The sequence below is a fragment of the Numida meleagris genome, chromosome Z (genome assembly GCF_002078875.1).
Source record: "Numida meleagris isolate 19003 breed g44 Domestic line chromosome Z, NumMel1.0, whole genome shotgun sequence".
Classification (NCBI taxonomy): Eukaryota; Metazoa; Chordata; class Aves; order Galliformes; family Numididae; genus Numida; species Numida meleagris.
This window is the reverse complement of record NC_034438.1, coordinates 64418633-64490721: the sequence shown is the minus strand read 5'-3', so window position 1 is coordinate 64490721 and position 72089 is coordinate 64418633. Positions and strand designations below refer to the sequence as shown.

General features: G+C 39.1%; 1 long non-coding RNA gene across 1 annotated transcript; it reads left to right on the top strand.

Moving 5' to 3' along the window:
- On the top strand, positions 15206-37434 carry LOC110390022. The gene is made up of 5 exons (XR_002433498.1): positions 15206-16351; positions 19688-19772; positions 22598-22668; positions 37148-37245; positions 37314-37434. It is a non-coding gene; the product is annotated as an uncharacterized LOC110390022 (long non-coding RNA).

Below are 72089 nucleotides of genomic sequence, written 5' to 3'. Positions count from 1 at the left end.
CACTCCACACTGTATGACAATAGTTGAACTACTCCCTTGTAGCTTTTAAGGACTTAGTCTTGTTATCATACAGGTAACTGCAGTTTAACCTGTGACTAAAAGGGGTACCGTCTGCAAAGCATACAGTTCAAAGCTGCATGCCTTACATAACAATATTAATTTACCATTCATATAAATTCTAGGTGCACTGAACCTGTCATGAACCATGTCACTTTCACATGAGCTAAGAAAACAATTTATATTTAGCTCTTCTGGCTGTTTTTGACTCTCTGAAAAGAAGGAGAATGATTAGTAGCTTACATTATCAAATTCACAATGCTGTCAGCTGAAGTTATCCAGCTGCCTTCCTCCTCCTTTTCCAATGAATTTTCAGAAGGAGTGAAGGATCTTACATGGCTTCTAAAGGGAGTACTTCAAATTAGGTAGTCCAGTAGACATCCAGACCGCACTTTGTTCTAGTTGTTGTCTCTCTAATCTGAAAGAAATCAGTTCTAGAAAAAGCCTGGGAGGATGTGGCATAGACAGAGAAGAAAGCTGGGCATCTTCAGTGTAGTCTTTGGTCTGATGGACTTGTTCTTGGATGTCATATGGAGAGACTGTGGATACCAGGCAGATATTGAACGTTATTACAAATTTCTGCCAGAACACAAGACTCTACGTGTTGTAAAGAAAGGCTAGGAATTCAGAAACATACTGCCTACTGTTCTGCACAAAATAATTAAGGTATGATGTGATCCTTATCCATTAGGATAGCATGAAGTTGTATTGCTTGCTGATGTACCCCTATCTGGGCAGATTCCAGGACTTTGTTTTCTCCAGTCTGCTTCTATTCCAGTGTAGCCGCAGCTCCTGCAACACCAGCTACACTTTTTCCTCTTTGAACAACATCCCCCAACAGAAGAACATTTAAGTATCTTGTTCTATAAACCGCATATTTGCAGCCTTGTGTGAATATGTTTAAGTCATAGCTGACCTAGTGTGTGTATAGAGATGAAGTGCATACCTTGCTTGATTAGGAAAGTATATTATATGCAAGTGTTGAACCATTCCACTAATGTTAGCAGGTTTTGTTTGAGTTAGATGCACAGTTCTGTGTTAGAGCAGTAACTTGTCAATGGCATGCTGTGAAGTTTCTTCAATTGATTAAGATATATATATATATATGCATCAGAAATGTTATCTAGTGCCAAGTTTGTGAAACACTTCATTAGCAAACTAAGAGTGTTAGCCACTCCGCTATCCAGATATAATTCATACACATGCTGAACTGGGAACTCCTAAGATGAGTAACTGTTCTAGATAAGCTTGAACAAAGCATCTTCATCTCTGAGTGTGTGTGAAAATCTTACATCTCTTCTTTCAAGGGTAATTGCTTACTGAAGCTTGGAGTTCAATTGCATTAATCCCTCATGTTCTGCCAAACTTGTTTCATCTTCTCTATCGAGCTTGGGAAAGCTCTCTAGTGCAATTTGGTCAAAAATAAAAGTCCAGATGCATGTAGTAATTTTCTTCTTTTTTACTTCTCCCGCTTTAAGGAATGATTTTCAAACCTGTCCAAAAGCTTTGTAAACTTAACTGAAAGCAGTAACAAGGATAATCTTTGCTAAGGGACAGATGCAAGTAGCTGCTGGATAACTGCATGCCATCCTGGCAAAGATCAAGAACAAGACAGTGAATGCCAAAAATTCTGTTTTTTGACCTAAACTTGAATGGATATTGTGTTAGGAACATTCATGCAGCATAACAAGGTGCCATAACAAGCAAAGCTGTGGATCTCAAGGGAGGAATTGGATATTTATGCTTACTAATTGGTAAACTCTGGTGCAGTAAAAGGGTTAAATCCGACCTTCAGTGAAAGCCTGTCCTTTAATCTAGTAGTGAGGAACACTAGTTTATGCAAAAACCTTGGAGAAAATGTTGCATACATTTTTAGATGAATACAGCTGTTGCAGAGACAGCTGTCCCAGGTGTTCCAGATTCTCTGAACATCACTTAGTAGGAATGCCAATTACAAGCATGGGTTAGTGTCTGGGTTTTATCAGTATTCCATATCGTGACATCATACATGATGCAGGCTGCTGGGTGGTGGAGCACAATGCACTGTGGAGCTGCGCTTCCTGGGTCCTGTGATTCTAGCAGTCTCAGCTATTCCCACGTGAGTTCTGGCTCTCTGAGAGGAAGATAAGGTGAGGAGAGACAGACTGCTGTTCCCAGGAGTCTCTAGTACTCCCTACATGATCTTTGATTCTGAGTGACTGGGTTCAGCACTGTCAGAACATCCTTCTCTCTCATTTTTTTATTACCTGTAACTCTTTTTTTATATCATTATTATTTTTTTTTTTACAGTTTGTAGTAAATTAATTATCTCTCCTTATCTTAATTGGATCATTTTTGTTTTTCTTCTCCCCGTAAAGGGGATGGGAGGGTGAAAGGGGCCAGGGAGACCATCTCTGCCTTCTTTCCCACCCCCACTGCCCATGAAACCACAACAGTTAGGAATCAGGGTTCATGTCAAATAGAGTTATTTGCATTTGGAAGGATGCTGCATAACACCTTTGTATTTCAAAGGAGATACAATACAATCAGGAAAAGCCAGTCATAAAGCTTTTCCTCATGCGCTTAAGAAAGCATAGCTTTGAGGAGTCCTTAGCACAATTTCTGTCTGACCATACCTGACACTACCTGTTTCAGCTGAGAATGATTCTTTAACCTTCTTTGTAGCTATGAAAGTCTGTAGTAAAGTCAGAGGAGGTTTTATCACCAGTATAAGAAATTGCTCACATTTCATTCTTACAATTTAGGACTAAGGAATAGATGTCCAAATACAGTTAATGATTCCTCCAGGCAAACAGGGATAATGAGGAGGGCAACAAGGATCATCTTCCATTATATTACTGATCAAAGATATAATTTATGTTCTAATAAGTTTGTTGAAAGATACCACTGACACCACAGATTACTGTGTATTCACCTATTTCCGACAGTAATGTCCACTTTTGAAATATTTTTCCCCTGTTCAGTAGATGACGTTTTGAAGTCAGATAGGGGATAAGAAGCGAAAAGTTTCTAAACGTGATGTCATTGCAAGTGACAGCACTATGCAGGTGTTTGCACTGTCTTAGCTTCAATCCCTTCAAAGTCATCAAAAGAGAGTGCAAGTAATTGCGCTTCTCAGTATTCTCACAACATCCTTGGTAAAGGAGTGGTGCTTGCAGGGTCTTTGATGGAACATTTCAAATTGCATGTGCAGAGTTATCCTCTTTCCTGAAGGATTTCATCAGTTGCAGCTGGTGGGAAGGAGTAAATATGAAAAACAGCAACTAGTTCTGCTAGCTGTAGTTCAAAGGACGATGACACTGAAGCAGCACATGATTGCTGTGTGCCTTGAATTGCCAGCTCTCAACAGCAGCTACTGTCAAGATGGAAGGTTTTTGCAGGCTCAGAGGTTCTATCTGTTAAGTGAAGATCACAGCTTCTTTATTATAGGTGGCATAACTGCATGGGTCAAGTTAAGGTTTTTATTCCAACTTACAGAAAATTAAAAAAACGGCTGAAGCAGGAAGCAACCAGAAAAACTGCCTTGCTGTTCAGGGTAGACAGTTCTATCCATTCCAGTTATGGTGAACTACTAATCTCACAGCTCCTAATGAGTTTTTCTATCCTAATTTTAAACATTATTTAGTAGCTTCCTTTTTTTCCATGTATACACTTACTGCCTTACAGTCATTGCTGAGATTTAATTCCCATAAGACTTTCTCATCCTGGGCTGAAAGTTACAAGTTTAACTAAAACATTCTGTAGCTACTGTCTCACAATTGGTTACCTGTGCTTCATTTTTCCAACCAGATCAGTTAAAATCTGTGAGGTTCTAAACTCCTTTTTTAGTGCATGCAGAAGTCTTTGTGGCTCAGATATTATAGATAATGATGGGTCTTATGTATCGTTATGACACACCAGTCATAAAACTAAAAGTTATCGCAGTATTTGAGATGGGCTTTTAATTGTGCTCATAACTCACTGAAAATTCCTCAGTGGGTATCCAGTGTGTTATTCGGGTCAAACATAAAATGTGTTTGTTGGCTGAGAGAATAGATAGTTCAGGATTAAGCTGTTTTCTAACTAGATTTAAAAGAAAGGAAAGCTGAAAGGTTGTAATCATGTTTTTATGAAGATATTTACTCATCCATTCATGTAACAACCCATTAGATAGTGCCAAAGTCTTTTAGAGCTCTGTAGTTTCTTTGCTTTTCTACTACTGCTAAGCCCTTTCATACTATCTCTAGGTAACTGAATAGAAAACACGCCTTCACTGTTGGCAGGTCAGGACAAATTTACGTCCAGTGCTTTATGCTGAAGATACTGCTATTCAAAGGCTACTCTGACCTGTAGCAGTTACACCTTTCCCTGTGTTACCCAGCCTGCTTTAAATAGTCTCCTTTCTAGATCTTCAATTTTGAGAAGCCTTAAGTTCCTCCACTTCCCCAGAATACTTATGTATTCATTCAGCTGTACCCAGGCCTGCTGATCACAGCCAGGAGAGTTCGTAATTAACTAAGACCAAATTATTCCCCTTTTCTCCAAATGGCTTCTTAAAGAATTATTTTCTGATTAGTGGGAAAACTTGGTCTTCCAGAGAACCTATTAAAAACAAACTTCAGGGAGAGACAGCTGTTTGGAAAGCCTAAATGTTCCTTCTGCTAGACTATAGAAGTCTTACATTGTTTTGTCTTTTAAACTTGCTAGATCTATAGCTTAATTTTTACAGCTTCTAATTTAGTATGGAACTGAAGGACATTTCCAGGACAACTGAATCTGACATTATCTCCGTAATTTTCTCACAGGCATTCACGTGGATGCCATTAACAGATGCTAATTTGATAGTGAAGTACCTGAGTAACCTAGCTGATCTCAGAAAAAGAAAGGGAGATGGGATGATGGAATGATTTCTGGTCATCTCCATCTCTAGTCTTATGCTCCGAAAGGCATCAACTTTCCATATCACCACTGTCAACAGAGTCCCCTTGTATTTATTCTGGAGGTGATCTTCTAGATTGCAGGAACACATACATAGCAATCCTTTTTGCTTCTCAGAAAGGTCAGTTGAAGTTATCTGCACCTTTGAGTCTTCTCAAGAAGGCAGATGTCCTGAGTTTTCATTACATGTGATTACTAATAAAAGCTGGTTTAAGAGGATGATCACCATGTGGTGGATGCTCTGTCCCTGGAGACACTCAAGGTCGGCTGGGTGGAGCTCTGAGTAACCTGACCTAACTGTTCTTTGCAGAGGAGCGGGACTACATGGCCTTCATGTGTCTCTCCCAACTCAAATGAGTCTGTGATTCTACTAAGTTTAACCAAAGCGATGGTCAGTTACCTCTTAGACCAATCACCTAATAAGTTTTGAACATTCAGTTTCAACACAGTCCCACTAAAAAAAAAAGAGTTAAAACAGTCACTTAGAATTATGGAGGTCTCTGTAGGGCTAATGACGTCTCTGTTGTGTGTTTTCCATCTGCTTTCCCCATTAGAGGAGTTAGAAGAGTTCTCATCTCTGTTCGTTGTTCATGGTAGAAATCTAGTAGAAATGTAGAATCTTTGAAACCTCTTTTTGCTGGATAAGTTACAAGGGAAGCTGGAGAAAGTCAGCTGGATGCATCTGTGTAGGTGTAAGTACATAGCTCATTGGGCTAGAGCATTTTCACATTTATCAGTGAATCTGGCTAGAATTTTTCCTAGGGCAAAGAAGTAAGTACATTTGCATGCAGTACATCTTGAAGAGGAGATGAATCTTCATTGTCTAAGCTGTCATTCTGTGGATGATTTTTGGGCTCACAGAAGCAGGAGTTACACCTCAGCCCATTGCAGTAGAGCTTTCATCTGAAGTGGATGAGGTGCCTACCTCCTCTCAGAGGTTTGCAGAATGTCAAGAGAAGCAGGCACTTCTGATGCTGCAATTACAGCAAAGAGTTTTAGCTCTTAGGTAACCATTTTCATTTTCCTTTCTGTTTGAGAGCACTTTGTTACCTTCTTATTTGGCATTTTTCTTTCCATGTCAATACAGCAGAAAGACTGGTGTAAATGGTGTTCTCTTTGTTAAATCCCTGGAGGAGTTACTTTGAAATTCCTTAGTCGGAGATGTGTGCATTTCTAATGAAAATTACATGTTTACAAGTCTTTTTAGAAGGAAAACCAGAAATCCACATATATTTTTAGTTTGAGTATTTGGGTATTCTTGTGTTTTGGCAACCTACAGAGGCACCACATTTTGCTGAGAAAGAGCTATAATAATCTTGTATTTTTGTTGAAAAAACAGTGATTGTTACCTTCCCACACATTATCTTACATTTATCTCATCTGCCTGCTTCCTCTGAGGCAGGACCGATTATAGGTATGCTGTTCTTTAACAACTGTTGCTTTAACTTGATCTTGAATGATTTTAGCAATGCAGGTTCAGTAACTTTTCTGTAGTGTTAAAAATTCTTGTAATTCCAAGTGACTGGTTTCTTTTAGTGCTCTGAGCCTTCAAAAGACTCCCAAACAAACAAAAAGCATAAAGAATCAAAACAAAGAAGCCACTATTTTCAAATGTGTAAATTGTTCTTATTCAGGATATACACTGTATGAATTTATCCTTATTTTAAGGGTAAGAACAGAATACAAGTAATCTCAAATGTCTATGCTAAATAATGCCCAAAAAACAAACATTACTTACTAGCTAAGAGGTCTCTGAGCACAAGCTTAGAATTTGTGTGGAAAATTGGTAGAGGTGAATGAAATTCTTCACTGTCCCCAGATATGTTCTGTGTTAGGAAATTTTTACTGTACACTTTGAGGCAAGTTACATACACATTTGCTCTTAAATATGAAGAGATTTAATGAAAAATGCACTGGACTAGAGTCCTAATTTTGTAAGTGTAAACTTTAAGGGTTTTCTTGGCAATAGGTTCATGCTTTCCATTAATGTCAAGAGTAGTTTTAGTGGCCCGAGCAGTTACAATTTTTGGATAGCATGTTTTATCTTACAAATGAGAGAATAGCTGTAATATCCAAAGATTGCATGTAACTACATGCTTATTTATGTAAGCAGACAACTTTTACACTCCTAGTTCTCTTCTTAATTCTGCAAAATCTTAGCCTATTTTTAATACATAATTTCAATATTAATTTATTTTAATTGATTTCATACCTATTTTAATAGGTAATATTAAAAATATGATGAGATGTTGCTGAATTAAAGCATCTGAATTCTGCTCTAGTTATTTGCCAGTACATTTCATTGTTGGCACCAGGACGCTGAGAGAAAACATCAGCTTTTACTGGAATACTATTTACAGTTTTATTGAGTTCTTATAAACATTGTGAGTAACGTAGGTGAAATCTTGACCTTTTGAAAGAGACTGAGAGAACGGATTTTTCTTGAAGAAAAATCATTTTGTTTAGCCAAGACTGTGGGCTCTGCATGGTGTACTATGATAAAAACAGGGCTGGGGGAAGGGGTGCGGGGAGGTAAGAAGCCCAAAACGCAGTAAATCATTTTGCACCACAGAACTGTCAAAGTACGTGTAGTGTTTCATTCAGATGAGAGCATCAGTTTCCAATCACAGAGATGCTGTCATCAAACTAGGAAAAGAGTTCATACTACAGCATTCAAATTAAATGAATACTTTTTCTCCTGAAAGCTGCAGGAGGCTTAAGATTTAACCTGTACATGCACACAAAAGAATTTCTTCCCAGGCATTAGCATAGAGAGCCTTAGATGTCACTCTACCTGGATAAATGCTGAAAGAACATGAAGTAATAAATAAGGTAGGTATTAAATAAGCATCTGGTTGGTGGCACAGGAAAATGTTCTTTGCTTCTCCCACTGATTTGCCTTTGTCCTTCTTTGTTAATGGCATTAAGGACCAAATCTGTGACTCACTTCCTTGAGTTTAATTCCTAGATTCTGCATGATTTTGTCTTGCACCTTTTTAGTGTAAGCAGATGCTGTCTCTGAACTCCAAGCATTCTGCTTCCTAAATTTCTAATATGTCAGTTCAAACAAGTACTTTTTTGCCTCCTAATTTGCAAATAATTGTACAGGAAAACAGTATTGACAAAATTTGTTTTTGGAGTGCCATCAACTTCGGTAAAGTGTCTGAACGAGAAGTAAAGATTGTGTGTGGAGTTGGTAGTACTCAGTTGAACACTTGTGGCAAAAAAACAAGGCCGCTTCTGTTGTGTAGATGTTTTTGCAAGACAAATACGTTCCAACAAAACAGGATGGCCTGGGGAGACATAGTGTTGATAATTCCTATTTTTCTCCCTGTAGCATTAAACGCAAAGTGTAGAGCTAAAATACAAAAGATACAGAACTGAAATGTCGATTACTTTCACCTTCTTACTTGCCCATGTACATACTTGATTCAATCTAAAAAAAGTTAATACCTTCTATAGGTTTATCAATCTTTCAGTTCTTCCGGAATCTTAAAAAGCATATAGCTTCCAAAGCAGACATACTCTGTGCTGCTATTTCCATTAAAAATTATCTGCAGAATTTTCAGTTCACAGGAAATTATGATTCCTTTCAAATGGGAACAAAGTCATGCTCAGAAATAAGAAAAGTCCTATAAAGGATTTTTCTGAGATTCATAACCCTCTCTTACAGTATTCTGGTGAGATTAAAGCTGAAATGAAAATATATTAAGTGAATGTAAACTAAATCCTACATTACTCTGCTTTAATTATTTTGGATGGGCAGAATATGTTCGCTCACATTAAGCAATAAATTGGTATATTCAGAAAATCTGGACAGATGTGTTACTGGATGTATGACATTAAGTGCAAAGGGCAGATGAGCTGATGAAGCCATGATGATAATTTCAGCAACTGTGATCAGAATTTGAATAATAATGAAAATTCTGTTGCATTTTTACTCTTTTAATTTCTTCCTTCAGATCGGGCCTGGCTGTACCTTTAAGCTCTCCTTAGACAATCACTTTACCTGCTCTGAATACTCAGTATTCTGCACTGACAAAACCTTTGAAAAATATCAAGAAAAACAAATAGAAGAAAATAGCGAATAAAGTCAGTGGCACTAAACAAATAGCATTCAGCTATTGCTTTCATGATTCCAAGGCTTTAACATTATAGTTTGTTGAGCCACAAAAATACATTAACTTCAGCTTCAATGTTTTTTCTACAGTGGTAATGGAGTGTTGTTTCAGTGACACAGAAGTCATTCATAACTGATGCTTTCTTATTTTTTTCTCCTATGGCAAGACTTATGGTAGAATGAGGTCTAGAAACCAGGATCGCAATATGTGATGTGTGTGTAAAAAAACTCTCTTACAGATGAAGTAGAGACTGTGTTGCTTTGCTGAAAAGCTACCCTTCAAGCTTTCAAGGCTTTTTCCCCCAGAAAAAAACATTGGGATTGTATGTGAATATATCTGGACTTTTCTTTGAGCTGTTGTGTTTTCAACCTTTTATCTTCACTTTTGATAGGTACACCTTCTTACATATGACAACTTGAAAAGTATAGTTTAATTAACCAGTTGTTGCTTGGATACTGTCAGTCTTCTTTGACCTAGAACTGCACTCCTAAATCAAGCTTAGGCAAGTTGGATGAAGCTCTAAAATAGCTTTAGAGTAAAAGTTTTTTCCACATACATTTGTTAATTTGATGAAATTTTCTTCTGCATTCTTTCTATACCAGGATTAACAGTCCTAGTAGCTGGATAACAGAACAGATTATTTTGTCAGGAAAATTTTGACTTTTCTAATAGTGAATCAATATATTTGTTTATTTTTCTTTATTATTTAATTTTGCTGTTGTTGCTGTTTTGCTTTTAGAAAACACTACAGACATACAGCTCCTTATGAATACTATAAACAAGTTACCCAACATTAAAGTTCGGAAAGCAAATTTAGAGCTTGATTTCAAAACTAATTTTTATTTTTGTAAATATTAGAGAAAGTAATTCTTGCTAGCAATAGTACTTAACAATGTACTAGTAATTTATGTTTCATTGTAGAGGAGACTGTAAGAGACCAGTTTGTCTCTAAGAGAGAAATGCTAAACATTGGAAATGCTTACATATATCTGCTTAATATATGCTTCTGTGTATCATGCTGATAATTGCAATACTGAATATTACATTTGTGTAATGGAAAATTGAAAGTCACTTATGCTTTTCACACAGCTGTAACTATGCCTTGTTCAGCTAGCAAGCAGAATGAAAATGGGGAATCTAGAAATTAAAGTACACAGTGCATGCGTGCATTAGCTAACTCTAATCTCCTGCTTTCCCTAGCTTACTCAGTTCGTTCAGTATCATGTTAATCTCTCAAACACTTATAATTTCCCTGATGATCTATACATAAAAATGGAGGTGCTCTCATACAGAAGAGGTTTCAGAAAAAAAAAAATTTACTTCCTCCTTCCTTTTCCTCTCCATCCAATGAGACTAAGATAGGACAGGCCAGGAAAAAGGAAATATTCTGCCTGGAAATCTGAGAACTTAATTAAGACACCAGTATTTGAATGAACTTCATGTTACTTTCATCATCCACTATTGCTCTGAACTGGATGTATGTATTTATTTTAAAGAGTAAGATCAATTAGAAATCTCTGCCATAAATATGTATTTTCACAAGACATTACCTTAAGAGATGGGAAAGTTAATGAAACAGATGGGAAACTGGGACACAGGGCACAGTTTTAGTGAAAATTACTAGTGGACCATCCGTACAAATGTCTAAAGTGAACAGGGGCTTTGCTAAGCTCCAGTGATTATCGTGTGGCTGTTGTCACTGCTCCTCAATGTAGGCAGAACATACCCAAGCAATTGTGAAGCGCTGTTTAAAGACTCATACTGAATTTAAAGCCCAAGTATAAATTTATTTCTTTCATCTTAGTGAGATGGGCTTTGATAAGCAAGAATCTAATGATCATAGAATCATGGAATCAGAGAATCACAGAACGGTTTGGGTTGGAAGGGACCTTAAAGCCCACTGGGTTCCAACCCCCAGCTGTGGGCTGGTTGCCACCCACCAGCTCAGGCTGCCCAGGGACCCATCCAACCTGGCCTTGATGACCATAAAAAACAGGTGAGTGGTGAATCAAGATCAGAGGAGGTCTGTATAGAGGCAGATGAAGCAGACTACAACAATCAATCACAGCAGGGTTTCTGCTTGTTTGTTTTTGCTGCTTTGTATTTCCTCCCTTCGGGACTTGTGGCAAGAACTTTGTCATTCATATTTAAAATCCATTTATCTGCACTAAGCAAAATGGCAATAATGAAAAAGTATTATTTGACTGCAGGAAATATGCAGATTTAATAATTTTATGTTTAAACGCATTATTTACAGATTAAAAAAACAGTGCAAGTGTTCTTAGCTAAAAAGCTTGTTAATTTTTTTTCTGTAGTACTAACAATACATTTTTTCTTATTATTCAGCAGCTGTAATTTTTGTTCTAGCCTTATGTTGTCTTCTCTTTTTAAAAAAATCACAGAAAATGTATTATAACTTTGACAGATCCATACTCACGAGCTCATTATTAACCTAGTTTTTTTTTTAACCAAGCAATTAGAAGGTCCAATAGCAGTGATAGTGTAGTTTGTATTATCTTGGGTTGTGCAGAAGAGAGAAGTGATGAAAATGAAGAACGTTTTATTTTGAGACTTAATAGAACCACATAGTGGGACATGTTCCTCCATCTGTGGCCCTCTGCATAATGTATGTTCATAAATGAGAACTCAGTTCACAAAACACAAATGAAAGTTTTGCACTGAAAAAGTAAATTGCTCTTGTCTGAATCTCTTCTTGTATCTGAGAAGTTCAGATTAATGAATTTACAATGTAAATGCATTAATGTAAATGAATGACATGGTATTTATTACCCTTGCCTTGTGGAAGAGAAGGAGAGGGATAATGGAATTTTTCTCTTGTGGGCATTTTCTAAGGAATGTTTAAACTTTTCTGTCTGTAATTCTTGGCTACCTCTGCCTTCTTTAAAACAAGGCAGCTTTCATCACATCAGAGATAACAGGGGCTGCTGGAAGGTAAAATTGCTTTTTTCCTTCTTCATCACCTTATCAGGAGCCTGTTTCCCAGAGAGGAGAAGGTACTAGAAGCTTATGTACTTTCTGTAGTGCAGAAATCGCTCTTATTAATAGCCCTAAGCTAGCTTTAGTAAGTGATGCTGGCATCTGTTACGCCTCTTGCAATCCTGCTCCCTGCCATGAGCTTTTGCAGGCTGCTTTTCTGTTTGCATGAAACAAAGCTGCAGCTGCAGGGAGCACCCTCAGCATAGCAGCCCCGACCTTGTCTTTTTTTTTTTTAAACACAGCTTTTTACCTGTCCTTTTTGATGCTGCTTTTCAAAAAGGAATTGTCTGACAAGGTTTGAAGGATTTGATGTCTTCTTTCAGTCTATGGTGTCAACGTAAGCTTGTTGCGTGTGAAGGAAATGCAGTATATGCTGTTTCCCACTAAAGATGATTTCAAGATAGGATTGGAAAAGGAACCTTATGAGGTGGCTTGATGTCCAGAAGAAAGGGCTGCCTCTAACTGGGAGCTCTCCGCATTATTTTTGCATGAGGGCTATGACTGATTGCCTAAAGTTGGATAAGCTGTCATCCTGTGACACGAAAGCTTTACTGATTTTTTTGATGCAAGTCTTTTCAGTGCTTCTTAAATTGTTCTTATAAACATTTGTCAATATACATTACCGTTGTTTCAGATCCTAGTAACTATTAGATGTGCTGTCCACATATGCTAGTATACTGAGTAACATTGACTGAGTCTGAACATCATTAAGTCAGTCTTCTGGTGTTTGTTGTAAAAACAAGTGAATTTGTACATGAGCTTCCCCACCTTATTAAACAGAAGAAGGGAAGGAAATATATGGTTTTGCTTAGAAACTGCACTGTGTTAAGATTTAGCTGACAGCTGATTTTGTTTTTACAACTTTTAGAAATGAGTTTGGAATAGAAGGAATCAAAACAGTTTTAAAACTGCATAAATCTTACAGTTGATGCCAGAATTACTTAGCTCGTTTTTATACATTGCTATATGAGCCATGATAACCTTTACCCTGTTCATTATTGACAAACATTTTTAATATGTCTGTATGGTGAACATTTATACCACTTAGGCTTAATACAGCCTGATAGGAGAAAAACAAAACTTATATGAATACTAGACACAAGGAGATGAAAATCAGAACTCTGTTATTTGAAATAATTTTCTTTCCCTGTCCATCTTATGTAAAAAAATACTGGGGTGAATGTAGTATGGAATAACTGTGATCAGGAGTCAGACAGCTAATGCTCCTTTCTGCATCTTTCAGTCACTTTGATGACACTTCTGAGATGAAAACAGCAAGTAATTGGGTGAAAGATTTGTAATTATTTTTTCCTTTTACCATAATGCCTGCAGCAAGCAAGCATTATTGCAGTTATATTCGCCAGGGTTCAGAAATTTCTCATCCAAGCGGGGAGGAGGGAGCTCCTGGGTGACTACTTTCCCTGGATTGATAGGGAGGAACCTGCTCTCCATCACTACAAAAGCTAATGATCTAACTACTCTTTTATCGAGCTTCCTGATTTTGTAGCCTAAAGGTAGGTGCCCGAAAGCAGAATCCACGTTCTGCTCCACTGTTTTGCATTGTTCTGATGGGTTAGCGATTCACGTTTCACCGCATATTGTTAAATGAACTGTTGTGTGTGTGGCAGTTTGACTTTTTCTTACAACAGCACTTATGGAAAGCAGCATTTGTGGGAATCAGCATTTGTGGAAATCAGCCTTTGGAGAATAAAATCCAGAAGGATCTTTATTACTAACATTTGTTAAAAAAGATGTTCAAATCTTGCTTTTTTAATAATTAGCATTTTCTTCTTCATTCAGTTTTCCTAATAACCTTTAAGTTAATTTGAAACAGTAGCCATGTTATTCAAATGCCTTGGTTACTATTATGTTGTTTGGTTTGTGCTATAAAATGTAGTAAGATAATAAAAGTGTGGAAGAATGACTGGGAAGGGAAATCAGACTAAGCAGACAAATATGCAAATTGGTTTAAAAGGGAACAGTCATCAAAACCTTTATGTGAAACATTTTCCTGTGTGTGGGGAAACTATGTGGAAAACAGTGAAAAAAAATTACTCTCTAAGACAAAGATGCAGCTCTGCATTTTTGTTGGTAGCTACATGGAAAAGAGTGAGCGGTTGGCACTCAGATAAGCTATCCTAGGCACTGTAGTAACAGGCTAGTCAACTAGACCAGTGACTTCCTGACAGAAGAAATAGGATCATAGAATCATTGAATGTGATAAACCATGGCTTAGGTTGAAGTGGACCTTAAAGATTATTCTGCTCCAACCCCTCTGCTGTGAGCACGACTGCCATCCATCAGATCAGGCTGCACTGGGCCCCATCCAACCTGGCCTTGAATGCTCCAGAGACGAGCCAGCCAGAACATGTTTGGACAACCTGTATAGTAAAGTATCTGATTTTCATCAAACTGTAATTAGTTCTCCGATTTCTCATGGAGTACTGTAGCAAGGGGCTGACTTCCAGGCTGTGACCAGCTTGTGCTTATTTCCCTGAACATGAAGAGGCTGGCTGCTGAATACGTTGTCAGTTTCTACTTTTCAAGCTAATGATTGATTAGCTAAATGCCAGTAATGAGGAGGCAAAGCTATGAGAAAGACGCCTCTCATGTTCTAGAGAGGGAGCTAATTATCCCAGAAGCTCAAGGAGAAAATAAGACAAAAGAAAATAAAACTCTCTCTCTTTGTTACAAGCCAAACTGTCAAAGAAATGCAAAAGACAAAGTAGGGAGCCTTTAAAAAAATATATTAGTCTTGTGTCTAGGCAGGATCAGCTGTGGAGCTGTCATTTTTAGAATATGTTGTTAACATTAGTCCTTTAAACTTTTCACTGATGCTGCTTTTGTTGTAGTAGTCCATCTCTTGGCTGACTCTTCCAATGCTTCTCTTTCCTTTCAGTTAGAAAAATTTACTTAGACTCTTGCCAAATCATGATGCAGGTTAAGGTCATTGTTTATTCTCCACATCTCTGGTGCAGCTTTCCCATGCCTCAGGATTGTTAACTAGTTTTTCCTTCTCTAGATTAACTGACCTTGATTATGTAGGTATTTTCTAGATGTTCCTTTTTTTTCTTTCTTTCTTTATTTTTTTTTCTTATTTCTGGACTTTGTTCAAGTCTCCAAGGTGCAACTTTCTCTGCCTTGGTTATGACACTCTTTTGTCATCCAAAATGTCATTTCCTTGTTTTGTAGCACAGTGGACTACTGATGTACCCTCAAGACTACCTGAGTCAGTTAGCTGATCTCTTCATATGTATAACTACTGACTAGTTAATTATTCTGTATATCAATTTATGCAGCTGAATATGTCTACTAATACAAAGAATTTTGTTCTTGTTCTTACCAAATTGTTTCTTCTGTACTCAGTAGTCCTTTGTTCCATCTAGTCACATGCTTTTTTAAATTGTTAATCTTATTTTCTGATGTTACTGAGACTTTCTAGCTTAGTGACTCCTTAGAATTAAATAATGGTCCATAGTCTGGGATCGCAAATGAAAATACTGAATTGAGAAAGTTCTGTGAAATTTCACTTTTAGATAGATTGTTTCATTGGTTCATAAAGTATGAGTGCATTTTTTCTCCCAATTTTGTACTTATCTAACATTTTTTGTCCCTTGATTTGCCTACAGTTGCGCTCTGTAAGACAGAATCCTTGCTTTATTCAAGATATATATGCTGCATTAATTATTATTGTCATTAGTACCAGATAAAATTACGTATGCAGATGACATGAAGCTGGGAAGAGCTGTCGATCTGCCTGGGGGTGGGAAGGCTTTTCAGAGGAGTCTGGACAGGCAGAATCACTGGGCTGAGGAATGAGATGAAGTTCAACAACACCAAGTGCTGGGTCCTGTGCTTTGGTCACAATAGCTCCAGGCAACGCTACAGGCTTGGGGTGTTGGTCGACGCTTGGCTGAGCATGAGCCAGCAGTGTGCTCAGGTGGCCAAAATGGCCAGCAGCTTCCTGGATCGTATAAGAAATAGTGCAGCTAGCAGGAGCAGGGCGGTGATAATCTCCCTGTAGTCAGCCTTGGTGAGGCTACACCTTCAGAACTGTGTTCAGTTTTGGGCCCCTCACTACAAGAAAGACATGGAGGCCCTGGAGTGTGTCCCAAGAAGGGCAATGAAGCTGTGAGGGGACAGGGCACAAGCCTTATGGGAAGCAGTTGAGAGAACTGGGATTGTTCGGTCTGGAGAAGAGGAGGCTCACAGGAGACATTATTGCCCTCTACATCTACCTGAAAGGAGGTTGTGGCAAGGTGGGTGCTGGCCTTTTCTCCTAGGTAACATTTATAGGACAAGAGGGAATGGCCTCAAGTTGCACCAGGGCAAGTTCAGGTTGGGTATTAGGAAAGACTTCTCTAAAAGAGTGACAGACACTGGAATGGGCTATCCAGGGAGGTGACTGAGTCATCATTCCTGGAGGTGTCCAAGAAATGTGTAGATATGGTACTAAGGAACATGTTTTAGTCAGCAACATTGGTGGTAGGTGGACAGTTAAACTAGTTGATCTGCGGTTTTTTCCAACCTTCATGATTTTATGATCTTCAGTTCTGTGATTCTATGATTCTATGAAAAAAGCAAATAACTTTCCATAAGTCTGTACTGTTACTAATGAATATTGTGTCACTTCTTGCCTCCAGTGAACCTACATCAAAGACGAAGGCATAGCAGATAACCATCTGATTTCATTATTTCAAGTTGTGTTTTTATTATTTTGAGATACGGTTCAAGAGTGCTGGTCATGGTTATTTCTACATTTAATTCACTACCTCGTCAAAACTTTCCAATAACATTCATTCCATCTTACACATTATTTGCTTATTCTTTCTCTCTGTTGCTAATTTACTGTAGCTATGGAAAGACTTGTGGATCTGTGTGTGGGAAGAAGACAGCAACAAGCAGGCTCTGGGTTCTGTTTTGGGTCATGAAATAGAATAATTAATAAGTATTTCAAAACAAGTCACTGTTATGTCAAGTCTTCTTCCTTAAACATTTTCAGCAAATAAATAAATAAGTAAATAACAGGCAAAGAAATAGAGATGTCATTCAAACGCAAAAGCTGCTGAATATCTTGAAGTGGTTTTAAATATTACTACATGGAAGGGGTCAACCTGGGAAGAATAATTAAGAATATTTTCTTTCAAATAATGAAACAAACAGAAAAGATCCAGAACTCCATGATAAAACAAAGATCTAGGTTATTATTTCTAAGATTAACTTTTTAAAACTGCCACAATGGGTGGAAAAACTATATTTGCGGATGCAGAATACTACAGAAATGCCACAGACAGACTTCCAAGCTGAGTTCTCTTGGAAAAATGAGGCAAAGTATCAGAGACCACTTCTTAGCTGGAGAAGAGTAACTTGGCTGAGTTGCACTCAAGGAAGATCTGCTGTCCTTCTGGAGTTGTGTGGAATTTAATTTGCCCTTTCAAAGCAGTTTGTTTAGGTAAAAATAATAATAAATGCCTCGTAGAAATAAAATATAATTCTGTTTGTGCATGTCCCTCTCAAAAAATTTTCTGAAATATTATGCCAGTTACATTCAGCCCATCCCTAAACAGATTTAAGTGAGATTTACATGATGAAAAGGATCAAAACTCTATTAAATGATCAACTGAAGCTTTATTAAAGCTCACTTAATAGTGAATTGTCTTCTCAAGCTTTATATATCTGATGTTTATGAAAACTGTGATCTTAATTTGTGCTAAGAGGCAATGGTTATAAACTGAAAGATTCTGACTTGGAGGAAAAAAAAAAAAAAAACAGCACAAAAAACCAGCTGGTCTGGCCCGGAAGCAGGGGACTACAGATGCTGTGAGTTCTCTCAGGTAAAGGCTTTGAAGACATGATTGGATGTAGTGTGACCTGAGGTCTCAGCTTAAATTCAGTTCTGAGATAGAGGTGAGCTGGATGTTGTGCTTGAGACCTCACCTTGTGCTTTCCAACTGCAGTGATTGCCTGAGTCTATAGGAACAAAAAGATCTGACACACAACCTGTGTTATTGACAGGTATACAAATCATTGCTTAATACTATGAAAAATTTGAGGGAATTCAGCAGGCTTGTATTTTTCATCATGACTGATAATTTGCAAAAGAAAAGATCTTGATAAAATTTTACGTGTATTTCCTCTGTCCGTCAATTATAATTCCATTTAACATTTCCCAGGTGTGAGGTCACCGCAGTTGCCTGGAACAACTGTGGGCACCCTGCTATGCTGAAAGAACATGATGAAGGGAAAAAGCATGAGAGAGCATTCTGTCTGAAAAATATTTCCAAACTATTAAGAGAATAAACATGGCATAGGGGAGAACAGAAGATTTGCAAATTATTTGCTAAACAAAATAGAGGCTAAATTCGTAATGAATATTATTAATAATTGATAGGCAGCCAGCTTTGGTTTTAATTTCCTTTCCTCTACTGCAGCACTGTGCTTACTCAGTCATTTCAGGATACAGGTTGCCAAGTGACTAACTTTTTTCACCTTTGACAGACCTCCAAACATCAGAGAGTTAGACACATTTCTTTGGAGGCCTTCTGAAAGCAACATTCCCACTGTTGCGGCTGTCAGGGACATTCTTGCTGTCCCTGTAAAACACAGCAGGAGTGTGAAATGTCTTTGCCAGTCAGGGAATAAAATTGAGGGTTGCATAGCTGAGCAAAGGAAGAGCGAAACCAGATGAAGGGAAGGTAAACCTGAAATGGTAATTGCTAATAAAAAAGATCCTCTGGTTTCAGAAGTAATCCAAATGCAGAGTGATGAAGGTTTCTTGATGGGAAAAAGTAGTGAGAAGGGGTTACAAACGGCTGGAGAAAATGAGAGCAATGAGACGATTGCTGTCTGTGTGGACATAAAATCAGTAATTAATTAATTAAATAAGAAGATCTTGGTAACTTCCTTTCTTGAAAACATACTTCTTACCAAATTAAAGGAAATTCTAAAGCTTGCAGGATCTTGCTTAACTTCTAAACTCTCTGTTTCCCAACACAAATGAGCTGTATAACACCTAAAATAAATGGATATTGCTATGTGGTGTGAACACTTACCTGCAAATGAATTCTCAAGGAGATTTCTGTATTACACGACTGAAAAAAAAAGACCACAAAAAAAACCTATCACAATTTTTGCAGACAGAAACAAGCACTACATGGCAGTGGCTGGACATCTTGGGAAAGGCAGGGGGAGTTCGGGAGATTGACATTGTTCCTGCCTGGGATGTTTGTGACACACATGTTTTGCTTGCACAGGTTGTGCTAGAAATAGGCCAAATTAAGTTGGAAGTATTTAAATAACATGGAAACGTGTCTGTTCTGGCTGCTTTCATTCATCCTTTTCCATTCCCTCTAAAGCAGGACTGTTTTTAGCTTTTAAATCTGTCTGACTCCTCTCACCAATCATTCTGAATTGGTACATCTGAATCTGTCCTTCTGAGTTATTTCTCTGTCTTCACTCCTCAGTTATTCACTATTTTTCTCTTTGGCACTATAATACAAAAAATGAACCTGACCTTCTGGCTGTCATTTCAGGCTTTCTGGATATTCTCTCCTCACATTTTTGTTCCTAACTCTTTTCTGTTCCTCTCCAAACAGGCAGCAGCTGCTGGACCTCTCAGTGACACCAAATGGCAACATCTTTCCAAGATAAAGCACTTCCAACGGAAGGTCACTTACAAATGTAAGTTTTAATAAACTGGTGAATTTATTGAGAGCATTGCCTGTCCTAGATTTGGTAGCTGAACTTAAAATGCACTTTGGTCTTCTGTTAAATAAAGACATGCTTCATGTGGAGTGATGGAGTGGGCCTTCCTTACCTTCTTTCCTCCTGGTGTTCCTGTGCTGTGATTACTGTAGAAAGTGTGACAACAGCTTTGGGAAAAAGGAAAGAAGTATAATGAAAACTGTTTTCTTCAGTTGCTTAGCAAGTGACATGAATTGTTTTAATACTACCTAATAATTTTGCAGTTTATCAGTACCTTTTATAGAGTGCATAATGGCACTATACCTATTACTGCTTTAGCTCTCTGCATTTCATCTATTCTGCAGGCACTCTTCTATCAAGCTCCTGTATGGTTCCTTTTTTCTTTTTTTTTTTTNTTTTTTTTTTTTCTTTTTTTTTTCTTTTTTTTTCTTTTTTTTTTTTCATGGAAGAATAGAGGAATTGCAAGGATTAAGGCTTAATTTCTGAGGTGGAGTCTCAATTAAAGCTCAGAAGAAAAAGGATTTGTGCAGAGAACATGGAGGAACTGACAGGAACACTGTGAGTCTCTGATATACTTCCTCGGTTCCTTCCACAGACTAGGTCTCTAGTTTTGTCCCCACATGATGATTTTATGTACACATAATATTTAATATAAGTGTAAGAAATGTGCCCACCTATTGTCTCCTCACATCACTGCCTTGCTGAGGGAGTGGGCTGTGAGGCAGCGGGGCCTGCACTTCCCCAGTCACCACAGAAGGCCACTGCAGGCTCTGGAGAGCTTTCTGTGGCACACTGTGGGCCAGGGCACAGCTTTCCTGGCAGGTGCTGGGGTGGTGAGGAGAGCCAGGAGGGGGAAGTGGGATGCAAATGTGGGCAGAGGGGGTTGTGAGTGCTGGGTGTGCTCACTGTGCTGAGGGGCTTGCAGCTGGGCCTTGGGGCTGGGGGCAACAGCTGTAGTACCTAAGACAGAGCTATCATTATACCCTCATGCTTAGCAAGTTCTTCATAAAGTGAAGGCAGGGTTTTGATGTCTGTGGGCCTAATTGTTACACTTCAAAGTGTTGAAATCCTCATTTACATTCTTTGCAACAGGTAATGAAAATGTCGCAATTCAACTGATTGATTTTACCATCATTTGTAAAATTGCTTTGGGAAGATGTTTGCTGTGAGTCATTCAAAGATGTGCGTGGTTACAGGACTGAGAGCTTGCAACAATTCAGAAAAGAGGCAACTCTTGTGTTTTCCTTACTTACAAGAAGTGAGTGCAGTATCTACAGAGGACAGACTTCCAAATACAGAGAAGTCACCTGGCTGAAAAGGAGGAGGAACAAAGTCCTATTTAAATATTGTATGTCTTTTCATCAGAGTGCTTAAAATGAACAAGTTTGGCTCACTGAAGCAATTCTAAATCTATCTGCTGGTGGCATAAAAAAAATTGAGTGACTATGGGGAAAAAGGAAGATAGTTATATGTGGCTCAAGTCTGAACAAGGGGGTATGGGAGAAGTACTTCTGGTGACATTGTTAAGCATTAAACCTTTTCTATCTAGAAGAACCTTTCTGGAAACCTTTTCTTGCTAGGAGCAGAAGCAGCTCAAGGTCATTTTGAGAATGTCAAATGCAACAATAACTTTTAGCAAAAACAAATGTAGTGTAATTACTTCACACCACATAAACACTGGTAGTTTTAACTTTATATCTTAAAAATACTTGTTATGAGAGTTATTTGCATCTATTCCAATTTGCCATTCAAATCTGTCTGAAGATGGGCTTCCATGAATTTGCTTCTATACTTTGTAGTCCTCAAATAAATTTTCTATAAAATAGCAGCCTGGGGTTTTGTCAGCATCAGCATCAAGGATAGTAGAAGCTCCTCCTTGCCCTTCTAAATGTGTTAGTGTTGCTTACACTGAGTTTAGTTATGCCTGCATGTGAGGACTGTTCCCAGAAGCAGAGAGATGTATTTCACTGCTGCTGAAAAGAGGGCATTGATCTCCATTAATACGTTGTCCTGGTTTTTGTTGTGACTGACAAACCTCTTGATATTTATAATCAAAATGTATACAGTGCTTGTATTCTCCTTGCCAATGAGTCAACAGAAGAAGAATACAGTGCACAGTGGTCCACGGGTGTTAATCAGGCAAAATGCCCCTTGAAATCAATCAGCTTTACAGTTCTGTGTAACACTGGTAATTCTATCCTAGTGCTTGCAGGTTATATTCCTTAAGCCACTTCCCTGTTTTCTTGCGCTGAGGACTACTTTAATCCATTACTAGTCACAGAAACCCACTTGTGCTGAAACTGACTGGTGATTAAATTATTGGGAGCAAAATTCTGAAAATATGGTGTACCTGGCTGTAAAACCTGTAGTAACCTTTAAAAAATGTTACTGGTACTTCCTGCGAAGTTATGGTGTGTTCTTTTGATGGGTTAATTTTGCACTGGCAGGGCTCAAGTGCTTCTTTCCTACAGCTGGCATACAGCAGCCAAGAAAGCAGAAGGCAGTCATAAACCTACTTTTATCTTTTAACTAGATTAAAGGCAATAAGATGGTGTGCCCACTCCTAGTCTGGAATAAACTGATTTTGCTGTATGCAGCAGCAGCATGTAGGTGCAGTGTTAATGGAAACAAGAACTAAAGCTGTAATAAGTGCCAAGGTATTGGAGGGCATAATATGTAACGACAGAGAAATAGGAATACTTTGCTATATAAACTAGTAGCTCTCATGGTTTTTAGTTCACTATCCTGTGTTTGACTGCATCGTGCCGGGACCATTCTGACTGTGCTTCAATGCTTTTCAGTGCAGATCTTGATGAATTAATGCCAAGGCCTGGAGCATCCTGAGAAATGAGGAAGAAGAAGTACCAGTCAGGTAAGGAGAGATCTGCTACAAGGTCTTCAGGTTATAGTAACACTACAGGGGGTTGCAGAAGAAATTTTTGTAAATCTGTCATTAGGCAGTTTGTGAAAATGTTTTCTTTCATTAAGGGATTTTTTAACCAATATTTCTTAAAATCCAGGAGGTGAAAAGGAAGAATGAAATCTCAGTCCTGAAATATTCTTGATCTGCTAATGCTCAGATACAGAACTATTCTTGGCAATATGGAGAGTAAAACATATTGAAATGCCTGACTTTTTCACAGTATACTGTGGTGTTTTGGAGGACTTTGTAGAAACAAGAGCATTCTGACACTGCCACCCGTTTTAAAGGAAACTGTGTATCTTCTGCTTAAATAATTCTTGCACTTTCTAGGGGCTCTGTCCTCTTTTTAGTGTTTCCACATCTGCTTTTAGAATAACATATACTATTTCTTAACCTAATCTTTAAAAAAATTGTATTTTACTAAACTCCCTCTGTGGTGACCTGACAGATTGCTGCAGAATTTTGTATTTGTAATCTACTAAATGATGAATATACTGTGATGATTGTTAGAGCTAATGAGGAGCAGCACCACTTTAGAACTGTCTTCTTCAAATTCACATTAGGAATTGGATACAGTCTGGCATTGTTCCATGGATTTAATAGATTCATAGATTTTAAGGCCATGAGGAGCCATTATGATCAGCATGTCTGGCTTCCCATATAAAATAAAGCTCAGAATTTCACTGCATGATACTTCTGTCAACTCCAGTAACATTTACTTGAATTGGAGCATACGCTGCAGAGAAAAATACTTGCTCTTGTTTTTTAAAACATTAGGGAATGGGACTTTATTCATGGACATTTCACCTAGTTAGTTTTTCTTGTGGCTTCTCTGTTAAAATCTGTGTGTGATATACACAGTGGTTTAACACCAATGGGCAGCTAAGCACCAACATTTTGTTTTTACATCCCCCTCTCCATGAAGGATGGGGAGAAAATAAGGTGAAAAAAGTCTCCTAGGTTGAGATAGGGACAGGGAGGTCACTCACTAAGTACCTTTATTGGCAGAATAGACTCAGCACAGGGAGGTGAATGTAATGTATTGCCTATTGATAACAGACTAGAGCAGTAGGAACTAGAAGCAAACTAAAAACACTTTCTCATTCATCTACCCTTTTCTGCCTCTTATTCCTGAGCAGTGCAGGGGAGTGGGGCCTGTGGTCAGACCATAACCCATTGTCTCTGCCACTCCATGGTCACTTGCAGGCCCCTGCTACTAAGGCTTTGCCAAATAAACTCAATCCATTCAGTATAAATTTTCATCACTTAAACTGACAGTTTTTCCACATGCTTTTCTCAGCTAGTTAAATAGCCCATGTTTTATTTCTGCAGACATTATGGCCAGGATCTAGTCACATCTGGCCTTGTATCTTGACTTAAAAAGTGCTAAATTGTTTATGCACAAAGAAGTAAAATTTAGGCCTGTTAAGAAGACAAGCCACAAAACACATTTAGCTTTGAAGATGGAAGTAAGACTCTGTGTACTGCTTGTATGAACTTTGTGTGCTTTTTTATCGTGGCAGAAATACCTGCCAGTGAAATAAGTGAGTTTTCACTAACTGGATTGAGTGTGAAGTCAAGCTACTGTTAGTTTAATTTCAAACAGTCTTCATTCTCAAAGGGTAGTATTACTATAATGGCTGTTGAATTACACAGTCCCTATCTCTATCTTGTGCATGTCATTAAAAACCTCTTGACAAACTTTGGATTCAGGACAGGAGCCTGGGGCATGCAGTCAAAAGATGGACAATGCTGAAGATGACAAGGCTTGTGGCAGAGGGGAGGTTCGTTTCCCTCTGTAACAGTAGGAAGGGTAGATTTACTTGCTGGAGGAAATGGGAGCCTTGGGAACTGGACTGCTTGATAAAAAGCAGAAGAGAGTGAATTCTCTGATTCTGTTGAGCAGGAAAACTTGGGGTTTCCTCAGGCAGTTGACTGGTGGCTCCCAAGGGCTCCTGGGGCAGAAGCAGCTCTCTATGTAAGAAGTTAGAAAACATGAAATCCCAGAAAGTGAAACAATGGAAGACGAGAGGAAAGAAAATCAGAAGAGTCTTAAGAGGAGAAATACAGAAGATATGGATGGAGTTAAGCTAGCTTTTAATTTACTGCTATATTTAATCAGACCCCAAAATTGATTTTGTTTCCAGCCACAGGCAGGGATACTGCATATGCATTACTGAAGATTGTTTTAGCTGCATCCCAAAGATTCTGGATTAATTAAGCTTATCCTCTTGATTACTGGCTGCTGCTTAAGTTTTAATTATCATGTGAATTATTATTATTTTTTTTAAATTGTGTAGGGTACACACTTCTTCTCCAGTCATAAGTGGATAAATCAAGAGTAAAGTAAATTAGTCAAATTGAGTTAGTGAGGACTTAGTAAACAGAAAAAATGAAGCCATATTCAGCTATTTTAAATAATATAAACTGAGGAAACAGTGGAGAAATTATATGGAACTGTGAACTTCGATAGGCCTTAAGTGTGTTAGGACTCAAGCCTCAGCTTCACCTTTTTTCTGAAGTCACTAATTTATTAAAGTTGACAAAGAAGGCCTGCCAAGTCTTGTGAAAACCTATTAAAAAGGTGAAAGGCAGAAACAGGTCACAGAAGTAAGACTGGGGGCACATCTGAAATTATGACTCTTTTAAGAAAATTATCCCATTCAAAACTTAAGAGTTATGTGTGTACATAATTGGCTGACCAGTGTGAAGCTGGGTTGATGCTCTGTGTGCCACACAGCTTCGTGGATAAGCTAAAAATCAGTTTGTGTGATCTTAGTGATGTTGATTCAAACAGAAATGTGAACTATGGAAAATCAGGCAACTCACTTATCTCTTGAGGTAGGCATTGGAAGACTTGGAAGTGCATGTGTGGGCACGCAGGTTGGTGCCTGGAGTCCAGTGTGGAGGAAAGAATATTTTGCATGCTGTAGAAGTTAGATCACAGAAAATCAAGATAATTTTAATCAATCTAATTATTGCTGTTAACAAGGACTCAGCATATTTAGTGTATGTTTGGAAGGCAGCTGGTGACTGAGTGGGGCATTAGCTTCTCATGCTTTATTTACTTTGAGAGTTACCTCCATTGTTAAGACAATGAAGAGGGCTTTGGGGCCAGGTAGGTGACTTCTGTTTGTTCTGTGATGGTTCACTTGAGTCTAGCCGAGATGGGAAGTTGTTATTCTTATCTTGGATGATAAGACAGGTATGTAAGATAAGACAAGAAACAAACTAAGGGCAGAAATTGCAGTAATGATACTAATACACATCTACTGGCTATGTCAGCCTTATCTCTTAATGGTAGGACAGATTGAGATTTGAGGAACGTATTCCTCAGGTACAGAGAAGGGTTCTTTGGATCTTGTGTATGAACTCAGAACCTTGTTCTGCTTGTTCATGTGGGAGACCTTTCTGCTGCTACTAGTTGCTGAGCAGCATCCTTTCACTATCAGAAGATTTCTACACGGTTTGTGCATGATCAGGCTTAAACACAGGAAACTGAAAGGTGTTGGGGACTTGTCATCGTCCAACTTCTGTCGTTGTAAATGGAAAGCAAACAACCTCTCTGTCATTAATGGAAATAATATCCCATTGTAAGTAGTGAGGAGCCTCCTTTTTGCTACTGGGTCAAACAACAAAGAGTTCGAAAACATCTGAACTACAGTGACTCGTGCCATGTTGATTTGCCTGTGTAATGTGGGTTCATATACACTCAGATTCTTCTTTCATCCAGTAATGGGACTGTGCCTCTGTCATGGTACGAAAGGGGACTGCTGTATCAGAAGTCACAACCATGGTTCTCTGTAATACTGAGTCTGTCACCCTCCGGTTAAATGGGCTGAATATGTAGTGCTTTGTACCTGCTTGTTTTTCATATAGAAGTTTTATTTCAAAATAAACTCTGGAAATGCAGTCTTAGTTATGTCTGCTCATTTGAATGAAGAATAACTGAAATCAGAGTTGGGGAAACATGAAGGAAGGAAAAGAAGTTTTATGTAGCATATGTTAAATTGAAGCCTGCAGTGAATAATGCTGTGATTCTTAGCATACATTTAAATGAATCTCTGGTGGAAATGTTTTGCAAGTGTATTGAATCTGTTGTAATTATATGTGATGTTAAATCCAAACAAAAAAAAATATGCATAAACTGACAAAAGAAGCTCAGTTTTGATTGGCTTTGCTGTGGAGGAACAAAGGAATGTTTTTACTATGTTAAGGAGTACTTCTGATTGAGTCAATTAGAGCTATTAACATAGATGGCGGTATGAGAAAAGCATTCATCAGGAACTGAAGAACTAATGGATTACTTTAAAAAAAGTCCATAATGTCAATAGAGAGATTCTTTGTTTGGCACTAAGAGGAGTTGAACCTAGCAATTAGCATGGTATTTCTGAGCCCAAAATTGTTTCTCGGAATTTAGTTCCACATAAAATGTGAGTCAATTTGCCACACAGCACACTGCTAAGCAACCAGAAGATACCTTTAAAAATTTCCGACAGGTGTTTCACAGCATTGTGTTGGTCACTGGCTAACTTGAGCGGTCTGAAATGTTGGGGACAATGTGCTGAGAGCAGGCAGTGCCAGCACGGTCTCCCCTGCTGCACTTACAAAGATCGATAGACTTTGTACTTCACTACGACCATCACGTTTGTCTTCAGACTCATTGCTTTAAAGGGTTGCAGGTCTTTAAGTTGCCTGAATTCACAGAATCATAGAATAGTTTGGGTTGGTAGAGACATTTAAGATCGTCTAGTTCCAACCGCCCTGCTATAGGCACGGACACCTCCCTCTAGACCAGGTTGCTCAAAGCCCCATCCAGCCTGGCCTTGAATGCTTCCAGGGAGAGGGCATCGACAACGTCTCTAGGCAACCTGTTCCAGTGTCTCACCACCAGTAAAGAATTTCTTCCTGACATCTAGTCTAAATCTCCCCTCTTCCAGCTTAAAGCCATTTCCTGTTGTCCTGTTGTTACATGCCCTTTTAAGAAGTCCCTCCCCTCTTGGTCCCCTTCAGGTAATGGAAGGCCACTATCTGGTCCCCCTGGAGCCTTCTCTTCTCCAGGCTGAGGAGCTCCAGTCTCTCAGCCTGTCCTCGTAGGAGCTTGTTCCTTGTGTTAGCCTGTTCCTTGTAGTAGGTTACATCAATGTGCATTTGGGCATTTCTGGGTATTTACCTCTTAAGTATTTTTATGCATCTTAAATAATCAAAAATTGAAGGGGAAGGAAGAAAAGTGTGTTACTTATCATGTAAGTCCAGTTTGTGTTCAAAGTTGGAGGACGTTTGGGAGAAGAGTTTTATGTACTTATCACACATGTCTTTAGCCCTTTTCTCAATCTTCTCAAAGATGAGAAACAGATGAGAAATCTGTTTTTCCAGCTGTTATGACTTTGGGTTTTATTTTCCTCATGGCAAGATGGGCCTAACTTTCTGCCGATTCTGAACTGTTGCTGCTGTTTTTATTTCACAGTTTGGTCACCTGTAACTTCTATGGAGACTTTGTAAGAAAAACAGTCCTTAAAACAGTAGTAATTTCACTAGCAATTGTAGCAAAGTATCCAAGAGAAGAGGGTTTGAAATGCAGAGAGCTGAAAAGTTATTTTTCATTGATTTTCTGTGATGTCTTTTCTGCCATTCTATCAAGTATTTTATCATTATTAATGCACAGGACCTGTTCTGTTCTAGTTCCTGGCATTTGAATAACCTTTGTTTCTTTCACTGTTCATAATGCTACTTCTTAAATTTACCTGGATAACATGGTGGATTTATTTTTTTTATTTTTTTAATATGAGATGTTTGCAGCTCTTGTAATCTGATAGGAGATTGATAAATAAGAAAGCTACTCTCCCTGCATTGTATTTCCCACACTTCAGATTCCAGATAAGTCTTTTCTAATATTGCTCCTTTGCTTATTTGCATTCCTTAAGTAGCTCTGCAGAAGCTGGATAGCTGAGTAGCAGTTTACTTACACTGACACCCAGACAATTCAGGTCCTCCTGTGATTCATTCCAGCTTCCTCCAGGTATGGATGAGGGCTAACTGCAGTTCCACTCACCAGCCTTGCATAATCCCCCCAAAATAACATCTGTTCTTATAACAGTAATCTTAGATCAGGAGAAAAATTCTGTACTAGAAGAAAAAATCTTTTCTCAGCCACATTTCATGCATTTTGCATATTTTGTTCTATTTGTCACAAAAAAATAAGGACATTAGTGTGATATATTCATGTGCACAGTTTATTTGCTATTATCTGGCAAATATGCTGTGTAAAGCACATACTTTTTGTGTTAAAAATATCCCTGGTACCATAAAAGTCACTTGGTGGCAATTCGTGAATGGTCAAATGAGCTGAGAAGTGAACACGTATTTTGGATAATCTGTTTTACTTGTATTTAAAGCTTGACACCTCACCCATTAGTGTGCCACAGATCTAAATGGACACAGATCCATGCTGCTAGATTGTACTTAAAGAGCACTGAAACTCATGTACACATGCTCTGAGCATACATAAATCTCTAGTTATGCTGAAGCCAGTGGAAGCATGGAGATTTATATCTGAGAGAGATAAAGATGTGGCCCAGAGTGCTTGCTCTGGCTGTTTATGCCAGTGTAGCCAGCAGTGTGGAGCGCTGGGCACTAAGGCTGGTAGAACATACCTCTTCTGCTGGAAATGGAAGTCAGTTGAAACAGAAAATGGTGCAAGGAGAAGGGGAGTAGGAACTGGACTGCTGACAAAGTGAAAAGCCTAGCAGTAAGTGAAATGGGCTCTGAGTACAGTGTCTCTATAGTATCATTGGATAAACTGATGAGATGCAGAGTGGGTTACACTGAATGTCAGGAAATATTAGGAAAATGACAGAATTAGGTGTCATGTGGCACACTGGTAATCCAAGGGACTGTATGCAGTGCTGGAACTGCTATGCTTTCTGTGGAAACGATTTGCAGGCTTTTGTGCCAAAAAGGAGCTGTGCCGTGAATATGCTTCTGTAGCAGTTCCTGTGTAGTGTGGCCCCTAACTTGTAATGGACATTGAGCTAGCACTGGGAGGTGAACAAATCTCATCTTCTGGATACTGAGAAAGAACAAACAAAAGCAGAGACAGTGATTTACTATTACAGTCATTAGAAACATCAGCCTCCTCTTAAGTATTTGCTGTTTATGGACAGCATCAAGCCTTTCAAAACGCTTTGTTTTAGATTGAGCTTTCTTTCTGTAGGTTTATAGAGTGTACGTTTCTATGCTTATTTAAAATGTAACTTTAAAGGAAAACTCACTGTTAATAGTTTTCATCTATTTTATTTTGTGAAAATAAATTCTCTTCTTAGTGATACTTTAAAAGGTCCATAAATAAATTTGTTTATAAACTAAAATTTTCATAAATTACCTTTCTGAATCCATAGTGTTCTCTTTAATTTTTGTCACATTTGTATTTTTTCTCAATCAGAAGTTGTTTTATTCATAAATAGGAATAGTTCTCCTCTTCTGTTGAGTACGTAGTCACTGCTCAGTCCTACACACTGTCAACTACAGATACTATTCCCCATTTCATAGCACTTCTCCCCAGAATGCTAACAGTTTTTCTTAGTACCCTCTGTTAGATTTTGCTTTACTGGTGCTCTGTCTCATAGCAGAAGCAGTAATAACATTATGCAGTTTTGCACTAATGATAAACTGAGAGCTTTGTTTTGGTAACTGTGTGTGGGCGACAGGGAGCGACTCAATGGAGGTATTGCATTTTGCCAAAAATCCTCCAGACTTTTGTGAAGTAAACCTGCCTTTCCCACTCTTTCAATTTATTCTCATTAGCAGACCACAGTGATTGTTCTTTATCTAATAATTTTCTGTCATTGTGAAAGCATGGCAGGGTACTACTGTAATCTTCATAATGATCACTCTGTCTAAACACAGTCTGTGTGGACATGGAACCTGGAGAATGACTGCTGCTGAGAACATGTTGTAACCATTGGAATGAACAGGCTAGTTCATTTATTTCTTGAATCTTAGGCTTTTGAAAATTTAAACTTGTGATTCTATTAACAATGCAAAACCTTGCAGGTGTGCCAGCCTGTTTGTGTTTAATTTGCTTTAGTAAGAATATGAACCTCTGGATTTCATTCGAATGTGAAAAAAACTAATTCTTGGAATGTGAAACACTTTATGCTATGGAAATTTTTTCTAGCTAGACCTGGTGATTTGACTGGAACGTCTCACTGAAATGAAGCAAGACTTTTTTTATTTACCCTGAAAAGTTAGAAAGTACGTATTTAAAGAAAAAGAGAAAAGTCTAGACCAGCATTTATTTGTATGAAGAAAAGTGGTGCAGTTAAGTAGCTTAATGTATATATGAAAAAAATACTGGTGGACTGATTACAGGTCTCTGAATTCTGGAAGCAGAAGACCTCTCTAATAGCTATTGTCTTATTATGAATCTGAAGTAGATGCACATAGTCTTTCTCCCTCTGAATAGTCACTAAGCTGATGAAAACAGTATTGGAGCATCCTGCAAAATTGCCCTTATTTGTCTGAGAACAGAAGTCCTATTAGTGATGAGTTGTAATCATTGAAGGGTTCATTGTTTGTTCAATTATTTTTCCCCATAAGAAAAGTGATATAATTACCATGCCGCGTTCTTAAAATAAAGAATATTTTTTTAATATTCTGGCATTACCATTTCTTGTGCTTAATCACCAATTCTTATTCCTCTAAACTGTTAAAAAGCAGTGCTCTCTACTTTACCCTGTATTTTAATGATCATGCTACAATGGTTAGAAAAGTACTTCTAATATAGAACAAGGACATTTTTAAAAGAGATTTTAGGTTATTTTAAAGGATTAAATGCTGGAGATGATAGTATTGCACTGGCTGTTACAGCTTAGCATTAGCTGTGATATTTCCACATCCTTCAGTATTCATTTACATTAGAGCAGTGGATTTGAAGTATTAGATTTCTCAGTGTTAGACATTTATGCAGTTATGGAATCCTAAACTCCATTATTTTATGGTGCATATCAAACTACTATGCAGTATTCAAAGCAGGTAACTTCAAATTTGTCTTACATTTAATTAAAAAAATATATTAGTCGTTGCATATACAGGCTCTTGACTGGTTTCCTAGATATTGTGGCTTTAAATAATCTAAACACATGTGACTTAACATCATGTTTCCAACTTCCTTTTTCTAAAAGGATTTGTATCTTTGGTACTGTTTGGAAGAAATAGGAGTATTTAACATCAGGAGACAATGTAGTAGAAAATAGATACACAGCTTTGAAATATCGAGCTCAGCAACAACATTTAACCCTGTAGAAAAGCTTAAACTTTCAGTAGAATGATAAATTATTCATGCCTTCCTTGAGGTGCTTCTTTATACAAAATAGTTTTTTCCTCTTCGGGAACTGACAAGATATTTCCTATTTATAGAGTCAAATGGATGCAAAACAATGTTGGAAAAAACTTCTCTGGTCAAAAGCAGCTTGCAACTCGAATAGGTCAGATTTGTCTGTAGAGGAAGAAGGAGATGCTAACCTGCTTGTAGGTAGATTCTCTGTAGCTGGAGAAGAATACAACTAATGTCTTCTATCACATTTGAGAGAATTTTTTCAATTGAACTGGTTTCAAGAAGTATTACAGAGAGCCTACTTTATAAACTACATAAGTAATGCTTCCAATTTAATCTTAATTTGAATAGTTACTGTGCATAAAATGGGAAGATTTCTTTTTTAAGTGGCAAAGTGAAGTATCGCTGCAGGAAATCCTGATTTGTGAGGTGAAGTGTTAAAAGATTCTGTCCTTGGGATTATAGATGTGACCAGCCATAACATGTTAAATCCAGTGAGGCTAAAGGGGAAAAGATGAGGAAGGGAAGTAGCTGTGTCAAAGAGTTCATGTCAGATTATTTTTAGACTTTTAATTTAGGAGACTAAATTAAGAAGCTGGACTCGAGAAAGTTGCAGAGGCAGTGAGATCCCCTCAGAGCATTTCTCATGTGGGCTCTGGTGCTGATACCTTCTGCTGCACTTCTCAGGAGAGCTGAATTCTGTCCATGGAAGACTGAGAGTAGATTTGATGTGGATGATTGGATTTAAGGGCAGAGGAGGTTCTTCATTGCTTCAGAACAGCAGCAGTGAAGCCTCTTTCAAGATGTGTTTGAATTTGGAGCTGTGGTCTTAAAGCAGTAACCTGACTTACCCAACCATCAGGTGGGTCTGAAATTTCAGCTGTTTATTAAGCACTTGGGTTTAATACAGAGGGGAGGAGTGGAGTGATGAAAAAAAAACAAACAATGGAACAAAACTCAGAGGAATTTAGTACAATGTACAAAATCACAAGCTCTGAGGAGTTACAATTACTGACTTCTTGACAGTTTTTTTCCTCTCTGACTTTGTCATAGGACTCTGAGCCTCCAAAGAGAGGCTCCAGGATGGGCATTTTATTAGCTTTCAAGAGTGGAGTTTCTATGACTGGCATTGCAATATTATGCTCTCTCAGTTGGGAATTTAAATTTACTCAACCCATCATGCAGTGAACAGTGCTAGCCACATGGGGGAGTGTAGAGAAAGAGAAAGATGAAGATGCTTAAAAAGATAGGATACTCCTGAAATCCGAAGGTTTGAGATTCCCTTCCTGAATCCTGCTCATTCCTCACCGCAACAAGAGACTGGTGGGACAGCATCTTGATGAGCTCCTGTTTTTTTTTTTTTTATTGAGCAGGCTAAGCTTGGCCTCCATGTGCGAAGTGAAATGTCTGATGTCTTCTAGCAGTGATCTGCAGAGCACAGAGTCACCCCTGTGTAACATGGCTATTCTTAGATCCCATGACAAATGCAACTCATATCACAGGTGTTGAGTCCTCTCAGCTTACGAGTGTAGAGGGTTAATCGTATCTCAGAGCTGTGTGGGGAGTGAAGAAAGATGCTGTGTGTCTCTTGTGACAGCAGTGGTTTAGAGGAGAATATGGCCAAGGTAGACCTTATTTTACTCATTCAGTTCACAGTCAACTTCTGATTTATTTTACTAAAGAAAGAGGCTCTTTGCTCAATACTGAGATTTAAGGGAAAGACTTGTGCATATAAATAAAAACATTTTGTAGTTCGCTTGACACTTTGAGAAGATGTCTAGTGAAATAGAACAATGAATTCAAAGGTCACTGTTTATACCGAGGAAGAAGAGACCTGCTAGTACTAGCACAGGTTCCTCATCCAAACAGTTATGAGTATTGTTTAGGTAATGTTTGAGTAAATCTATAAACTACTTATCTGCCAAATAAATTACCTCTTTCCTCATGGGCTTCTCCTGCTGTAAGTTGCAAAAGTAGCTCATATAGGTTTCCCTTCATTAAAGCAACTAGATGGTAAGCCTATAATGGCATAATGCCACATGCAAACATTTTGGGTTTTGGTTTGCTGGCCCCTTCTTCCTTGAGTAAACCAGTTGTTTCAGAAAAAAAAAAAAAAAAGCAACAGGCTTCAGAGCATAGAGCAGCTTCTGGAAATCAAAGAATTATTTGTCATCAGGCTTTGAAATATAAGAAACTTTGAAATGTATTGTGCAGTGACATTTCTATAACTCAATGATTTCAAGGGGTAAGAAACTCAAAATGTCTCTCTCAAAGCATTGTTTCCAATCTCTCTTCCATACCTGTTGTCAAAGCATTTAGAAGGGAATACTTTGTTATGAGATAAAGTTGGCTCAACCTACTGGCAATATCTCATGACAGAGCAGTCCCAGGGAACAGCTTGATTTTTTCCAAACTAAATTTTCTGATACAGCCGGTTCAGTGAAATTTTTTTCTGATACAGCAGGTTCAGTGAAATTTTTAGCCAGCTCTTACAGAATGGATAAAATGACAGTTTGCATTTCTTTCATTTGATGAACCCTAATCTATTTTCCTTGGCCAATATCCCCCTTTTAGTTATAAAGACATTTTGTTGGCTGTGCAAAATGCACTTCAGAAAGGATTCTCTGTTATGTATCTGCAACATCTTTGAATTGAAGCTGAAAAAATTAAATATTTAATTTCCATGAGCTTTGTTTTTGCTGAAGGCCCTATTTTTCAAAGATATTGAAGAACCTGATGGAAGTCCTGTATTTTAAACTCCACAGACTGCGAGTTTCTTTGAAAATACAGCCTTCTGGATCACTTCTGAATAAACTGCGTATTCAGAGCCTCAGAAGCAGTCAGTGGACAGATGCTGCTATTTTCTGCACTGTGATTCACCCTTCCGACATGTTCTCTGACTTCACAGGAAGTGCACTTTCTCATCTCGAGCACCTCCATTGGGTGGGCTGCCTAACAGGATGCCTAGTTTTTGAAGTAGCTCTTTCATTACCTGATCTATCTGTCTTAAAAACAAACAAACAAACAAAAACCATCAAAAAATAACTCTATGAATTACTGTAGTGCTGCAGTTGGAAATCTCTGCTTTACATAAAACATCTCTTGATGCCAAGCTTTCTAATTTGTCTGTTTTTCTGTTAAGCTGTTTGTATTTATATATAGCAGCAAATACTTATATTTATCTCCTGTCTTAGGTGACTTTCACTTAGACTCCTGTTTCTGCAAAATCTAAACTCTTCTGCAGAACTAATAGTGTTCAAAAATTTGAGGCCATCTGTTTATTTTAGTTCCCAACTACGTGTGTATTAAAGACGAGAGGTGCCATTTTTGCTGCTGTGTTACTTCAACTATTGGAATTCATTGTGACTGCTCAAAGAATGAATGAGAAGAAAATGTTTACTAATCTATCAGTTATAACTTGAAATTTTTATAGACAAGAAAATACGACTTAGAAGAATATCACATTAAAGGTTTATGTGATATATAAAGGTTATTAATGAATCTTGGTAATGGAGTTATGTCACTCCAGGATATGCTTCCATTAGGCAGCTCTCAGTGATGCTATTAAAGTACACAAAATCAGTGATTTCAGAATATTTCTCCCATGTTCATTGCTATTATAGGGTAATATTAAATAGTTTAGGGAGACAAGTAAGGGAGGTTTTCTGTGTCTGGTCATGTATTAATGGCACATGAAGTGCTTGCATGACTGGTAGTATTCGTGGCTCAGACTGTGTTGCTGTTGCCATCTTGATCATAAGGAGTTCAGTGAAAATGCTTTCACAGGCTAACCTCTTCTTTGGGGGGTTTGCACGTATGTACTGGTGTTTATTACTTTCTCTTCCTGTTTCCAACAAGAGTCAGTTTTGGAGTTCCGATTTACAAAATAGGTGTGTGCATATGAAAGCTTATTGTGATTGCTAGCTCTCTTTCATAGCAGTGGGATTTAGCAATTTAAAAGCAGTTTAACAGCATTAACAAATAGAGTATTTGCTAGCAACAACGAATGAAATTATTTCTTCCATTATTTGGTCACATTTAGGGAGTGTGTATTGGAGTCATTTACAAAGAAGGAAACTGACATGTGGAAAAGGTTAGGGAAGAACTCTTGGTACCTCTTACTGAAGTACATAGTTGTTGCTGAGAAACAGTCGTCTCACATTAGGCTTTGTTAAAGAAGACATACTTGCTTGAACTCCACTTCTTATTGAAAATTCACTGAAGCTTCCTCTTGTAGATTACATGCCCTACACACTGTGTGCTGTTCTAAGGCAAGGTCTTGCTTAAAAAGGAATCTGTATTCACTTGGTTTATACTCAGCCAGTAAGGGGAGTGTGCCAGGATGAGATTTCTCTCCTTAATGTAAATGTGTGTGCTGAATGTTGAGTGAAATTCATAGACAGCAAATAATTTCTCTGCTCAATACAAGGTGAACAGGAAGGTTATGTAGTATATTTCTGGACAGTCTGTTTAGGCTACAGCTATGCCATTCTGTCACCACAGAAGTCCTTCCTGCTGGTGAGGGACTGCCAGGGGTCTCCCTGAAGTTGGATGGGGTTTGGGTATGCTCAGATGCACAGGTCGGGGAGAAATAGATAGGACCTAAGCATCCAGAGAATTTCCTCTGAAAAGTTGGGACAAACCTCTGCTCTCTGGTGACAGTGATGGGACCTGAGGGAATGGCATGGAGCTGCATCAGGGGAGAGTCAGGTGGGGGTTAGGGAAAGGCTGTGCCCCAGAGGGCGGTGGGCATGGCACAGCTCCCCAGGGCAGCAGGCACAGCCCAGAGCTGCTGGAGCTCAGGGAGCGTTTGGGCACCGCTCTCAGACACAGGGTTTGGGTTTGGGTGGTGCTGCGTGGAGTTGTGGGTTGGACTCAATGATCCTTTTGGGTCCCTTCCAACCTGGGATATGCTATGATGTTATGCTATATGCTGTGATGTTAAGAAACCTAATGTGTTATCTGCTTGGGTAATGACAGACCTTTTATTTCAAATGGTTATTTCCTATGGCATCTGAAATGAGAGAATGTGCTTACTGCTTGATAAATGGAGGAGAACATATTGAGATAGTTCTGATTCTGTTTTTATTACAGGTTCACAGTCTGCACCTGATTATTACTGTTACGACCAAATCACAAACTGTAGTAAATCCACTTGACAACTTCAAAGTCTCTGGTCCTCAATATTTCAAGTAAGTGAGAAATGATTCTGGGGGAGAAATACTGTCATTTTTTAACTTTTTAATTTTTTTTTTATAAGGGATAGTCATGATCCATGAGAGAATTACACATCCTAAGGAAATGCTAATAGAGTATTACAAACTACACGCAGCAAAAGTGATTGATCTAACTATGGTGTGAAAGATGACCAAACGCAGTTCAGAGAAGCTTTTATTTGTAAATTTTGGCTTGCCTAATTCAAAGTTTATTAAAATTTGTTAAATGTGATGGAAAATGTGGTGGGTGAATTCCTAAAGCTTCTGTTTCTGAAAAGCACATCCCACCTGCTTGGGAGCACTACCACTAGAAGCTATTTGTCTTCTTTAAATCATGATTTACTTACAATCTAATTGACTTGCACACCAAAATATTAGAAAAGACATGTACTTGGAACCTTTGCATTTCTTGTCCAGTTTTAACTGTGCATGTGGTCTTAAGAAATTTATGTCTGGTTTCTTTGATTTCACGAATCATTCTAAATCAACAGCAGCTTTTAGTTCTATATAATACTAGAAGGATCACAGTGTCAGTGTATTAAGGCACTAGAGGAAACAGTTATTACAAAGAGTACAGAATCAAGATCTACTGGGAGGAGGAGGACAATAAGTATGCATTAGGCATTACATGGAAACCAAAACTTTTTAAACTGTAAACAGTCAAGAAGTGAATTACTGTCTCCATTTTCTGTTCCATTGAGGACGAGTTTAAACCTTGTGTGCGATCAGAAACAGAACAGAGAATTGTGATCCTTGGAGAGTTTCAAACACATGAATAATAGCAAGTTCCTACCAACTTTAGCTGTCAGGTGTGAATCTATGAAATGAACACAGCATGGTGTAGAGGGTTTTGCCACGGCTGTGGGTCTGCAGTCCACAAAAGGAACTATTGTCCTTGGAGAAAAGCATCTTTTTCTAGGTAGAGCCATTGATGGAAGTTTGCTACTCCTCTTTGCCAGCTGTACTTTTCCTACACAACATTTTCTTGAAATTCTTAAGCTAATAGCACTGCTACAAACTCTGCTTCATAATGCATGCCTTTTGCCTCATTTCTTGACCCTTCTAGAAACTCTTGTCTGATTTTTACATTTCTCTTCAGAGGCCTCTTCTCCTTTTCATATAACACTTGGTGGCTTACATTTTTTTTTGTAAGAAAAGAAGTGTTTATGTCAGTTTGGTTTGAGCAGCAAGAACAAAAGTAGATGGGAAGATCATGACCCTATTGCTACTTCCAAAGCTGTCCTTGCATGGTGTTGTAGCTGTTCTGCTTTTTCAGTTGCTCCTTGAATCAGCTCCCACAGTCATTCTGTGGGAGCACTGCTATGAAGAAATGAATGAATTGATACAACAGAGAAGAATCATAATTTTGAAGCACACTTTTTATTAAGTGGTGGTTTACCATATACAGTAAGTACTAATGTCCTAGTAACAGTAGAGGGTTACCTTCTTCAACTTGCCTAAAATTCTGGATTTTCTGATTTTGTGGGAAGCCAGTGTAGACTTTGTTCTTTTCTCGGAATATCCTGTACCTGCTCAAAGCTGCTTGTTCCTAGTTATACTATTACATCTGCTACAGAATATATGTGCATATATATATACATATATATATATATATATCCAATTCAGGAAATCAGGATTTGTTATGGTGAGACAGTTTAAAAGACTTCCAGATCAGGCCAGGTTCAAATTTTGTTAGACTAACTCATTAAAATGCACTTGTTTCTGATGGGCAGTTCTTACAGTGGTGCACATTCAAAACTATTAATCTTAAGCAACTGTACTCTAAAATAGCTTTGGGTTTTATAGCACCATGAGTCTGATGCCTTTTGTCCAGAACCAGTGGTGGTTTCTTGTCCTGACATCAGGGTGCGCAGGCTGAAGAGATCCTCAGTGAGAAAAATAAGAACCAAACAAATTTTTGTTTTCTTTCTGCTCAGGTTCACCTTGCTGTTGCCAATATTTATGTTACTGCTTTCCCTTTCCAAAACAAAAAGGAAAAAAAAGGGTGGATAGATGTCTCTTCTGCTTGCTGTTTTGTTAATTTTTATTTCTTCTGTATTCCTACTTTGTATGTGGAAGGATGTTCTGCCTTGCCTATTTGCAAAGCCTTGTAGTTAATCTTGTCCTCTCCTGCCACTTTCCTTACTTGGATGCCTCCCCTGTTCAACTTAGCTCACCTTTGCCTTTTGGATGATCACACTGCTCACTTCTCATCTAAAACTGTGCCTGGCTCACAGTATTAACCATAAATGTGCACACTATTTTTTTTAGTACGTTTATATTGGAGTTCAAGGCAAGATAATATTCATTTTATCCTGATAAGTACATCCATAACTTTTGGGTGACACAGACCTTTTCTTTGGCTATAGTACTGGTACATCTACAAATACTCCCCTCCAAGGTGGAGGACTGCAGTTCACAGCAGAAGGATTTCTTTTGAATCCAGAGAAAGAAATCTGAATTTTTTTCCTGGGTACCTGAAAGTCTGTTATTAGAGTTGTGACTTTTAGCTGGATGACAGTCATGGGGAAAAATGAAAAGTACTGGTTTACTGAACTGAATAAAAATGATGTTGCCAATTTTGTATACATTAGTAATCAATTATGAAGAATTAAATATTTACAGGACTGTTTTAAGTTGATATTTCAATACTGAATTTTGGAACTGAAATTTTATTCTTTCAACTAAAACTTTTCCAAAATCTGTTCACAAGTAACTTTGTTGTAGCCCATTTTTTCCTCCCATTTTTATGTGTGATCATCAAACTGAAACTTATTTGCACAGCTTGGATGGTGGTGACTGCAAAATCAGAGTGAATAGATGCTAACTCAACTGGTCCTATTGCAAATAATTTCTACCACGTTAAAGATGACCAAGAGTATGTTTAATGAAGTGCTTAGGACAGCCAGTGCAGTATCAGTTTATGTTTTATTTAACAGAGGATGAAATATTTGCATAAATAAGCACAAACATTCTGAGATTGAAGATTAGTTGCATATATTGCATTTCCAGGAATTTATTTTAAAAGACCACCCAAGGCAACCAAAATACATCCCAGAATATGTACAGCATGCTGAGTTCTGTTATATGGGATGACCCTTTTTGTCCTCTACTATTTCCAAAAGATGGCAACATTTTGAATGAGAGGAACGAGTCAGTTGGTTAATTAGTTTGCAGTCTATTTCTGTTTTCTGTAACCAAAAATACTCAGAATTACTGAAGAATAAGATGAAATTTGCTCTGTACAGATTGACAGTATTTCTTTTTGTATGTGTGTGCGTGTATGCCATAAATAGATGTGTACCACTTTAACATCTCACCAGGGAATAACATTTCTTCGTTTTGTACAAGTCAATGAACTTTGCACAAACTGATGATTACATACTATGACATGGTGACTTTTTTTTGTGTTTTCCTCAGCAGTATTTTTTGTGATTCTGGTATTTTAGGATCATATTTACTTGGAAGTTGAAACTTCCATGAGACATACAAGGTTCTGCTGTCCTCCAAAAGTGATTACTATGTTAGAAGAAATGGATGCCAGGCTGCTGTTCTAAATTGGCCTTTTCCGTGCAGTGACTCATTTGTTAATCAAGATGCTGGGCAGTATAGCCTCTTCTGTGTTTTTTGGGGGGCAAATCTAATGAAAAGGGCAGTTTTGATTCCTATGTGTCTTAGAGGATGTGACCAGCCTGGAGCAGTGAAGAAACCTGGATGCCAGTTTGCTGCGGTAACTGGGATTACAGTTTCTTTATTAGGTATTCCGTTGATTTGTTTTGTGGTTAGTGTTACACATAATTTCACTGAGGTATGCTCTCTGCGCTGTGTGCCCTGTGTACCTGTCAGGAGGTAGCCCTGCAGTCCCTGAAAGTCCAGCCAGAAGAAAACCACAGGTAGTTCTCTACAAAGATGCTGCTGCACGACTCAAAAAATCAGTGGTCAAGACATACACAGTCACCAGATGTCTCTGAGAGCACTTGCCCTCCTCATCCTAGTCTGAGTTGAGCCTGCTCTTGGGGTTTACATAGGAATTTGTAAATTTAATGAGTAATTACTACTCTTACACTGGAGTGGTTGTGGTATCTGTGTTTTATTAAACCACCATCATAGACATGAAACCCTGCATCTTGCCTGTGTCACTGCTCCTTTCCAGAAGGTACCAACGCTGTTCTGCTTGTACACTCCACTCCAGATTTTCTGGGCACATCAGTGCAATGAAATTCTTCCATCTGCTCTTTTTCCCTTCTGCCAGTGCAATACTAGTGGTTTTCTAAAAAAGCACTGAGTTCTTTTGTGAACACAAAGTGCTGTCAGCAGGCAAACACAGGTGATCGCAGGTAGAATACTTACAACCAATATGCACATGAATGTGGGTGTTACATGGTTCTGTGCATGTACTCACTGGGAATTCAAGCTCAGCCTTGCCACCAGGTGGACCCAGGGCATGAAGATGAGGCAACCTAGCATGCATTGCGCTGCCAGGTTCAGCAGCACCCAGCAGCTTCTGTACTTCTCTGGCTTTACTCACTCTGAGCTCTTCAATCCATTATAAATTTTCAGGCATTTTCACCTTTGGGATGAGAAAACTGCCCAGTGCCTGACCTCTACCCTTGTAGACTCTGGGTCTGAAATGACATTGCTGCCTTAGCTGTCATACTGCACTCCCCAAATTCAGTTACTTTGTTTTCCCTTTGCACGCGGCCGTGTATAAGTTCGGATTCAGTTTTATTCCTCAGCACGATTTCAGGCTAAGGAAGTGCACACTACTATTTAATTGAAGGTCTTGTGCAGTTCCTTATGATATGAATGTAAATTATTGAAGGGCCAAGTTGCATCCAAGGTGAGAACTAGCTTATTGTTAGGAAAATAATTTTTTTTTTTTTCTCTCAAATCACATACTCAGAAGAGAAAATCCAGTTGTGACACTGCTGACTCTTGAGCTGGTTTTGGTAATGATAGGCAGAGTTCAGCAGGTGACTGGCTAATTGACCTGTGGGGTATACAGTTCAGGGCTTTTTTGAAGCAGATCTTGGGGGTCATTGTAGAGCAAATAGCTCCAATTGTTGGTTTGCAGTCTTTTCCTCTTTTTTTTCCTTCCTTTTTATTTCAGCTTTCAATTTAATGATTCTTCTAAAGGTTTCCCTGCCCTAGATATTCCACCAGTACATATTCTGTTAGGCAAAACCTGCTCAAAATAGTTGGTTCTTTTTGGAGGACTTTTAGGTTTGGGCTTTCATTTCTTGAATGTTTTCTTGAAAGAGTATGTACAAAAATCACAACTGAATCAGTTTTTTCTATTGTCTTTCATCTGCATTGCTAAGCTCCCATTGTAATGTTATTCCTGTGATAACAGCTTTATTTCTTAACTTCAGCACGTGTGATCTCAGACTTAACCCCTCCAGCTTTTCTCTATTAAAAGGACCTTTATTTTATTGACACTGAATGTTCCCCTTCACTGTTCTATTTTTCCCTCACATGGGTGAATGAACTAAGTTCCATCCCTTAGACTGGATGGAATTTTTTCTGTCTCCACGTGAATGTTTTTTAACTCACAAACTGTTGGTGCTTGTTAAAAAAAACAAACAAACAGGGATCTTGGATAATTTTTCTTCAAGAATAGCTTACAGTGAGCCGATCTGTTCACTGTACGAATCAGCTAATTTGCTAAGAGTCATGCTTTCAGATCAGGGTCACTTTTAAGATCTTGATTATGTTTTACTCTCTCACTGAAAACTTACACAGTGCCACTGTAACCTGAACAGGTTATAACTTTGTAATATAGGGCAGTCCTTTTAGTCTGCACAGTGCTTAGTATCTTGCAGTAGTAACTCTGTTTTGACTAGATCACCAAGCTATTGCTGCATCAGTCAATAATAGCTGTCTATAATGCAATCACGATAAGGGAGCAGAATAGCACTTTAAAATGTGTGGTGGGGATCAAACGTTCAGATAAATGAAACTCTTATTCCTCTTAATCTCTCCAGTCATTTTGGTCAATCAGATCCTTGCCCCGTGCTGATAAAAACCTAATTTATTTGAACAGAAGTGCAAGGATCTGCTGCACAGATCACTGAAATCAGTGGAAAAAACCACAAGCTTTAGCCTTTACAGCCTTTGGGGCATGTGCTGCAATTTTATTCAGGCTTGAACAGAGCTGAATGCTATGAATCAGTGGTGGCTTCAGTCCCTTGATGTGCTGCCACAGGGCAAGCGAAAAATTAATAGCTGATGCCAGTGGTGTAAATGCTGCACTTCAAATAATATATGAGAATATATTTTTAGGGAGAACATTTAGGCTCATAGTGCAATTTGTAAATGTCTTTGTTTGAAGAATACTTTTTTTCCTAGGCAGTGTGAACTAAAAATGTAAAAAAGAGATTGTAGTGTAGTGGTAAGATTGCACTTGGCCTGCTGAACAATCAAAATCTACATTTTCTACAGTTTCAATTTCTTACTATGCTTACATTCTATTGACTCAGTAACCTTTTAATATTTTCATACGATTTAGTGATAAATAATCACCCCTAAAGAGCTACTTGGAGAGAACGACATTCTTTCAGCGACATTCTATGTCTTTACTGTCTTCTCTTCCAAGGTTACTTGGCAATCTCATAGTGAGGTAGCTAGAGATTTAAGAATTCACTGATAAAAGAAATTCAAACACTAGGATCTTCTTCAGTGCATTCATTCATCAGATGCACTTTTTCAGATCACACTGAAGATAGTGATGATCTGAGAGCACTGTAGAGGAAATACTTTCGTTCATGCTTGCATGATGTAAGTATTTGTGGTATCTTCTAACTGGTTCATAAACAAAAGCAAGTGTCATAACAGACAGAATGGGACAGAGATTCTTAGCAGTAAAGATTTAAGCTTAGAGGAGAAAGTTCAGTACCTTTCCTCTGAGCTATGACAGACTATAAAATCTAGAAATGGATAAAGAAGAAGAGAAAATGATAACGTTTTTCTGATTATTTAGTGCTAGATCCTTTTGGATGCCTGACAGATTTAACAGCATTAATTGGAAATTCATTAGGGCTTTTTATTTTTGTTTGAAATAAAGAAAATTCCCTTCTGGTAGGACTCCAGAGAAACTGTGTATGCTTGGTTTAGGTAAGTGTGGAGCAAACTTTGACAAAACACACTCAAAATTTCTGCTTTCATGATCTTTCTAAAGGGCATTGATCATTTTAGGCATGTCTGAAAAGATTATGTACAAATTACTAGTAATATCCTTGTGTTGTCAGTCATCATCCAGCCCAACATCAGATGTTCTTATATTGTACATGAAGCACAGCAGGTTCTCTGGCCAGATCAGAAAGCCTAAATAGTCAGACAGATTGATTACACGCTATTGCTAGTGTGTGGATGGGAAGTTAAAGAGCTCAGTCTGGTTCTGTTTACATCAACAGTGAGTTGCTGCTAGGCTTTCTACTGTAGCTTTGACAATTTCTTTCCTGTACCTACTAAGACTATGGGGAAGTTCTCCAGTTCCTAGATGAAGTATTTAGCTCCTTGCAATGCTTTTCATGCCACAGTTAGATTAAGAGCATCTGTGTTGCTTTCAGGATTAAGTGAAAGTTAATTAACGTTTGTCAGATATTCAGCCTTCTCTGGATCTATTTTGATGGTTGTTTTTAAGATGGTGGGATCGTGTGTATACGTGAACAGTTATTATTCCTGAGTCTAAGACCAAGGTGACATCCTGTGTGGGAACGCATACTGCTAAGCTCTTTTCCATTTATTCTTTCTGTAAAAATGGATAATTGAGAGTTATCCACCATTTCTTTTGAAGCTCTTTATACAAATACCAGATACTCAATAACTAATTAATTTCTAATTGATCTGTTGAGTTTTGGCATGGATTTGTCTGTTACCATGGAAACCTCTGAACATACAGAAATTGAGCTGTCCATGTCTAGAAGCCTTTTGTCAGATAGTAGATACTTTAATAAAATACATTTATATATTATAATGATGACAAGCTACAGCCTAGAGCTAGTGATCTGTGTAAGGCTGATGAGGAGGTAGCAGAAAGGAGACTCTTTGTCTTCCTGTGGTAATTTTCACTTCCTTCCTTCAGGCTATGATGATTTTTTGAGTAGATTACATGGGTGCTGTAACTGACTCTCCTTAACTGCTGTTTCCACCTTTCAGTGTTCACTCACAGGACAGATAATTTCTCTCAAGCTCTGTATAGTGTTCTCTGATCAGTAGGAGAAAGACAGAACAGCAAACAACCAAAAGCTTCCATGTAGCTTGCTCTACTAATATTTATATGTTTCCAAAACAGTAGTTTAGGTGAAAAAGCCTAGAGGCCTGTTTGAAATATGTTTAATCAATCACAAGCTAGAGGGATCGTGCCAGGAGTACGTGGATGACTTCTGAGATGAAGGAAATCTAAAGCAATCTACTTAATTCCCCTGCCTCCAAAGTCAGTCTGGAAACAGTGTTACACGAGCTGTCTCTGCTACAGTATGACCAAATAACTGACAAATGATCTTCACATCTGGAAATTATTATCATTTGGGATGGTGGAAGAATTTGTATGATAAGAATGTGACCAGAAAGGCCCTCAGGATTTTTCAAATGACCATCTAGTTTAGATATTCTTTACCAAGACTTACCAAACCATGTGTGCTACATAGCCCATGTGCAGCAGCTTCTAGGGATATGAATAGAAGCTGCTGAGCAGTGCAATGGAAAATGCAGCTGTGGTGTCCAGCGTCTCTTCAGCCTTACAGGCAAAAGAGGCTCTTCCCTGAGGGGTGGATATGCTTCACAGGTTCTCTGGCTGGAAGGACGCTCATGGAGATTGGAAAGTCTCAGCTTTGATTTGAGATGCATAAAAATGTTGACCTTTAAAAAATGCTGACTTGATTTTTTTTCACGTGGTTGTTAGCAGCCCTCAGATGCTGATTGTTTGGTGAATTGTAAGGAACAGAGAAGAGAATTATCTGTAAGTTGTCAGCAGATTTTAAATATAATTAGCCTTTTCTTCTGGGCTAAAGGAATGGCATAGCACAGTTCATAAAGTAGAAACACACTCTTCCAAAGAACAATAAGCCAAAGATTTTTATAATTGATGCAGCTGAGAAAATAAACAACAGAGAAGCATCCAATTCCTTTTCTTAAAAATAGTTACTAAATAATAGTGGTGACAGAAAAGTAAAGAGCATGGAAAACACTAGAAAACAATTCTGAAGCACGCATTCTATTTCTTGCCAGAATAGATGTAAATTCAAATGCGAAATGTATCAAGTGTAAGAGTTCGGGGGGTAAAATGCAAATACGCTCCTTAAATGATTTAAAGTTTAATCAACTTTATACATAAAAGACAAACGTGCACATGTATAGAACACTCAAAACGCAGGACTCAGTGAAAAAATCTATTAAAAATGAAGTTGTAAATGTAAGATTTGCAGGAGAATTAAAGTTACCCCAGTCACTGATACAAGGAGGAGCAGGGAGGTGATTGTTCCCCTGTACTCAGCTCTGGTGAGACCGCACCTCAAATACTATGCTTACTTTTGGACTCCTTGTTACAAGAAAGACACTGAGACCCTGGAGCGTGTTCAGAGAAGGGCAGGCAGCAAAGCAGTGACGGGTCTGGAGCACAAGTCTGATGGCGAGTGGCTGAGGGAATTGGGATTGTGTGGTCTGGAGGAAGTTCAGGGGAGATCTTATTGCTCTCTACATCTACCTGAAAGGAGGTTGTGTTGAGGTGGAGATTGGCCTCTTCTCCCAGGTAATTAGTGCTAGGACAAGAGAGAATGGCCTCAAGCTGTACCAGGGGAAGTTCAGGATGGATATTAGGAAAAATTTCTTCAACGAAAGAGTGATCAGACACTGAAATGGGCTGCCCAGGGAGGTGGTTCCTGGAGGTGTTCAAGAACCATGTAGATGATGTACTGAGGGACACGGTTTAGTGGGGAGATATCAGTGGTAGGTGAACAGTTGGACTGGATGATCTTGGAGGACTTTTCCAACCTTGGTGATTACATGATTCTATGATTCTGTGATTCTAAGCAGTTTAGGAATGCTTAGCTAATAAAAGAGAGGAAATGTACAAAGATAGCTTATCAAAAGGATGAAACAAAACCTTTTGGTGGAAACTTTTCTTTTCCTGGATGCAAGTAATCATTGTGTAATTATTGTTTGGGATTGCTGAACTCACGTGTGACTTTGAGCTGGAATTTAGAATTATATTTGGAAAGAACACTTGACTGTCGGCATGAGTTCAGCAAGCTAATCGGGAAATAACCAAAGTTTTAATTTAAGAATGAGTATTTTAAAGTCACTTTAGATAAGCCTGGGCAGTATAGTTTTATTGAGTAACAGAAAAAAACAGAAAGTTACATTTTTCCTCCATTCTAGAGTACTTTGAGTTCTTGGTAATTAGTGAACACTTTTCTTTCCATTAGATGAGGAAACTGAGTTTTGGAAAATGAAGGCTGAAAGAAGTATATAAACATTTGCATCATCATTTCCCATATCAAATCAATACTGACCTGATAAGGCCCCTAAAGAGCTAGATACCAGGTCCTTACGAGCTCTGTGTGCCTGGAGGAACTGGATTCATTTGTTAGAAAATCCTATGGTGGAAGCTCAGGTTGGCTGCAAATCAACCCAAAGATCTAACACCCTTTAATTTTGGATGAGGTGTGGCTTAAAGTTTGCTTTGTGAATAAAGACATCTCAAAATGATTAAGTTAGAACAGAAACAAAAGCAGTTTCCACCACACTTGCCCATGTCCACTGTATTCTTCAGAGAGTTCCTTGCTTCCACATTTGGAGATGTAGTGAGCTGACTCCAGACAAAGGAGGTTTTTTTTCCTTAATCTGTGAGGCCTGGCTGCATGTTCCTGCTTTCCTTTGACAGCTTAGTGTCTTACTTCTGTGACATGTAAGTTCCCAGAACCATGACTTTCTTTTTCATGTGACTGCTGTTATTTTACTGCATGCTTCTTGCCCTAAATAGACCCTGTTGCTCCCTGAGAAAAGAGATGTGCCTTCTGTGCAAAGGGCTCTGCTTTGCTCTGTTTTCATAAAATGCCATAGTCTGCTCTGAAACAAGCAGATTATACATCTGATCTGTTTCACATGATACAAGGAAAACTGAACAAGGCAAGGGACAGAACAGCTCTTCCCTGGGACAACGTCAGAGCAGAGCTACAGTGCTTGCAACATCATTTTCTAGGGACTGAGCTGGAGAAGCAACCCTTCTAGTCAGAACTTCTTGCAGGTGAGCAGCCTTCCTGCAGCATGTCTGCTCTCCCCAGCCCAAGAGACACCAAGCTTGCCTTGCCAAGGTACTCCCTGATGTATTTTCTAGTGGATCTGTGACACTAGCAGCATGCTGGACTTCTCTTTCAGGGTTCTGTTCACAGGAAGACATGGTTTTCCTGCTGTTGAGAAGTTGGACACAGCCTCCAGACTCCTAAGAGGCGGCACAAGCCTTCTGCACTACGTGCAGAACACAAAGGATTGTGTTCTAGGTTCTCTCTGTTCTCTGAGCATCTGAGATTCACTTACCTGTTGCTTTAGAACTGTGACATTGTTCTATATTACATGTCAGTCAATTATCTGTAGCTTAGTGTACGACACTGCCTTCTGAAGACCACAGGCATCATGGAAAACACAATACTTCATTATTCATGTTTTCTGTATGTTAGGTAAGCAAAGCATGGTCTGGGGATTATAACTGCTCTCTGCTTATGTGGGTTGACAGAGCTTGAAAATTATTTTAACATTTTATATATTTGTATATAAAATTATATATATTTATATAATTATTCCTGCAGTTTGCTCATCCTTTGGAAAACTATGTAAAGATACAAAACACTTAAGTACACTGTGCCTAAATCATTCCTCTTTTTCCAGCTTTCAGGTGCAAGTGTATGATCATCTGCACCTGAAAATCTTGGAGTCCAAAAAGACAAAATGTCAAAGTCAAAGTTCAATATGTTGAAGCACAATTATTTAGAAAAATTCCTCCTGCCCCAACTGTATCTTAAGCACTTTCCAGGTAGTTTATTCAAGTATGGTCTGCAAAAAACTTTTCACCTTCATCTCTTTATGTGACTAGGTTCTGCAGTGTTGGCATCTTCCCAGTCATCCTTTGTTTAGCGTGACCTTGCAGTAGGACTGGCCCTTTGTGGGAACACTTCAGAAGTCCTCTGAATTTTTGCACTTTTTTGTCTTCTTCTAATGTGAAAATTACACTCTGCCATTTTTACCTCCTCCCCCCCCAACTCTTTCTATCTCCTTGTTCATTCTGCTATTTCATTTAATTTCAGGATGGTTTGGTACAACTGCTACGAAACATGAAATCCAATAACTCACCTTCATTATTTTTCTATTTTTTTGTCTTTTTTTCTTAAAAGCTTTGTATTGATCAAGTAAATAATTTGTTCTTAAAGTGAAAGAAAGGTTTTAGAAAATGGTTAAATTAATAGGTTTCCTTTCCAGAACAGTGTAAGTTTTCTTGATCATTATCAGAAAACTGTAAGAAAAAAGTGCTACTATAAAGCTTTTTCAGGTACAGAAGTGTATTTGCTGCAACATTAAACAAGATGTTTTAAATGTGAAGTTGAAACTAACCACAGTGTACCTGATCACGCTTGTAGTTCTCGTTCTACTCAGGCTAGACATAACTCCTGTTTACTCTATAATGAATGTAGTTCATTATAGAAAACAGCACATAAATTGATTAATTAAAGGGAGAATAAAAACAAAACAAAACAAAAAACCCAAACCCTCCAGAATTTATGGGCTGGGATTATCTGTGCTTTGTTGCAATCTCTGATTTACATTTTTAAATGATTCATACAGAAATGCTCAACAGCATATTGTGGGTCAAGATGTGCTGAGCAGCAGCTGTGGGAGAATAAAGATCTTTGCAGGAAACAGAGAGGACAAGGAAGGGAAGTGGTGAGGGGAAAATGTGGTAATTTGCTAATATGGAATTTCTCAGTTTCATTTATGTCAACGGTTTACGGGCGTTAGGCCCGATTCCGTGACAAAGGGGACGGGGGACCCAAGGGCCCACGCCCCGGGAAAAGGGGAAAGGGGAAAAGGGTAGGGAGATGGCCCTAAGAGCAAAGAACAGCGGCAACAATCTGAGGAGAAACAAACTAATTTACTAAATAAAATATCGGAATGCAAAACAACACACTATAATACAATATAATTACAATTTAAGCTGATAAATCGAACAGAGAGAGAGAGAATGTCCCAAAGTCAAGGTAGGCCTTACTCTACTACCGACGATAAGACGGCTGGAGAGCGAGGTGCTGCCAAGACGAGAGACGGCGGAAAAAGGGACGAGGTCTCGTGATCTGCAAGTTTTTATACTGCAAGCTTCTATCTTTTCCCTCTGGCTGGAAAATGGTAACAAAGGAGCAAAGTACCGTGGGGGCTGTAGTAGTCCTTCTCTTCTGAGAACTAGGTATGTCCACTACATGATGTTATGATGTGGAATACCAATAACCGAAAATCACAAAACCATGACAATTTATTCTTACTTTTATTTTCTCAGAGTGAGACAACCATGAAATGGCAAATGTCCAGATATGTTAAAATAGAGCTTCTGTATAGCTGGACAAATATTTCTTGCAAACCTTTTGTAAAAAGAAAACAAAATCTGGTTCTTCATGAATTCTTTTTCCTCCCAATATGTCTTCTTGTACTGAAAATTTTTATATCCTTCTATTGAGAGATTCAGAATTCATAACCAAACTCTTTCTCCACTTAATAATTTTCACTTTCAAATATTCTTCTTCTGTAAGTCTTCCCACCAGCTCTAAATATGATGGCATCCCTTGTCCTGACAGCAGTGACTTCTGTGTTCCAGGTCAGTTTGGGATATGCAAATGCCACTTTTTTCCTCAGAGCTGTTCTCTGAGTTTTAATATGCATATGTCACCAGCAGACATTTCATTTTCACTTGTCCTCTTTCATTAACTCCTCTCTAAGATTCTCTACCACTGACAGCTCCAATGAGCAACTGCACGAGTAGGAAAGGACTATTCTGAAATGGCTTTAACTATTGCAAAATCACACAGACACAGAATGGTTGGGTTGGAAGAGACCTCAAAGCCCATGCTCAAAACCCTCTGCCATGAGCAGGTTGTCAACCCACCAGACAAGGCTGCCCATGGTCCCTACCAACCTGGCCTGGAGCACCTCCAGGGATGGAGCACACACAGCTTCTTTGGGCAGCCTGTGCCAGGGCCTCACCTCCCTCTGAGCAAAGAATTTCTTCCTAAAATCTACTCTAAACTTCCCCTCTTTTAATTTAAAAGCATCCCCCCTTGTCCTGTCACTTGAGTGTGGCAAGCAGGTTCTTGTTCATCACTGGCACAAATGCATAGCTAATGATGGTGACTATGTTGAAGAATAGTGTTTTGTAGTTTGTAGACTTTGTAGAGAATTTGTCTATCAAATAGTGCTATTGTGCTCTTTGTATCTGCTGTAATTTCCATGTAAATAAATAGGAGCTGAGCAATCTATGTATTTCTGAAGTTTATCCCCAGCACACCAGAGAGCTTTGTAAAGGATGTACTGGAGTATTTCAAATTAACAAATGTAGTTACCACATTTAGTGAACCTCTGCTTCTTCTTAATTACTCAGTGCATTGTGAAGTCTTCTCCTTTTAAAACTGTGAGAGGGGAACGGGAAAAGGACAGTAATTAGCTGAGAGCCAGAGGGCATAAGAGATGTCATTTTTCAAGACAGATGCACTGCTCCTCTTACAGCTAAAATTGTTGTATTTCCATAGAAACAGTGTATTCCACTGCATGCGAAGCTCACATCTTTCCTAAGAGAAAAGATAACATAGAGGCAAGAAATTAAAGCTTGTGTGATTATGCACAGGCAGCATAAAGGAAAGAGCATAAAGCATAAAGCCAAAGAGAGCTTAATTTTAATACTGCTTAATTTCTGCGTACCTGAATTTGAACTTTTTGGAAGGAAACAGTGTCTAGTGTCGCCCAGTAGTGATTTTTTACTGCCTCTTGAAGGACTGAGCCTTCAGTAGATGAAAATATAGTATAGATCTAAAAAGATAGAAGAGCCTATACGTACTTCTTATACTCAGTTTGTTTAGATCATAGATTAACAGAAACACATAATGATTTGTTTTTGAGGGGCCTTCAAAGATCATCCACTTCTAGCCACCCTGCAATAGGCAGGGACATGTAGATGAGCGGTGTAGGTGGAGATGGCCACAAAGCTGTTCATATCACTGAGTGATGTGTAAAGAGTTTAGCAGAGGAGACACTTCACAGGAGAGGATACAGAGTGAATTACCAGCAGGAAAGATTTTAAATTGTTGAGTCATTAATTAACAAACGAATGTAGAAAGTGACACGTGTATTTAAAAAAGAGTTAATCAATTCTTGAATATTATTATATTATAAAATTACCAGCTTGTTTTTCTGTCAAAGAAGCATGGCATTGAAGGTAGGGTGCATGCAAGGCACTAGCCTGGTATTATGACTATGGGGGTGGTAGATAAGTCTGAACTATGAGTAAAAGTCCTATTTTGTGTTTGGTATTGGAACTCACCTCTGCATCTTCTAATTTCCTTCCATTATATGTTCATGACCATATGCTGAGCTAGATCATAGAAATTACCAGGCGAAAAATAATCTAATTTAAAAGGAATTGATTAACCTGACTAGCAGATCAGCAAGATCAACTCTGTAAATATTGTTGCAGGGGAAAAAAGAGGAAGGAGAGAGTTAGCACTACCATTTCCAGGGGCAGTGCAAATATGTGCTGGCTTAAATTCTGAAACATTGACTAAGATAGACTGTTGTATACTGTTTACAGGCTTGAGATGAGATCTCTCTGATTGTAAGTTTGAGTGCAATTTAGTCTTGTGATATGATAGGTGGTCGTGCTCAGGATTCGGATTTAACAATGGGAGCAAGAGAGTGTTAGGTACAAGCCCTAGATCTCATTTATGCAGTGTAAAAATACTCTTATCCTCATTTTCAGAAAATGCTTCTATCTTGATTTTGCTGGCATTTGTATCAACTGCTTAGGCATTTTATGGAGTAACATGTGGTTTTTAATGCTGCTATTGCATTTTAGAAAACCTGCATTTGCTAAGAGGGCAATGTAATAAATAGTAGTTGGAAATTCATCATAGAATCATAAAATACTTCAGGATGAACAGCAGCTATGAAGATCTACCCAGTTCAGCTCCCTGACTGAAGTTGGGGCAATTCCAAACAAAGATGCATAAATGACAGCATTTTGTTTTCAGTCACTTTTTTTGTTGTAAATCAGTTATTTTTTTCAAGTCTATTGCTGCGTTAAGGAAAATGGAAGCTCAGTTAGTCCCCATACTGCTCCATCTGTATGATACCCTTCTGGTTCAAGGACCATTCTCAATAGGCAAGCCAGGTAAAACATCCCCTGTGAAAGTGTCCAATGAACTGTGCAACAGATGTTGTAAAAATGACTGGAGAGAGAACCCCAGACAACCAAGACCTCCTGTACAAACAAAGAGCCTCTGTAAAGCACTGAGAGAAGACAATTCAGTGGTTTCTCTTTGTATTATGTCTTAGAAGTTTTGCTTTGCTTTCTCCTGCTGGTACTGAAGTTTGATGTCTGTTTACTGCTGGACACTGCAATTCACCAGCCTGTTCAGTAAAGCTATTTTTAGAAACTTTCTGATGAAAAATATTGATTCATATAAAAAACTCCTTTTATTAGAACACAATGTTTTTAATGAAATATTCTTTGGAACGGTTTTCTTCACAGCCCCAGAGTGAACCAGAGTGGATGTTGCTGGTAACACCCTCTCACAGACACAAACCAACACAATACTCATCCACCATCTCCAAATCTGTGTGGGTTGTTCGATTCTGAGAGAGGAAGAACAGGAAAAATGAGTTCTTTTATCCTGATGAGTCAATTTGTTTGATAACAGAAAACCTTATATCTGATCTATTTTAAATGATCTTTGCCTTTCTTCACATGTACTTGGTATATGAGTAGACAGTAAATTTTCCAAACCTAATTCTGTTGTAGAAAACTTGCTTTTACTTTTTAACTGAAATTTCTCAGTTCTAGGGTAAAGTGATGGCGTTTTCTCTAATCTTAGTATGCAGCTTCTGGACATAAACTCCACGGAATTTTTTCCAGCAGTCTTTTCTAGTAGAAATATTTCCTGTTCAGGCTCATACTGCAGAAGATTTCAACAGATTCTTCTTTTGAAATTCCATTTTACATTGACTTTGTTCTATCTCTTCATTGTACTTCTATGACCTATCTCACAGTGTGAGGAATTTTGAGATTCCTTTATCTGTTTATTAACACAACCACTCCAGTGTACTAGATAGTGTCAAATTGAGTCTTGTGTCATAATTTTAAGGACTTTTGTATTTGCATTAATGGGAACATGAATTTTTACCAGAAATTATAGGTGCAAAAGAATATAGGATTTAGGAAGGTTTTATTCTTCTAAATCTCTCGATCAAAGAGATCAGCAAGTTTTTACTTCTATACAGGAGTAAATTGAAACATACTCAAAGAAAGCATAGTGATAATATCAAATTCTCTAAGAGGCTGTTAACTCACAGTTTGTCTCCAACAGGAAATTCAAACCATCTTATTGTGAACAAATACAGTTAAGAAAACACTGAAGAGTTTGGACAGTTAAATTTGTAAACAAATTGATTTTGAGTACAGTAAGAAAAAATGACAGTATTTTGATTTTTGTTCCTGTAATAGTGTAGCAAAGATAGACAACCTATTTTCTGTGAGGGTGAAACTTCAAGGCCTTGAACTGTCACATACTCAGCCTCTTTCTAAGAAGGCTTAATAGTGCTGCCCAAGCCGGGGGCGCATTTTTTAAATGGAGCAGTTTGAAATTTACGGAGAATTACAGAAGAACTGACACAGAAAATCTTCACCTTTTGATCTTTGTTTACATTTCATTTTGATGGCCTGTTCATTCAACCTTACACATGCACGTTGAAATCAGAGAGAAGGAAAAATATTTGGAAAAAATGCTTGAAATTCGTGCAGCGGATAGCCACTTGCTTTGCTTTGTTTTCTTAGATATTATGTTGTGGTTTTACACTGATGGGAAGCTAAGGATTTTGCTCTCTCTCCCCCTCTTCAAAAGAACAAGGAGAAAATATGATGAAAAAAGGGCTCATAGATTGAGACAAGGACTACGAGATCACTCATCAATTACTATCATGGTCAAAGTAGACTCAGCATGCAACCAAAACCTTGCCATGTAAAGCCAGTACTTATTGATAGGAGTCTCTTTGTCAGTATCAGGCCCCAAATGCTAATGCTGCTATGAGAACCCCATGGCACCAGAGTCATCCTTATGGATTTGTGTCCAGATCACAGGGATAAAGCTGATCCCTGTCCTTGCCTTTTTTGCTAGGGAATTACTTTGTCATATTTCTGTGCGCTTTTGTTGATTCTACAAGGGTGCTCAATACGTGTATGTAAAAATTTCTAATTTGAAAAGTATATTCAATGTTTCTTTTAAATACCTTATCTACCTTAGAGGACTAAGAAAACACTTCCTTTCAATGCTTGACAAAAATAATTGTGTAATGTGGCAAAAATAAGTATATGAACTGATGCAAAGAAGAGATTAATATTGCAGCTCTCGTTCCTGTCCTTGCAGCTGTGTGGAATATCCAGTGATACTGTGCAGAATGACAAAATGCTGTTTTCTGGTGAAAAGCTGAAGTGCTCTATGCTCACATTTCAGCAAGAGAAAAGAAGGAAATGTTCTGTATTTGTTTCCATACCTGAAGCCTTTTTGCAGCGACATGCAACATTTGATAGTATAGTCAGTTACATTCCTGGAATGTTATTTAGACAGTTATTGCAGTGGAGCACTATAGAATTTCCATAAGGTGTTGTCAGTTTATTTTCAGATATTTTAAGGTGAATGCTTACTGCATATTTAATCAACAGCACAAGGAAATACGTCTCATTCCAATAGACAGTACCTATGCTGTATACATCGAAAGTCTTTTAACAGCCATGGAGGAAAGTAACCAACACACCTACCTGGCATGAGTTAAATCTGCCAACAGGTGAACTGAACTAACATTTCAGTTTTAGGTAAAAATTTAAACAAAACATGAGCAGTTATTCTAGGAATGTCTAGCAGAACTTCATGAAAGACGTACCTTTGACAGTATTTATTACACTAAAAATCAATTGTCTGGGATCTACCAGGGGCTGTAACAATGCTTCCACTAGTTGTAGAAGGTAGGGTAGAAAAGTCATAAGGTCGGTGACTAGGAAGTGTGTCCCACTGATAAAAGCCAGCGAAAGGATCGCACATTAAATCCTAAATCTCTCATTCAACATTGGATTCTTGATTCTTATTCAACAGAGATAAAGATGAGCTCAAGCACTATAGAAATGTTTACTGCCTTGCTTAAGAGACATATAATTAAATGCTTTGTTTAGTAGGGCCTTATGGGAGAAATGTGCAAATACATTTCTGAGAGTTAGAGGCATAACCCCAGGATCAGAGCTTACTAACAGAGGATTTGGTATATGCTAGTAATCTAGTTACTTCAGGAAGTGAAAACCAGGGCTTCCAGGCCAGGACAATGTACTACGGATGGTTTAAGACTTTCCCAGCTGAAAATTACCGAAACAAAACTTTGCACAGATTCAAACCTGAGAGCTTGGCAGTTGGCTTAGAGCTGGGGAAATTATTTTCCTGTATTTCGTCTCAAACATTCCCTTATGTTTTATGTCACATTATATTACCAGGGCATAATTAACATATTCTCGATCATAAAATTACCAGTTTGGTCATGAGGATAAACAGAAGAGTTCTGACCTTGATGGGTTCCTCTGATTAGAAAAAGAATCAAAGTTTGCATAGGTTTAGTTAATTCGGGAAATTAATTACTCAAGCATACTTTGCCTTCAAGATCGAGTTATATGTCATATAACTCCTATGCTAAGACTAGCGACTTTCATTAATTATTCATGGATATAGACTGTCATTTTCATGTGGGACACAGGAGGTCCACCTTTCTGATTATAGCAGCAAAGCCAGCAACTCCTAAATAGCATGGGAAACTTGCTATCAGCTTTTAAACATGCACATAAATCTGAATTTCAGTGATTGGAAAATAGCATCTGGACTAGAATGATTAGAGTTAAACAAAATACTCCAAGCACATGAGAGCTCCCTTTAGTATGTGTGCTTTATTTATATGGGCTGGTGTTCCAGACATGTTCATCTGAAGTGTTTAATACCTTACACTAATTTGGTCATGCAGGTTTGTACTTGCTCACAAGAAGTCCTTTGCTCTTTCCTCACCCTGCAGGATGGCCTCAAGGATGCATCTCTACTTCATTCATTTGTACCCCTATACGCTGTTGTTTTTTGGACCCGCTGTGTAGTACTGTCCATTTGTCTACATTAAATTTTATTCACCATATGTCAGGCCATTTGCAGAGCAATTCCAAATCCTTGTGAAATCTGTCTGCAGCTTTGTTGGGATTCAGCACTTTCTCCTTCAGTGCTCCATGGAAGTTACCTGCAGAGAATAAAACAACTAAGGCCTTGATTCTTGGCTCCTCTGAGACCTATTTCAATGCTCAGCCCAGCTGGAAGATGTCATTCAGTACCATGATGTCTTCACGGTTTTGTGAACTGTTACTTTTGTAGCCAGCAGAAGCAGGGAGGTGATGCCTCCTTCTGTATGTGGCACTGGTGGGGTCAGACCTCGAGTACTGTGCTCAGTGAAGAAAGACACTGAGGCCCTGGAGCACGTCCAGAGACGGGCAACGGAGCTGGTGAGGATTCCGGAGCACAGATCTTATGAGGAGTGGCTGAGGGACGTGGGATTGTTTGGTCTGGAGAAGAGTAAGCTCAGTAGAGACTGTATAGTTCTCTGAAGGAGGTTGTGGCGGGGTGGGGGTCAGCCTCTTCTCCCAGGTAACAGTGATAGGAAGACAACTGATGGCCTCAAGTTGTGGCAGGTACTACTTCTTTATTCCCTCTCAACAGGACTGCACTTTAAAAAGCTGTTGCACATTTGTAAACCTTTGCTATGTTTTGCAACACAACAGGTGGTAAGGAGTCCAAGCCACGTCCCAGCCAAAGCCTAAGCAGCCACAGCTGGGAGGCCTTGCAAGCTCAGGGCACAGCCTGTGGGTTCTGCTGGCAGCGGGGTGCAGTGATCCTGGCTACAGGGCTCAAGGGCTGAGCTGTAGGAGCCACCCACGGGCTGGGACAGGAGGTGGCTAAGGTGCAGCTCCTGGGAGGAACAGAGGCACAGGCAGAACTGGAAATGTCTCCTCTGAGCTCTTTCTCAGGTTTTAGCACTGGAAACATATTACCAGCGTTATGTGAGAGTGTTACAAGAGCTTTAGGGGGTCATGTGCCCAGCCCTGGTGTGGATGTACTTTGCAGTGCTTGAGGTGCATTGCTAGTCACAGACATGTCAAAAGCTTCCAAATGCATGTGAACCCACAGAAACTGCAATGTCATCAACCTACATTGTTTTTATGTCTCTTCAAAGTTTTTCCCAGTGTGTGTGAGAGCAGACAGACAGACCCTTCCCTAACCCCCCTGACCCTCCCCTGACAGCTCCATGCCATTCCCTTGGGTCCCATCTCCCAGAGAGCAGAGCTCAGCACTGTCCCTCCGCACTCCTGTGAAGAGATGTAGGCTACCACGAGGCCTCCTGTTCAAGCGGTCAAACCAAGTGACCATGTCATTTGTCCCATGTGCCACTCCTCAAAAGACTGATGTCTCCTCTGTCTGCATTCCTGACAAGAGTGAGAGCACAGGAACACGATTCTGCCCACCTCGGTGCTACATCACTCCTACAAGCATGTTTTAAAAATCCACCTGTGGATCAGTAAGGACTGATGAATAGTGATGTTTTTAAATCTAAGTCATTAAATATCTAAGTATGTAAAGATGCAGTTAGGAACAATCTGAGCTCTTTCCTGAGGTTCCTGATCCCAAACTCCAGTAGTTAAAAAGGTGATGCAGAACTTGCAAGGTAACTTTATGTTATACATAACTTCCCTCTTCCATCTATGTGGTATAAACGTATGCCCATCATTTAAACAATGAAACTTAAAATTCTTGGTGATGCCATGAATTTTGTTCTGTGTCAAACTTTTCTAATGAATAGCAAGACTGAAAATACAACTATAGTTAATGATACACTCATAGATTCAGAAAGTAGCTTAGGTTGGAAAGGACCTTAAAGCCTACCTCGCTCCAACCCCCTGCTTTGGGCTGGTTTCCACCCAGCAGGTCAGGCTGCCCAGGGCCCCATTAAACTTCACCTTGAACACTTCCAGGGATGGGGCATCCACAGCTTTTCTGGGCAGCCTGTGCCAGGGCCTCACTGCCCTTTGAGTAAGAACTTCCCCCCAGTATCTAAATCTCTCCTCTTTTGGTTTAAAGTTGTTACCCTTTGTCCTGTCTTTACATTTCTTGATAATGAGCCAGCAGAAAAGAAAGGAAAAACATGCAGATAAAAATAATTCCAAAGAAAATATTGAGAATCTGATCATATAGCAAAACACTGCTCTCCCTGTGAGATAACAGTTTTGCAGTTTTAATTCATTGTTTGTTTCCATTGCCTCTCCCTGTCACTGGAGGGCCCAGGAAGGGGTCTGATTTGCCTTCATTACTTTCCACAAGCCTTCTACAAGCTAAACAATGCCAGCTTTTTCAGCCTTTTCTTGTATGAGGAATACTTTAAACCCCTGATCATCTGTTGTGGTTTAACCCACTGGACAGCTCAGCACCACACAGCAGCTTGCTCACCTCACTCAATGGAACCGGGGAAAGAATCATAAAAAATGTAGAACTCTTGGGATGAGATAAAGACATTTTTGAAGGACAGAAACGGGAGGGAAACTAATAACAGTAATAATAGCAAAAGATGTACAAAGCAAATTATGCACAATGCAGTTACTCACCTCTTGCCAACTGATGCACAGCCAGTGCCCAAGCAGCAGTAGTGCTCCTGGCCAGTGCCTCCATTTTTATTGTTCCACGTAACACCACGTAGTAAGGGGCCTCCCTTTAGATAGTGTGGGTGAGCTGTCTTGATCCTGTCCCCTCCCAGCTCCTTGCTGGCAGGGCAACATGAAAAGCTGCAAAGTCCTTGACTTCAGGTAAGCACTACTCTGTAACAACAAACATATCAGTGTGTTATAGCCATTATTCTCATCATAAATCCAAAGCACAGCACCATACCATCTGGTAAGAATAAAATTAACTCTATCCTGGCTGAAACCAAGGCATAATTTTTTTGATCAATCACTATATTCACAGAGTCATAGAATCACAGAATTATTTGAGTTGGAAGGAACCTTTAAAGGTCACCTAGTCGCACTCCCTTTCTCCAACATCTTCATGTTAAAACTGTTTTTAATCTACATGGCCTCAGGATGCAAAATGGAAGAATTAATTTATTTTGCAGATTTGCTGAAATACTGCATGCAAATTCTGTCTGGTATTTTTTAACATCTTTGATACATTCAAAAAATAATGTATGAAGATGTTGAATTATGAAAAACAGCTAAAACAGTTGAACATAAAAAAAGTGTAACACAGGTTTGCTGAAGATATACTGTTCCTGTCTTTCATGGCCTACGTACCTAATTTTCTATGCATCAAAAATGAACTGATCTAGCAATCTACATTTTATACTGCTTTTTAATACATGATTAGAGAAGCTGGAGAGGTGGAGATTAATTAGAACCTCTGAAATTTAGAAAGGGGAGATTACTTCTCCAACAGGGGAAGTTTCAGACTGAAGAAGGGCACGTAGCAGAATTTCCTCAGGGCGGCTGGTGTGAGAAATTTTACTCACTGCTTTTGTTAGTAACCTTGCACATTCCTGCTTTTTTGTTCCTAATGAAATTTGCTAATGACACCAAACTGTAAAGTGTTTTCTGTAAAGAGCAGATGTGGAATATATTAGAGAAGGTTTGTAATGACCTTCATAATTGAAGCAATAGAAATGGAAAGAAGCATAATAGTATAAAATGCCTGTTCATATACAAGGGCTGCTTCAAAATAAGTGCCTCCTATTTTATTATATTGGCCCACAGTGTCAGAGGTCACGATTGATGATAGAGGTTGTACCTTCCTACCAGTATTCTGCACACTTTGGCATTTATTGGCACTTGCTGAATGTTTATGGAGACCAGACAGTGGATGTGAGCACAGTGAGGGGGGGAAAGCTGCTTTTCAGCAGTGGCGACAGTGACAGTGGATCACATCCACTGGTGAAGATTGTTACGAGGCAGCATGCAAGCTCTTGTTCATCGGTGGCAAAAATGTATAGTTAGTGGTGATGTCTGTGCTGAAAAAAGGTGTTTTGTAGCTGAGAATTTGCTCTATGAAATAGGGTTCTTGTGCTCTTTGTATCTGTGGTAGTTTCCAAGGAGATACCGGAGGCGTTACTTGCAGAGTGACCTATGTACCAATGGACTGAAAACTAGAATGTATACTTTGTGTGACAAACTCATTTGAAAATGATAAAAAGAAAGAAAAGCCACTCCATACTGATTGGTAGGAAGATGATTGAAGGCCATCAGCATGGAATGGTAAATTCAAATACTGAGACACACAGATTGGTATTGTTGTGGTTTAACCTGGTGGGCAGCACAGCACTACACAGCCATTGCCTCACTCTCCCTAGTGGAGGATAGAATTGGAAAAAAGGTGAAACTTGTTGGTTGAGATAAAGACAATTTCATTAGACAGAAAAGGAAGGGAAAATAATAGTAATGATAATAATATATGTGTAAATATATTTAGAAAACAAGTGATGCACTAGGCAATTGCTCATCACCTGCTGACTGGTGCCCAGCCAGTCCCTGAGCAAGAGCTGTCCCCACAGCTGACTCCCCCAGTTTTATTGTTCCACATGACCCCACATGGTATGTGACATCCCTTTGGCCAGCTTAGGTCAGCTGTCCTGGTTCTGTCCCCTCCGAGCTCCTTGTGCACTTTCAGTTCCTCACTGGTAGGACAGTGTGAGGGGCTGAAAAGTCCTTGGCTCTATGCAGTGCTGCTCAGCAATAACTAGAACACTGGTATGTTATCAACACTGTTTTTCTCCTAAAACCAAAATAGCATCATACCAGACACTATGAAGAAAATTAACTCTATCCCAGCCAAAACCAGGACAGTGACCCATGTGTGACAGTTAGAGACCGTCCTGCAGGGCCAGAAACAACCTACCCAGGCTATGCCCAACCAGTAATAGAATCACAGAATCATACATTGGTTGCTTTGAAAGTAATGCCTCCTATTTATTTCCACAGAAACTGCAAAGAGCACAATAACATTATGTAGGTGAAACAAGAAGGTCTCATCAACAGGCTCTCCTTGGTCAAGCGGCCTGTAGTAGATCTTGACCAACAGAAGTCCTGTATTGGTCTGATCTCTGATTTTAATGCACAAGCTCTCAACCTGTTTGTGGCTGTTTCTGAGTGTCAACCCTTTGCAGTCTATCCACTTCTTAACATGGTTCTTCTTCCCTGCCTATCTCTTCTAAAAAGCTTGTAGAACTAGATCATTGTGCTCCTGTTGTATGATACATCCCCACCACATTTCTGTGACAGCAACTAGATCATACTTGTCTAAATGCACTGTGGCTTGCAGCTCTTCTTGCTTATTTCCCATGCTGCATGAATTGGTGTAGAGGCACCTCAGCTGGGCTGTCGTCTGCACTACCTTCTAGAGGAGACCTCCCTAATTCCTTTGGGACAAATCAGAGATTTTTCCCTGCTGCTTGCTATAGTGTCAGCATTCTCTGTCTCTTCTCTGTCACTTAGATGTCCATCCCCTTCCACTATTAAATCTAGTTTAGAGCTCTGCTAATCAGTCCAGATAGACTGCTGTCCAAAACATGCTTGCCTAACCTGGTCAGTTGCATCCTATCAGATGTCAGCATGTCAGGTCTCTCAAAGGCCTGTCCAAGATTATAGATCCAAAGCCCTGAGTTGAACACCATCCACACAGCCAGTCATTCAGCTAGTCCTTTCTCCTTCCTTTCGCCCAAGCCCCAGCCTCCAAATGGGAGGACAAAGGGGAACACTACTTGTGCTCCTCATCCCTTCAATTTCCTTTCAAGAGATGCAAAGTTTCATTTAATGTTTAGTACTTTCCTTGTTATAGCCTCCTGTGACTTACCTTGAATTAGCAGAAGACTATAAGTAGTCATATGGCTTTATCAGACTTGTTAGCCTGTTCTTGATGTCTTGAATGTGGGACCCCAGCAGACAGCAAACCCCTTTGGAGAGATTATCTAGGCAGAAAATAGGTGCCTCAGTGCCTCCCAGCAAGGAGTCTCCAATTATTGAGACACTTTGTGTTTTTTTGGTGGTACTGATTCTAATTGTGAGTCCTTAGTTGGACCTAATTAATGTGATCATTCCATCCTGAGTCTTAACCATTACCCATACCCTCTCCTTCTTCCAATTCCAGAGCCTCATATCTTTCTGTTAGGGACACTACAGGGGCAAGGGGGAGTCCTTATTCTCCATGTAGAGATAAGGGCCCAATCTCCCTTTTCTGCTGTCTCTCTTTACCAAAGCAAAAATGTCTTCACAAAACACTAAATAATTTGTGGAGTAAGAACTCTCAGGCTCTCTATTCTCTACAGATATGCATTTTGTGTGAGCACAGAGCTTGGAAACTTGAGAGAGGAGCAGGATGTTTGTTCCTAGTAATTTGTCTCAGCATTAAACAGCAATCTGTATCCTTCAGATATCCTTGTGTGGGTTTGATTTGCATCTCTTTGGTTTGGAAGTTTTGCATCTGCCAGTTTCACTTCTTCCATAGGGGAGACTTCTCCAGCATTTCTCCATCAGCATCTCTCACCAGGATTCAGTCTCTGTGGTGCTGTAGAACAGGCCTGCTAGCAGTGGAAGTATTTTAGCTCAAACAGGATAATTGGAAATTGGATTTTTCTTCCCAGTGTGTCACTTGGGACCTTCTACAACTGAGCTATTGGATGTTTTGACAGATAATTGTGATGGTAATACTGCTGGTATAATAACAATAATAATGATGATTAGACATATTTCTTCCCAACTGAATAGCCTGAAAAAGTTCCTTGGAATTTTTTCATTTTAGAATACAAAACATGCAAACAAACAAAGGAAAAACAACACCCAGCGATATGCTCAGAACAAGGCTATTAATCCATATTTTGTGGTACTGGTAATAGTGTAAAAGTAAATTTCATTCACATCCATTGTAGTTACTTCTGGCAAGTGGAGGAGAGATTTTTTTTCTAGTCTGATTTATTTAATCCTTATTTCCAAAGACTGCACAACACTTTACAAAATAATTGCCTACAGTGTTCCACTGACTTCACCACATTTTCAGCTTATCTTTTATATGAACAGAAAGACTATGAGTGAAATTTCAAGTTCCCTAGAAGTCACTTGTGTCAATAACACCACAACATGTATTATATTAATATTAATATATTATTGCAACATGTATTATATTAATACTTTGAACATATGTGTCCTGCATTCAAGCTAGAGTGCATGCTGTAAAAGAGCATTTGAGTTCCACAGTTTGAAATGTAAAAGTGGAAATCAAAAGCACAGGAAAGTGAAGTGAGAATCAGAGAAGAGGTGGCTAGAATAGTTTGGGTCACCCCATAGCCTTTTCCCCAGAGCTTTGTTCGTTGATGCATGGCTAAACATGAGCCAGCAGTGTGCCCAGGTAGCCAAGAAGGCCAATGGCATCCTGGCTTGTGTAAGAAATAGCATTGCCAGCAGGAGCAGGGAGATGATTGTTCCCCTCTGTTCTGCTGAGACCACAACTCGAGTACTGTGTTCAGTTTTGGGCCTGTCACTATTAGAAACACGTTGAGGCCCTGGAATGTGTCCAGAGAAGGGCAAAGAAGCTGGTGAGGGGTTTGGAGCACAAGTCTTACGAGGAATGGCTGAGGGAACTGGGATTGTTCAGTCTGGAGAAGACGATGCTCAGGGGAGACCTTACGGCTCTCTACACCTACCAAGAAGGTTGTGGTGAGATGGATGTTGGCCTCTTCTCCCAAGTAACAGTGATAGAATGAGAGGGAATGGCCTCAAGTTGCTCCATCAACTTGATAAAAAGGTCAGGCTGGAAATTAGTACAAAAATCTTCTCTGAAAGAGTGGTCAGGTGTTCAAGAAATGTGTAGATGTTGTATTAAGAGACACAATTTAGCAGGGTGGTAGGTGGACAGTTGGAGTAGATGATCTTGGAGGTCTTTTCCAGTCATGATGATTCTATGATTCTATGATTCTACATGAGTGCACCGACCTCCTTGCTGGCAGGGCAGTAGGAGAAGCTGAAAAGTCCTTGATTTAGTGTAGGTACTGCACAACAACAACTAAAACACCTGTATGATATCAACAGTATTTTTTCTCCAAAATCAAAACCAGAGCATCATGCCAGCCACTAAATTAACTATATTAACAGCCAAAACCAGGACATGCATATTTGGAAGAGGCATGGATGGTCTAGTGCCGCTGTAGAAATCTCTGCTGAAATTTTACTAGTGAGAGGTGTTTTTTTTTTGTTTTGTTTTGTTTTTAATAGTAACAACCAACAACATACAGATAAGGATAGAGGAAATAAAATATTTTCCTTTCCCATAATTGCCGTTTTGGATAATTTTAGGAAGAAAACAAAGTACAAAAGACTTAACTTAGAAAAATGAAGTCTAAGTGAGACTGTGATTATTTTTCCTAAGTATCTAAAGAAGCAGCTTCAGCAAGGGAAGTATTAAAATGAAATGTTAAAATCATCATGAGAACAACAACAAAAAAGAATGAAAATAATCAAGAAAACATTTGTGCTTGGAAATCAGGAGGTTTCAAGCCATCCTTTTTGAGCAAGGTTCTGAAAGTATGTCTCCATAGTGTAGAATCATAGAATCATAGAATCATAGAATTGCTAAGGTTGGAAAGGACCTTCAAGATCATCAAGTCCAACCACAACCTAACCATACTGCTCTAACAACTCACCACTAAATCATGTCACTGAGCACCACATCCAAACGGTTTTTAAACACATTCAGGGATGGTGACTCAACCACCTCCCTGGGGAGCCTGTTCTAGTGCTTAACAACCCCTTCTGGAAAGTTTTTCCTGATATCCAGCCTAAACCTCCCCTGGCGCAACCTGAGGCCATTTCCCCTTGTCCTGTCACCTGTCACCAGTGAGAAGAGACCAGCCCCGCTCTCACTGCAATCACCTTTCAGGTATTTGAAGAGAGCAGTGAGGTCTCCCCTCAGTCTCCTCTTTCCCAGACTAAACATCCCCAGTTCCTTTAGTCAATCCTCATAGGGCATATTCTCCAAGCCCTTCACAAGCCTTGTTGCCCTTCTTTGGACTTCTTCTTCTTTAGAAGAACCTACTTCCTCTTAAAAGTAGCTTTAGCAGCTGAGGAAGAGATTGGTATCAAGTTACAGGCTACAGCACTAGGGACTTAGATGACCTACTCCCAAGTGCATGTGAGCACTGCTTGCTGTAGGCTAGAAACAGACACCACTGCTTGCACAAAATAATGTCCAGAGAAGAAAACATAAACAGTCTGGAATAGTGGGGGCTGCTTTTTCAGCCTCTCCTCTGAGCTTTTAGGTTCAAACTTTGATAGCCTTCTTTAAAAATATTTCAGACAGAGAGGGAGCATGCCACTGAAAACCATGGAACCCAGAACCTCACTAGGTCATCTGAGGAAGTCAAAAGAGCTATATACTGGCTTTATACTGTCTGGCTTAGATACTGGAATCATTGCGCTGAGAAGCAGAAATACTTAGCAAGGGCAGAATATAGAGCTAAATCACTTAACTGTGCATGGACTTAAATTTACACAATTTTGGGTGTTGGACATGTGCAACATGATCTCTATTAGAAAATGTTGCATGCCATTTAAAAAGAGTACAGAGGGTCCCTGCAGAGGGGTATAAAAAATTGTTAACAATACTTGTACACTTTTTCAGAGTTTGGTGGCCTCCACTCTTGATAATCATGACATATTTTATTTCTATGTATGCATTAGATGGAAGCACATTTTTAATGGAAAATATATTAGACAGCAGATGGAAGCAAGTAAAAGCTTTTTTCAACTGTACAATAGGGAAAGTGTATGAAATTACTTGGATTTTGGAGGTGCATGTAGAGATGGACAAGTGTGTAGCTGAATCTGCTCTGGCAACAACTTTTCTAAGGATATTATGATCTTGTAATTAATTTTTTAATAGCAAATACAAAGTTAGCTAAAATTACGATTTAAGGTAGGATTTTTAGGAGAAGTGTATTATATTGTTGCACAAGCAATACAGAAGTCTGGAGTAGCTTAAACCCATTCTTACCTTATTGTTGATTGCTTTTCTTTTTTTTTTCTTTGTTGTTGCTGTTTTTGGTCTTAGTGGGAATCTTACAAAAATTCTTCTAGGATGTCCTTATTTTTAGTGACTTGGGTGTATTAGTCAAGTAATAAAATATGATTGTGAGGCATTGATTTTCCTCTTCATTTCACCCAAGAGGAATTAATCACATTGCAATGAAAATTGATTTCTTTCACAGAACAGAAATATTGGAATTCAAAAATGTCTTTATATCATGATTTTCAACACAAAGCATCATAGGAAACATACCTTGTGTATGAGAGAAAATTCAGTGACTTTTAAAGTGGAAAACAGCTACAAAGTAACTTAGAATTTCAAAATTCTAGGTTAAATTCTAGGTTAGGTTAAAGTTAAGGCCAGACTCCTTATGACAAATATTGAAAAGAAAAAGATCCTATTTTTTTTTAAACAAAAATAAATCTTGAAAAAAATATTTTTAGTAAAGATATATATTTTAAATTTCTTTGATCAAAGAATCTTATATGTGGAAAATACCTTGTTCTGTGTGGGAAAATATCTAAGTCAAGGGAAGAAAAATGTTACTTACTTAGAAATTAGGTCTTACCTGAAAAAAAGAGGTGCAAGAAGTGTTCTTAATATGTCACACATTTAATCTACTTTTAACTAAAGATGTGTGTTTCTAACAGAAAATTAGAAGAGTGTTTCTTTCCGACAGCATTAGGGCATTTTACTGAATCATTAACATACAAAATGACATAATACAGTGGATGAACAATTCATTGATGCTTTCGAGCTCCAATGGTTATAGTATTAGGGATATAGCAAGATAGTAGTCACTTGAGTTCTGCTGGGCTCCTTTCTAGGGTCAGTTCTCTTTGGTGTTTTCATCAGCGATTTGGATATAGAACTTGAATTTATCTTAAGTAAGTCTGCGGATGATAGTAAACTGGGAGAAACCTTTGACTCCCTGAGGGCACAGAGTACTTACAGAGGGATTTTGACAAACTGGAGGTCTGAGGAATCACCAACTGCATGAAATTTAAGAGCAAGTGCCAGATTCTGCACCTGGGATTGGGCAACCCTGGGCTTATTTATGGACTGGGGAATGAGAGGCTAGAGAGCAGCCCTATGGAAAGCGATGTGGGGGTTATGGTTGATGGCAAATTGGATTTGAGTCAGCAATATAAGAACATTGTTAGGGCATGCAGGGATGCAACAAGGAAGGCTAAGGCCCTCTTGGAATAAAATATGGTAAGGGAAGCCAAGGACAACAAGAAAAGCTACTTTAAGTACATCAACAGCAAAAGGAAGACAAGGGAAAATGTGGACCCACTGCTGAATAAGGTGGGTATCACAGTAATGGACGATACTGAGGAGGTAGAGTTACTGAATGCCTTTTTTGCTTCTGTCTTTACTGCTGGTACTGGCCCTCAGGAATCCCAGACCCTGGGAGAGAAAGTCTGGGGAAAGGAGGACTTCCCCTTGGACAAGGAGGATCTGGTCAGAGATCATCTAGGCAAACTTGACACACACAGATCCATGGGCCCTGGTGGAATGCACCCACAAGTGCTGAGGGAGTTGGCAGAAGTCATTGCCAAGACACTCTCTATCATCTTTGAAAGGTAGTGGAGAATGCAAAAGGTGCCTGAGAACTGGAGGAATGCCAGTGACATTCCAGTCTTGGAAAAGGGCTAGAAGGAAGAGTTGGGAAACTACAGCCCAGACAGCCTTACCCGTGTCTCTGGAAAGGTGATGGAACAGCTTATTCTGGATGTCACTTCCAAGCAAGTGGGAGAAGGTTATCAGGAGTAGTCAGCTTGGATTCATCAAAGAGAAATCATGCTTAATCAGTGTGGTAGCCTTCTACAATGCCATGACTGGCTGGGTGGATGAGGGGGGAGAACTGAACATTGTCTACTTTGACTTCAGTGAGGCTTTTGACACTGTCTCCCACAGCTTAGGAAGTGTGAGATAGATGAGTGGACAGTGAAGTAGGTTGAGAACTGGTTGACTGGCAGAGCTCAGATGACTGTGATCAGCAGTGCAGTCTAGTTGGAGACCTGTAGTTAGCAGTTTTCTCCTGGGGTTGTCATGGTGTCTGACCTTGTTCAACAGCTATATCAGTGATCTGGATGAAAGGATGGAGTTCACCCTCAGTAAATTTGCTTATGATATGAAGCTAGGAGGAGTGGCTGACACACTGGAAGGCTGTGCTGTCATTCAGTGAGACCTGGGCAGGCTGGAGGGTAGGATGGGGAGGAATCTTAAGAAGTTAAAAAGGGAAAGTATAGAGTGCTACAGCAGGCAAGGAATAACTGCATGTATCAGTACAAGGTAGGGGATGACCTGCTGGAGAGGAGCTCTGCACAGAAGGACCTGGATGTCCTGGTAGGTAACAGGGTAAACATGACCCAGCAGTGTGTCTTTGTGGCCAAGAAGGCCTACAGTATTCTGGGGAGCATTCAAAAGAGTGTGGCCAGCAGGCTGAGAGAGGTGATCCTTCCCCTCTACTCTGCCCTGTTGAGGCCTCATCTGGAATACTTTGCACAGTTCTGGGCTCCCCAGTTCAAGAAAGATGGAACTACTGGAACTACTGGAAAGAGTCCATGGAGGGCTACAAAGATGGTTAGCGGCCTGGTGCATCAGCCTTATGAGGAAGAGCTTGGGACTTATGAGAGATGTGGGACTACTCAGCCTGGAGATGACTGAGAAGGGATCTTATCAAAGCTTATAAATACCTAATTAGTGTGAGTCTAGTGAATGGGGCCAGGCTCTTTTTTTGTCATGCTAGTGATGGGACAAGGGGCAATAGGCACAAACTGGAACACAGGAAGTTCCATACGAACATGAAGAAAAAGTTCTTTGAGGGTGACAGAGCACTGGAACAGGCTGCCCAGAGAAGTTGTGGAGTCTCCTTTTCTGGAGACATTCAACACCCATCTGGGTGCTTTCCTGTGCAACCTACTGTAGGTAGCCTGCTTTAACCAGGTGGAAATGGATGATCTGCAGAGGTCCTTTCCAACTCCTATAATTCTGTGATTCTGTAATGTGCCCTGGTAGCCAAAATACTCTGAGATGCAACAGGCTAAGCAGTGCCAGGCAGTTGAGGGAAAGGGTTGTCCCACTCTGCTCTGTGCTGCTATGGCCTCACCTTGAGAACTATGTGGAATTTTATCAAAATATCAGAGAGCATCCAAAGGAAGACTACAAAGATAAGGAGGGCATGACTCATGAGGGGAGGTTGTGGCCCTTGGGTGTGCTCAGAAGAGGCCTCATGGCAGACGGCAGCTCCTCACAGGGTGCGGAGGGGCAGCTCTGAGCTCTGCTCTCTGGGGACAGCGACAGGGCCTGAGGGAACGGCATGGAGCTGTGTCAGGGGAGGGGCGGAGGGCTAGGGAAAGGGTCTGCCCCAGAGGGCGGTGGGCGTGGAACAGCTCCCCAGGGAGCGTTTGGGCACTGCCCTCAGACACAGGGTTTGGGTTTGGGTGGTGCTATGTGGAGCCGGGGTTGGACTTGATGGTCCTTCTGTGTCCCTTCCAACTGAAGTTATTGTATAACACTGATTCTACAGATCTGTTACTTTGATTTTATGAGTAGCCTAGTTATTAGATTTTTCTGTCATGAAACTCAGTGTTTCTGCAATTATCTTCCATGAAGAAATTATGTTAAATACTCTGTGTCCCAAGCCAGACACTTTCAGAACTATTTTTATTTAAGGAGATGCAAAGATTGTTAGAGGTTTAAATGAAAAATCAGTTAGTGTAGCAAGTCACAATGTTATAAAAAAGTTGAGAGAGTACTCATAATTTGCACAGAAAATTGCATAACACTGCATACAAAAATACTAGCTTCGAGTGGACTGAGATATTCTGTTGTGCAGTTAAACAAGAAGTACAGTAGGATTATTTTCAGTACTGGAATCAAATTGTAATCAATTTGAAAGGGTTGCAGGGGCACGTGGTTTAGTGATGGAATTGATATTTCAGGTTGATGGTAGGATGTGGTGATCTTGAAGGTCATTTCTGACCTACATGATTCTGTGATTCTGTATTCTTCAGTTAATTTAATGTAACTAAGAAAATAACTCAGTCGTAATGGAGGTTAATAAGCTGGCCCCTCGAATGAAAAATCTGAAAGAAGAATTATTCAGATCACACTGGAGGGTATTTAAAAGGAAAGACAAATTCTGGAAAATGTGATAAGAAACTTAAATCTGATGAAAAGACAATGAGATTTTAATCAGGCTAGCATAAACTTCATTTTGTTGTTACTGCTGCTCACTAAGGCTCCAGAATAGAAATAATTCAGCTGAATGAAGTGTAGGGTGGGTTTTTAGTGCTCTCTCATTCTATCTCATAAAGGAGAATATGTTCTCGTGGATCTCAAAATGGGCAAAGTTGTAGGAAAAGGCAGTAGCTCATGTGGAAAAGGTAT